Below are 72,089 nucleotides of genomic sequence, written 5' to 3'. Positions count from 1 at the left end.
GAATTGTGGGTGTGGTGAGGGGTGTATTTGTAGGCATTTAAAGGTTTGGGAAACTTTGCCCCTCCTGGTAGGAATGTATATCCCATACGTCACTAGCTCATGGACTCTTGCTAATTACATGAAAGAAATACAGCTGTCCCCAAATATTCCACTACACCATCTTTAAACAGTCTACTCAAACATGCGGATATTATTTATGTATTTTAAAGTAATACAATGATTTTTCTAATAGTGTGTCAGGTACTTACCTGACAGCGTTCCAGTGATGGGCTTATGCTTCAGCATTCCTCCATGTGGAAGATCAAAGCCTATCTTCTGCAGTGGCTGCTGCTTTGCTTAAGCATGCATGGCCACACGCTGTGCTAATTTAAAGGGACCATGCCTAATTTTAGGAACTCTCACCTAATTGGCCACAGGTGTGGGAGTTGCTATATAAATCCATTCAGCCCCTCACTCTGGGCTGAATTATTGAACTGAGTACCTTGTCCTTTTCTGCTTCAGCTCTCCCTGTGTTGAAACAACCTTGCACTTACTTTATTTACTGTGCCAGCTAACTTGAATCCTTCTGTACCAGCGGCACTTACCTGGTATCACTTGTCATCAGCACCAAGATAACTTGCTGGGTTTCCTGTGCCTTCTTAGCCTTGTGTATTTTCTTTACCAGTAGCAACTTACCTGAATCTTACTGTACCAGTTGCACTTACCTGGTATCCCCTGCCAAAACACCAACAGTACCTGCTGGGTTTCTTGTGCCTGATGAGTTTCCTATACTTGATGTACCAGTGGCAGTTTACCTGAATCCTTATGTACCAGCTGCACTTAACTGTTGTTGTATGCCAGTCTCACCAACTGTACTTGCTGGGTTTGCAGTTTCTGCTGAGTTTCCTGTACTTGCTGTACCAATGACAGCTTACCTGATCCCTGCTGTACCAGCTGCACCTATCTGGTATCCAATAACAGCCTCAACACCTGTATCTGCTAGACTTTATTCCAGCTTTACCCCTTGGTACCTAGTTGCTGGAGTAATCTCATGGTACCTGACCTTTAGCCTGTTCTTGGATTTTGCTCCTGCTTGACCCGTTGGTACCTAGTTGCTGGACTGATCTTCAGTTTCTCTTGTGTTATTAGAGCCCTTTAATTGATTTTTGTTTTTGGTGTATCTATTCCTGCATTTGAGTTCCACTAACCTAAACCCTCACATATTGACACGATACAAAAAAAAAAATTGTATGTATTTAAAACACCCATTTTTGGGTCTTGTTTTTCAACAAATTCTAGAAACACTCACTAGTATAGGACTATAAAAGAAAATTAAGTGGGTCTCAATGAATCTAGACCATTGTTTAACAAGTTAATCCAATATGGCATCATCAGATATTTTCAGTGTTCCATTCAAGAATGTCTCAGAATACTTTGTAATAAGTTGATTTGGGATTTTATCAAGTTCTTTTGGTGGTTGAATTTGATAAGTGAAAAATCATCATGTAAATGTCTTGATAAGTAATGTGATTTTGGATTGTGCTTGCTTTGTATAGTTTAGGGACATTTTTCATTGATCTTAGTTATTAGTGCTTAGAAACAATAGAAAACGTGTGATTGTGATCGCGCTGACAATATTTCTGCTGATAATTATCAAACAATAAATAGTGATGGGCCCCATAGTTATATACAAGAAATAATGCAATAATAACATTTTGTAACACAGTAGAGCATATTTTTTTGCGCTTTTTAAGCATCTTTTTCTTATGAAGCAGATTGAAATACAGTACAGTACATGTACACTGATTAAACATTGAATGCAAACAAAATAAGTGTAGGATATCATTTGCAATATAGCAAAATAGCAAAGCATTTATAATACGGATCAAGACAAAAACACAAGCCTAGATTAACCTATTACTTGCCAGAGTTTCAGCTATGAAACTAACTTAAGAACGATAAAACTGATTTCTAATTTTGATTACATAAAGTAATAAAAGATTGTTAAACTGAACCATGTAGACTGACCCAAATAATATGTATATAGTTATTGTAAGCAATACAACATGTCCATGACATATACCTTAACTGAGACTATCATCTGTTGATCAATGAATGGAGGCAAGATGAGTGGCCACTATTTTCAACTAAAATAAAAATATTTATGAAAAATAGTATTGGTTATGATTATCATTTACCTTTAGTAAATGATAAGGGATAATTGTTATTAAAGTTGATTAGCAGCTGTTTATTTAATTATGTATCAATAAAAATTTAGAGGTATAGTAACACTATTTAAACATCTGAATTAAAAGGCTAAATTACAAGTGGCCAGCTAAAGCTAGAGCGGGTTGCGTGCATATTACAAATTCAAAGTAAACAGGTGTCTAAATAAGTGTGTGTGTGTATATATATTTACGTATATATATATATATATATATATATATATATGTGTGTGCATATATATATATATATATATATATATATGCATGTGTATTTATGTGTTTATATATGTATATACAATTACATACATATCTACACATATAAACAAATATATATATATATACACATGTATACACACACATATATATATATATATTTATTTATATATACCATACTAGTACTAAAGCCCGTGTACACGGGCCATTTTTTTCAGAACAGCGGTCCCACCCCTTGCTCTCTCTCCCCCCTTTCTTTTGCTCTCTCTTCCCCCCTCTCTTTTGCTTTCTTTCCCCCCTCTCTTTTGCTTTCTCTCCCCCCTCTCCTTTGTTCTCTCTCTCCCCTCTTTTGCTCTCTCTCTCCCCTCTTTTGCTCTCTCTCTCCCCTCTTTGGCTCTCTCCATCCTTTCTTTTGCTCTCTCTCCCCCCTCTTTGGCTCTCCCCCCCCCCTTTGGCTCTCCCCCCCCTCTTTGGCTCCCCCCCTCTTTGGCTCTCCCCCCCCCTCTTTGGCTCTCTCCCCTCTTTTGCTCTCTCTCCTCTTTGGCTCTCTCTCTCCCCTCTTTGGCTCCCCCCCCTTTGGCTCTCTCTCCCCCCTCTTTGGCTCTCTCTCCCCCCTCTTTGGCTCTCTCTCCCCCCTCTTTGGCTCTCTCTCCTCTTTGGCTCTCTCTCTCCCCCCTCTTTTGCTCTCCCCTCCCCTTTGGCTCCCCCCTCCCCTTTGGCTCCCCCCCTCTTTGGCTCTCCCCCCCCCTCTTTTTCTCTCCCCTCCCCTCTTTGGCTCTCTCCCCCCTCTTTTGTTCTCTCCCCCCCTCTTTGGTGCTCTCCCCCCCTCTTTGGCTCTCTCCCCCCCCTCTTTGGCTCTCCCCCCCCTCTTTGGCTCTGCCCCCCCTCTTTGGCTCTCTCTCCCCCCTCTTTGGCTCTCTCTTTGGCTCTCTTTCCTCTTTGGCTCTCTCTCTCCCCCCTCTTTGGCTCTCCCCCCCTTTAGCTCTCCCCCCCCTTTGGCTCTCCCCCCCCCTCTTTGGCTCTCTCTCCCCCCTCTTTGGCTCTCTCTCCCCCCTCTTTGGCTCTCTCTCCTTTTTGGCTCTTTTTCCTCTTTGGCTCTCTCTCTCCCTTCTCTTTGGCTCTCCCCCCCTTCTCTTTGGCTCTCTTCCCCCCCTTCTCTTTGGCTCTCTCTCCCCCCCCCCCTTCTCTTTGGCTCTCTCTCCCCCCCCTTCTCTTTGGCTCTCTGCCCCCCCCTTCTCTTTGGCTCTCTGCCCCCCCCCCTTCTCTTTGGCTCTCTCTCCCCCCCCCCTTCTCTTTGGCTCTCTCTCCCCCCCCTTCTCTTTGGCTCTCTGCCCCCCCTTCTTTTTGGCTCTCTGCCCCCCCCTTCTCTTTGGCTCTCTGCCCCCCTTCTCTTTGGCTCTCTGCCCCCACCCTTCTCTTTGGCTCTCTGCCCCCCCCTTCTCTTTGGCTCTCTGCCCCCCCCTTCTCTTTGGCTCTCTGCCCCCCCCCCCCTTCTCTTTGGCTCTCTGCCCCCCCTTCTCTTTGGCTCTCTGCCCCCCCCTTCTCTTTGGCTCTCTCCCCCCCCTTCTCTTTGGCTCTCTGCCCCCCCTTCTCTTTGGCTCTCTGCCCCCCCGCCTTCTCTTTGGCTCTCTGCCCCCCTGCCTTCTCTTTGGCTCTCTGCCCCCCCCCTTCTCTTTGGCTCTCTGCCCCCCCCTTCTCTTTGGCTCTCTGCCCCCCCCCCCTTCTCTTTGGCTCTCTGCCCCCCCTTCTCTTTGGCTCTCTGCCCCCCCCTTCTCTTTGGCTCTCTGCCCCCCTTTCTCTTTGGCTCTCTGCCCCCCCCTTCTCTTTGGCTCTCTGCCCCCCCCTTCTCTTTGGCTCTCTGCCCCCCCCTTCTCTTTGTCTCTCTGCCCCCCCCTTCTCTTTGTCTCTCTGCCCCCCCTTCTCTTTGGCTCTCTGCCCCCCCCTTCTCTTTGGCTCTCTGCCCCCCCCCCTTCTCTTTGGCTCTCTGCCCCCCCTTCTCTTTGGCTCTCTGCCCCCCCTTCTCTTTGGCTCTCTGCCCCCCCCCTTCTCTTTGGCTCTCTGCCCCCCCCTTCTCTTTGGCTCTCTGCCCCCCCCTTCTCTTTGGCTCTCTGCCCCCCCTTCTCTTTGGCTCTCTGCCCCCCCTTCTATTTGGCTCTCTGCCCCCCCTTCTCTTTGGCTCTCTGCCCCCCCCCCTTCTCTTTGGCTCTCTGTCCCCCCCCTTCTCTTTGGCTCTCTGCCCCCCCTTCTCTTTGGCTCTCTGCCCCCCCCCCCCTTCTCTTTGGCTCTCTGCCCCCCCTTCTCTTTGGCTCTCTGCCCCCCCTTCTCTTTGGCTCTCTGCCCCCCCTTCTCTTTGGCTCTCTGCCCCCCCCTTCTCTTTGGCTCTCTGCCCCCCCTTCTCTTTGGCTCTCTGCCCCCCCCTTCTCTTTGGCTCTCTGCCCCCCCCTTCTCTTTGGCTTTCTGCCCCGCCCCTTCTCTTTGGCTCTCTGCCCCCCCCTTCTCTTTGGCTCTCTGCCCCCCCCTTCTCTTTGGCTCTCTGCCCCCCCTTCTCTTTGGCTCTCTGCCCCCCCCCCCCTTCTCTTTGGCTCTCTGCCCCCCCTTCTCTTTGGCTCTCTGCCCCCCCTTCTCTTTGGCTCTCTGCCCCCCCTTCTCTTTGGCTCTTTGCCCCCCCCTTCTCTTTGGCTCTCTGCCCCCCCCTTCTCTTTGGCTCTCTGCGCCCCCTTCTCTTTGGCTCTCTGCCCCCCCTTCTCTTTGGCTCTCTGCCCCCCCCTTCTCTTTGGTTCTCTGCCCCCCCTTCTCTTTGGCTCTCTGCCCCCCCCTTCTCTTTGGCTCTCTGCCCCCCCCTTCTCTTTGGCTCTCTGCCCCCCCCCTTCTCTTTGGCTCTCTGCCCCCCCCCTTCTCTTTGGCTCTCTGCCCCCCTTCTCTTTGGCTCTCTGCCCCCCCTTCTCTTTGGCTCTCTGCCCCCCTTCTCTTTGGCTCTCTGCCCCCCCCCCTTCTCTTTGGCTCTCTGCCCCCCCCTTCTCTTTGGCTCTCTGCCCCCCCCCTTCTCTTTGGCTCTCTGCCCCCCACCCTCCTGCTCCCTCTCTGGCTCTGTCTTCGCGGGACCCCGCCCGGCCACGCCCCATCGCGGCAACACCCACCCGGCCACGCCCCTCGCGATGCCCGGTCACGCCCCTCGCGATGCCCGGCCACGCCCCTCGCGACGCTCCCGTCGGCCACAAACAGCTGTGAGGTCTGGGGAGCGCGTTGCCGCTTCTCACGCAGCAGACCTCACAGCTGTTGAGTAGCTCGCGCTCCCTATCTCACAGCTGCTTGTATGCTGTGTACCTAAGGCCAAGTGTTTGTTTGTACTGCGCATGACGGCTTCAGACAAACACTTGTCTTTTATAATATAGGATATATATATATATATATATATATATATATATATATATATATATACTGTATATATATATATATATATATATATATATATATATATACACACACACTTTGGAGCCCTTTCCAGTCAAATACCTCAAAACTTGAAAAAAACATTTTGAATCAATTTTAATAATTTATAATGTGTTCTGCAATGTACACATTTTAAAACCCAATGTTCTTCACTTAGAAGAAAATGTTGTTAGTATTTTTAAATATATATATATAGATATCTGTATATATATTAGGTTTTTGAAAGTGGGCTCCCTTGAAGTCTATGGGGAGAAGAAGTTAACATAGTCACAATATCCAAAGTCCTGAACATTATTCACTGACATAGTGCCCAGCTAAACAAAACGTATTCCCTTTCTCCTACTAAAGGCCTGAATGCCTCATTCAAATAAGGAAAGTGTTAGGTGGAGTTTGGCTACTGAAAAATGATTGCTGAAAACAAAGTGTTAACGTGTTAAAATTGTTAACACACACCCAGTTTGTTACTTTATTGTATAGTAAGACTGTCAAAAAATGTTCTTATAACAAGGTGCTTTAAAACCCTTTCAATCTGGTTACACTGGCAAATTCTTACAGATTGCACACAACATCCATCTTTTGAATAAGGGTATTGTATTATCCAAAGCTTGGAGAGATTAAAACTATAAACAATTTCCTTAGAGCTTTCTATAAACTAAGCTGGGCTTAACATTTCCTTTGGAGTGAGGTTTAGACCCTTCTTTCACTACTGGACCAAAAAAAAAGCTAAATATAATACAACTATAAAATGATAGATAGGTCAAAACTGAAATGTGCATGTGCCATTTAAATTATAATATATACTATATAATTTCATTAGCAAAAATGCTTCTAGTAAAATATATTACTGTTATTCAGAGGCATACACACATGTGCTGTGAGTGCTTCATGCACCAGCATTCAAACTACGTGCCTCCTCAAAACAGCGGCTTGTATGACACAAATTGAGTCTTGGAAGATAAATGAAAGACAGGGTCTCTGAGCACGCCTGGATGGCAGCATTTATAAAAGCGAATTTAAAAGCTGTACAAATCGTGTGTCAATAGTGGGTTATCAAAAGCCTGTCCACAACTTTACCACCCTGATAATATTCTAAAATATGCAGAAACAACATACTTAGGTACTCATGCAAGAGGGTGAGTGATGGGTGAGAAGAAATGGGGTGAATATTCTCATGAAAACATATGAAGCAAAATAACCTCAGGAATGGCAGGTAGAACAATGATAGTCACACAACACTAGGGGAGGAGTGTAGTGCTTGGTCTTAGAGGTACAGGAAAGGCAAGCAAGGGTGCCATGGTTCACTGCATATCCATACCTTCTTCTTAGCCCCTCTTTCAAGCCGCTCACCTTATTGCTCTCAAACGCGAGTTTCAACCTTGTCACACCCTCTAAATTCTCAACCCTCATTGTCCTGTACTCTAATAAACAGTTGACAGGACTCGCCTCCGAAAATCCAAAAGCCGGCCTCAAATATCAAAATTTCAGAAGAAAGTTCAGATTCCGGAGGATAAAATAACAATACTTTATTGAAGCTATTAAAATGACAACATTCCAGCGTCTCCGCCCGATCAGCTGACGCATTTCAGCTTTATGTCGCAGTCTTAGCTTGAGACTTAAGACTATGGCATAAAGCTAAAACATGTCAGCTGATCGGGCGGACATGCAGGGATGTTTTCATTTTAATAGCTCCAATAAAGTATTGTTATTTTATCCTATTTTATCCTCCGGAATCTGAACTTTCTTCTGAAATTTTGACAAATTAAGTCTTCACTGACACACAACTGCCAGCACTCTGAGCAGGATCGATGTTTGAATCCTGATTCTATAGTCACACTTAGCATATGTGCGTATGCCCCTGAAATAGTGATAACTTTTACTAGAATCTTTTTTGCTAACGGAAGTATATTTCCAAAAAATTTTAAAACTGAAATGCTCCTATGCACGTGTTAATTTTGACCTTTCTATTCCTTTGATGTATCAAAGAGCCCATGTGTTGAGGCTCTAGTTAATTTAAAATGCACAAAATATAAGACAAAAGTGTGACGTACACGGACAAGGTGCACAAAATTTGAAACTTTTATTCTCCTTTAAAAAAATGTATTCTATAACTTCACATGATAAAATCACATTATTATTACTATAATTTAGTAAATACTATTTGGATATATTAACGTTGTACTAATGTTTTTATGTAACTTGTTATTGCTTTCTTCACCTCTGCATTTCGTAAGCTGTATATAATAGGGTTCATCATTGGTATCACCATTGTGTAAAATACAGAAACCACCTTATCTTGGCTAACAGAATAACTAGAAGCAGGACGGAGATACATGAAAAAAACAGTTACATAAAACAAGGAAACACACAAAAGATGAGAGGTGCACGTAGAAAAGGCTTTACGTTTCCCAGCAGATGACCGAATATTCATTATTGTAGCAAAAATATAGACATAAGAGGCCAGGGTGACAATCACAGAAAAAAATCCTAAAAAAGAAACAATAGAAAATATAATGGTTTTGTTGGTATATGTATCAGAGCAAGAGAGTTCCATCAGTGGGGGGATGTCACAGAAAAAATGATTGATGACATTAGGTCCACAAAAAGACAAAGTTAATATACAGGATGTGTGAATTACAGAAGTTAGTAATCCACTGATATACACAACACATACAAGAAGGATACATGCTCTTGTATTCATTATCACAGGATACAGTAGAGGGTAACAAATTGCTACATAGCGATCATATGCCATGGTGGATAATATATAGCATTCTATTGATGCAAACGTAGCAAAGAAGTACAACTGAACAGCACAACCAATAAAAGAAATAGATTTTCTATTAGAAAAAATATCATGTAACATTCTCGGTGTGACAACGGTAGAATAACAAAGGTCAGAGAAGGACAAGTTACTGAGGAAGAAATACATTGGGTTGTGCAAGTCAGAGATGATGGAGACTGTTAAGATAATGCCAATATTACCACAAATTGTAAGCAGGTATATCAATAAAAAGAATATGAAGAGCAATTGTTGTATTGTTGGTTCATTAGTAAATCCCAAAAGAATAAACTCGCTGACATGAGAACGGTTATTTTGTTCCATAGGCATTGGAAGTTCAAAACTATGGAAACAAAGAGATTAAATAAAACAAATTATACATTTCTAAAATTATTTTCTTAATTAAAAAGCATCATAGGTTTACTGAAAGTAGCACAGCTATGTTTACTGTATATGACACAAACTAGTGCTCCTGGAAGTTCCCTAAGAAAGTATTATCCTATGTTTATATTCACCCATATATAAAAGTTACTTGATCATGTAACTCATGTAACACAAATTATAGTAATCACTCATTTTAATACAAGTTTTTGTGTTGATAAAATCTTAATGTCAGACAGAGGATGGAAAAAACATCAATAATGGTTTAGGAAACAGAACATTTATACTAAAAACATGGCTAACTCATTAAAAAATGTTTGATCACAAATAACTCTATTTTATTTTAGAATTGTAGATTCATTTTTTTTTAATAAGTATATGAAACTATTGTCAGGCTCCCTGGTCCTAACCTGAGTGTGATAGAGGCCTGAAGTTTGGAAGCAGGAGGAAGATTCAGGGTTACGCTATGAAAGGAGCTGCAAGTGCTAACAAGAGGAAGCTTAGTGTTACTGACAGCACAGGGAGGTACACTAAGCTTAGGCCTAGATTTAGAGTTTGGCGTTAGCCGTCAAAACCAGCGTTAGAGGCTTCTAACGCTGGTTTTGGGCTACCGCTGGTATTTAGAGTCGTGTAGGTAAGGGTCTAACGCTCACTTTCCAGCCGCGACTTTTCCATACCGCAGAATCCCCCTACGCCATTTGCGTATCCTATCTTTTCAATGGGATCTTTCTAATGCTGGTATTTAGAGTCTTGGCTGAAGTGAGCGTTAGAAATCTAACGACAAAACTCCAGCCGCAGCAAAAAGTCAGGAGTTAAGAGCTTTCTGGGCTAACGCCGGTTCATAAAGCTCTTAACTACTGTGCTCTAAAGTACACTAACACCCATAAACTACCTATGTACCCCTAAACCGAGGTCCCCCCACATCGCCGCCACTCTATTAAAATTTTTTAACCCCTAATCTGCCGACCGCACACCGCCGCCACCTACGTTATCCCTATGTACCCCTAATTTGCTGCCCCTAACACCGCCGACCCCTATATTATATTTATTAACCCCTAATCTGCCGCCCCAACATCGCCTCCACCTATCTACACTTATTAACCCCTAATCTGCCGACCGGACCTCACCGCTACTATAATAAATGTATTAACCCCTAATCCGCCTCACTCCCGCCTCAATAACCCTATAATAAATAGTATTAACCCCTAATCTTCCCTCCCTAACATCGCCGACACCTAACTTCAAGCATTAACCCCTAATCTGCCGACCGGACCTCACCGCTACTCTAATAAATTTTTTAACCCCTAAAGCTAATTCTAACCCTAACCCTAACACCCCCCTAAATTAAATATAATTTAAATCTAACGAAATAAATTAACTCTTATTAAATAAATTATTCCTATTTAAAGCTAAATACTTACCTGTAAAATAAACCCTAATATAGCTACAATATAAATTATAATTATATTGTAGCTATTTTAGGATTAATATTTATTTTACAGGCAACTTTGTAATTATTTTAACCAGGTACAATAGCTATTAAATAGTTAATAACTATTTAATAGTTACCTAGTTAAAATAATTACAAAATTACCTGTAAAATAAATCCTAACCTAAGTTACAATTAAACCTAACACTACACTATCAATAAATTAATTAAATAAAATACCTACAATTACCTACAATTAAACCTAACACACTATCAATAAATTAATTAAATACAATACCTACAAATAAATACAATGAAACTAAAGTACAAAAAATAAAAAAGAACTAAGTTACAAAAAATAAAAAAATATTTACAAACATTAGAAAAATATTACAACAATTTTAAACTAATTACACCTACTCTAAGCCCCCTAATAAAATAACAAAGACCCCCAAAATAAAAAATGCCCTACCCTATTCTAAAATGAAAATAGAAAAGCTCTTTTACCTTACCAGCCCTGAAAAGGGCCTTTTGCGGGGCATGCCCCAAAGAATTCAGCTCTTTTGCCTGTAAAAAAAAAAACATACAATACCCCCCCAACATTACAACCCACCACCTACATACCCCTAATCTAACCCAAACCCCCCTTAAAATAACCTAACACTAATCCCCTGAAGATCATCCTACCTTTAGTCATCTTCACTCAGCAGAGCCACCGATGGAACTGAACAGGAGATCCGGAGCGGCAGAAGTGATCCTCCAAGGGGCGCTGAAGAAATCTTCCATCCGATGAAGTGATCCTCCAGGCGGCGCTGAAGAAGTCTTCCATCCGGGCGATGTCATCTTCCAAGCGGCGCTGAAGAAGTCTTCTATCCGGGCGATGTCATCTTCCAAGCGGGGTCTTCAATCTTCTTTCTTCAGGATCGATCTTCATCCCGCCGACGTGGAACATCCTTCTCTCCCGACGGACTACCGACGAATGAAGGCTCCTTTAAGGGACGTCATCCAAGATGGCGTCCCTTCAATTTCGATTGGCTGATAGGATTCTATCAGCCAATCGGAATTAAGGTAGGAAAAATCTGATTGGCTGATTGAATCAGCCAATCAGATTGAGCTCGCATTCTATTGGCTGATCGGAACAGCCAATAGAATGTGAGCTCAATCTGATTGGCTGATTGGATCAGCCAATCGGATTGAACTTGAATCTGATTGGCTGATTCCATCAGCCAATCAGATTTTTCCTACCTTAATTCCGATTGGCTGATAGAATCCTATCAGCCAATCGGAATTCGAGGGACGCAATCTTGGATGACGTCCCTTAAAGGAACCGTCATTCGTCGGGAAGTCGTCGGTGAAGATGGATGTTCCGCGTCGGCGGGATGAACATGGATCCGGAAGAAAGAAGATTGAAGATGCCGCTTGATAGAAGACTTCAGCCGGATCATGGACCTCTTCAGCTCCCGCTTGGATGAAGACTTCAGTCGGATCATGGACCTCTTCAGCTCCCGCTTGGATGAAGACTTCAGCCGGATCATGGATATCTTCAGCCCCCCGCTTGGGCTTGGATCAAGACATCGGAGGCTCTTCTGGACCGATCGGTGAACCCGGTGTGGTGAAGACAAGGTAGGGAGATCTTCAGGGGCTTAGTGTTAGGTTTATTTAAGGGGGGTTTGGGTTAGATTAGGGGTATGTGGGTGGTGGGTTGTAATGTTGGGGGGGTATTGTATGGGGGTTTTTTACAGGCAAAAGAGCTGAATTCTTTGGGGCATGCCCCGCAAAAGGCCCTTTTCAGGGCTGGTAAGGTAAAAGAGCTTTTCTATTTTCATTTTAGAATAGGGTAGGGCATTTTTTTATTTTGGGGGTCTTTGTTATTTTATTAGGGGGCTTAGAGTAGGTGTAATTAGTTTAAAATTGTTGTAATATTTTTCTAATGTTGGTAAATATTTTTTTATTTTTTGTAACTTAGTTCTTTTTTATTTTTTGTACTTTAGTTAGTTTATTTCATTGTATTTATTTGTAGGTATTGTATTTAATTAATTTATTGATAGTGTAGTGTTAGGTTTAATTGTAGGTAATTGTAGGCATTTTATTTAATTAATTTATTGATAGTGTAGTGTTAGGTTTAATTGTAACTTAGGTAATTTTGTAATTATTTTAACTAGGTAACTATTAAATAGTTATTAACTATTTAATAGCTATTGTACCTGGTTAAAATAATTACAAAGTTGCCTGTAAAATAAATATTAATCCTAAAATAGCTACAATATAATTATAATTTATATTTTAGCTATATTAGGGTTTATTTTACAGGTAAGTATTTAGCTTTAAATAGGAATAATTTATTTAATAAGAGTTAATTTATTTCGTTAGATTTAAATTATATTTAAGTTAGGGGGGTGTTAGTGTTAGGGTTAGACTTAGCTTTAGGGGTTAATACATTTATTATAGTAGCGCTGAGGTCCGGTCGGCAGATTAGGGGTTAATTATTGTAGGTAGGTGGAGGCGACGTTGGGGGCGGCAGATTAGGGGTTAATAAATATAATATAGGGGTCAGCGGTGTTAGGGGCAGCAGATTAGGGGTACATAGGTATAATGTAGGTTGCGGCGGTGTACGGAGCAGCAGATTTGGGGTTAAAAAAAATATGCAGGTGTCAGCGATAGCGTGGCAGCAGATTAGTGGTTAATAAGTGTAAGGTTAGGGGTGTATAGACTCAGGGTTCATGTTAGGGTGTTAGGTGCAGACTTAGGAAATGTTTCCCCATAGGAAACAATGGGGCTGCGTTAGGAGCGTAACGCTGCTTTTTTGCAGGTGTTAGGTTTTTTTTCAGCTCAAACTGCCCCATTGTTTTCTATGGGGTAATCGTGCACGAGCACGTTTTTGAAGCTGGCCGCGTCCGTAAGCACCGCTGGTATTGAGAGTTGCAGTGGCGGTAAATTATGCTCTACGCTCCCTTTTTGGAGCCTAACGCAGCCATTCTGTGAACTCTAAATACCAGCGGTATTTAAAAGGTGCGGGGGAAAAAAGCATGCGTTAGCTACGCGGGTCGTTACCGACAAAACTCTAAATCTAGGCGTTAGTGTTCTGGACTTGCACACATATCCCTGCCTGTACCCTGAATAGTAGACTGATATACTGGCTGTTGTTTTTGGAACATTTCCTTTTTCCAAGCAAATACTCTGGTACTGAACTTTGGTCTGGCCGCTGTCCACTGACCTTCCTTCTAGATTTCCCAATGGTGCTGATGCTTAGTTCTGTTTATCTGGTGACAGCCTCCGCATGTTGCTGACATTCATTTGCAACAAATCTCCTTGCTTTCAGACCTTCAACATGGTGAATCCCTTATTACCTTATAACTACTGAGCTAATGTTTTTTCTTTAATGAGCTTTTCTCTAAAGCATTATCCAACATGAAATTTGACTGAGCTCCCCCATCTAAGTCTTTTATATGAGGTAATGAATATTCCCATGCTATCCCATATTCAAACTAGCTCTCAAGCAATGAAAAATAACTTTGGACTTGTAATCTAAGCTCAAAAATAGAAGCGGTAACTATTACCTTCTAGTGACGTTAATTAACTTTTATGCTTCCATTTTTGAGCTCCAACTTTATCCCTGAAATGTGATTATACAACACAGTGATTCTTTAACAGCCAAAGTAGTCAAATCCCACACAAATTATTTAATGAACAAGTTCTTTGATAGTACATTTTTTTAATTATTTATTATTTTGAAAACTTACCCAGATACAAATCTGCCACAAAAATTATATAATGTGTAACTAGGGTCTAAGTATAATGTTGGTGACAAACATTATATATCTGATGGTATTGTGGTACAATATATATATCTATACATATATAAAATATATATCTATACCTATATATACAGTATATACAGTATGCATAATTATATATAGGTATAGATATATACAGAAATAAATAGGAATATTTAATGAAAAATACATAGAACATAATCTGCTATGTGTAGAACATTGGAATGTGAAATATTTACAGTAAATACACAGTATAATTATTTATTAAATATGAATATTGCATAAATATGCTTTAATTTTAACTTTTTTTTACTACTTAACTGCAATTGGCTCCAATGCACGTATAGATATGTCCATATATGTGTACATATGAATTTGTGTGTTTATATGTGTATCTATGTCTGTAAATACATATATACACATATAAATACATAAATATATATGTACATATATATATACTGTATATATATACATACATATCCATCTTGACATGTATATGTATGTATCTCTATGTTAAAGCCCTTTGCCTGCTTTTTTTCTAACACCTGAGAGCTCACATTTCTGAGCCTTTATAACTATTTTGTGTAATATTTTTTTTTAATAATTTTTAATAGATGGTGTTATTATGAGTGTAAGATCATATTGAACAGAGCTGTGTGTGTGAAATATTCAGCTTGTGTCTGCAGAATGCTGTAGTAACGGTGAAGACAAAGGGGGAGTGAGATCCCGTTCAGCCCTTGATAATTCGGCCTCTATAACTGTGTCCTAGATTAATAGATATAATCGTAACACAACTCCGTAGATTTAACTGGGTCATATATTAATCAGATAGAATTGTAATGCATCTTTATAATTTTCCAAAGCAAATTTATAAAATGAAAAAGCAGATTAAAACCTATAGAAATAAAAAGAATCTTTGACCATATTGTGGCCATTAAAAAGTAAGGAGAAGAAAAGCTCTGTCAAAAAGAATTGATTGGAAGAATGAAAACAGGCCTTATATTAAGCCTATCGTCAAAGGTTAGTGTTTGAGGGAAAATACCAAAAACTTGTACATAAACGTTTTTTCTTGTAGCAGTAAACATTTGGTTCTGGAGAATTAGGACTTGAATTGGGAATTCTGAAAACTGGACAACCATGTCTTATATTAGCACAAACTAATTCTCACAAAAAATAATTTATCCCTCATCTGTGAATAATAATTTTATAGAGAGTAATATGAAAACTGGAAACAATACCTTAAACTGAGAGATTGGTATTATTCTAAATCACTGATAACAAATCAAGATGAATGTTAGCTTGACGTTGACTTGAGGATCTCATAGACGTAATTATATCTTTTATATCTTCAACAAAAGATTTCAAGAGAACAGAAAAAAATTGATAATAAAAGTGAATTAGAAATTTGCTTAAAATTGTGTGCTCTATCTGAATCATGCAAGAAAAAAAATGGGTTCCATTTCCCTTTAGGTTAAGAACTACTTTTGTGTCCTATCATAGAACAGGGTTAGCTCATGATTCATCAAAAAGAAAGGGAAAAGATAAAAATGTTTGAAATGGTAGATATATTATAGAAAGCTTTTTACTGAGACGTACAATTACAGCAAACTGAATAGTCGTGTAACAGAAAAAGAAAAGTTATTTCTCTCTAGTACACAATATTTTGTCACACACTCACTCTAAAGTAAGTAGTTTCTTGGCTAAAACATTCTAAAACAACTTTTAAAGGGAGAATTATTGGACACAATATATGATTTGATTTTTCCAGTTTTATGCAATAGATTAAAAGTATGTCAGGAGAAAAGTATGTCAGTTTTAATTTACATTGAAAAGGCAACACAATTGGGTAGATGAACTGAATGTATTCCTGGCTACCTGAAATTTGGTTTTACTTAAAGGGTCACTGAACCCAAATTTTATCTTTCGTGATTCAGATAGAGCGTGCAATTTTAAGCAACTTTCTAATTTACTCCTATTATTTTTCTTCGTGCTCTTGCTATCTTTATTTGAAAAAGAAGGCATCTAAGCTTTTTTATTGGTTCAGAACTCTGGAGAGCACTTTTTTATTGGTGGATGAATTTATCCACCAATCAGCAAGAACAACCCAGGTTGTTCACCAAAAATGGGCCAGCATCTAAACTTACATTCTTGCATTTCAAATAAAGATACCAAGAGAATGAAGAAAATTTGATAATAGGAGTAAATTAGAAAGTTGCTTAAAATGTCATGCTCTAACTGAATCACAAAAGAAAAAATTTGGGTTCAGTGTCCCTTTAATAAAAGGAAAAAGTATAATATCACTATATTTTACTAGTCAGGGGAGAAAAGTTGCTAGTCCTAGAGTGAAAAAGTCCACTCTCATATTAAATATAGGAGAAAAGCTACATATTTTTTCAACATGTCTACTTCAAAACGTCTAATTAAAAGTACACTTATTATGCAAATCCAGTGACTGCTGTTTTTTTCTATTTGATATTGAGAGTCATCCAGCACCATATATAATATATAATTTTGTTTTAAAGCCTAATTTTGGTGCATTATTCCAGTTTGAATAGCATGAAAGCATTTAACCCTAAAAGTTGCATGTGTTCAGCTAATTTAAATATGGGTGTCAATTTCAAAGTAATATTAACAATATATTTTATATAGTTTTTAATGTGAAAGACAAACAATGTTGTTAAAATATGTTAATAACAGAAAACAGAAATATTTATGGCTATGAAATACAAAAAAATAAGAAATAAAAACAGAAATGACGTGCTGATATCCAGAAGTGCTGGACCAATGTTCTTCAAAGACTTCTGCGCAGGCGGAATGGAATAAAAATAACGTGTTCTAATTAACATATATGTTTTTAATTTATTAAAGCTATACTGAAAAAATAATAAACTTTCTGTTCATTATGTCAAATATAAACAGGGGCGCCACATAGCCATATTGCCAGTAGAATAAAGCAATCAATACAAATACCAAGATACACTCTTGTGGTGTTGCACCTATAATGTGTGGTGCAGGCTGGACAGTCACCCAGCAGACTGGTCTCATGTGGTACCAACAGTGTGGGTAATGCTCCTCTGTAAATCTCTCTCTAAACGAGGGTTGAGATAAAAAGATGATGATATAGAGCAGGTTGTAAGATAAAAACTTACATTTATTTAAAATGTCTAAAATAAGCAATGTGTTTCTCAGCTTACTATATCTATATCTAGCTTCTTCTGTTCATTACATAGCTAGAAAATATTAATTTGTACAGCCGATATTTTTTAAGCAGTTAAATTAATATTTTAAATAATTTTAACAGAAACACAGAAATATGCAAATCAAATTGTGTAATTTCAAAATGTATTGAGAAAAAAAATGTTAATGGCCCTTACCTCAAAAGACCACAAAGAATGTTTTTCTTCTAAAATATTAGATCAAAATGTTACAGTTTAATATATATTGCTTTGTACTACTTCAGGGACGATGTCTCATGTGATCAACAAAAATATATTCTATACCTATGGAAATTCTGTTTAGAAATGCTAAGCCTAGGGAATACTGAATGTTATGACAATTCTAATTATGCTTCGGTTTAAACATAATCTATGAATTAAAGGGACAGTAAAGTCAAAATTAAACTTTTATGATTCAGATAGAGCATGCAATTTTAAACAACTTTCCAATTTACTTCTGTTCTTAAATTTTCTTTGTTCTCTTGGTATCTTTTATTGAAGAGTAAAACTAGGTAGGCTAATAAGAGCTCAGGAGTGTGCACATGTCTTTAGTACTCTATAGCAGAAGTGTTTTGCAATATTATTTGTAGCTTTGTTATATGATGTTGCAAAACACTACTGTCATTGAGTACTAAAGACACGTGCACACTCCTGAGCTCTTATGAGCCTACCTAGTTTTACTCTTCAATAAAAGATACCAAAAGAACAAAGGAAACATTTAAATTCTTTAGCTCACAAATTAGTGAGAGACCATACTGATTATCATTCATCAGAACAAGATGGACCCTACCGCTATAACACTTCTGACAGTTATATCCAAGAGATTGGATGAACAGCTTATTTGCCTCTTCGGTCATTTGGCAATAGAGTGGGGCAGTATTTGTACTCCCAGGCCCAAAAAAGGCTCCTCACCGATTCAAGGAAATTTGTGTAACATCGCAGGAAAATTAAGCTTAGTAGACCGCTTAGCAGATAACAATATAGCTGGCACCCGACCTAGCGATGTGTTTACGAACTTTGAAACTCTAAACCTACAGGGGACTGCCTTGAAGGTAATGTGTCAGAAGGAGAACTCAGATGAAGAGGAAACCATACCTGGACATACATATAAGTGCTACGTGCCTTTACCGAGTGCATGCATCTAGGCTATCACAACTAGGAGAGAGTGAGCAGAAGGACCCAGCTTGCTGTGCCCACGCGGGAAAATATGAGGTAGTCAACATTTAAGCCAGGACACACTGATAGAGTTGCAGTGAATTAATTTTTCCAGGTGGATGGGGGAGACACGCTGGAACAGAAACTGTTGAGATTTACCGATCCTAACCAAAATCAGACTGCGAGTGTAATGGCGGCTCCAGTTCCTACAAAGTTATGACTCCCCAAAGAGACAATCTAACCTAAACCACAATGGCATTCATGAGTTTGCTTGGCACTGGAGCCCCGTGCAAATATCTGTGAGCAGCAGTAAAAAAGGAGTAGGGTGACATTTTAGTATGTGAAGCTAGGACTCTGTGAGCTTTTTTTGGAGCCTTAGGAACTACTATGAATCTCCTAACATCTAATTCTTTTTACACGAAATGTCCTACTCCCCACCAGCTGCTACATCTCGGATGTCTCCTTATAGCGATTGTAAGATCAGAAAAGGGTGGACATTATGGGCCTATCTATACTCTATTTAAGTCTTGGAGATAAATAGAAAGCTATTTCCTGCTGTTACTCATTCTCAGTATTCCATGTGTAGCCCATGTGTAGCTTATATATGTCGATGCCAACTGACACCATAGGATAGATAATAGTGTTTATTAAACTGTGTAGTCTCCGCCTCCTTAGATATATTTAGTTTTCATAATACTACTGTTCATATCTATATATACTCCCATATTAAGAATGAGAATTAAAATATCTGACCAGATGTTTATTCCACTACTGTCATTACTTTTACAATTGCATATAATTTTATCATGGGGGATACACTAGTTATCCCTGTAGTTAGCTGTAAACGTATGAATAAAACATATCATTATAGTTAGCTCAGGAAGCAGACCTAGGTATTTAAGCCTGATGGTCATAAAGGATTCTTATGACTTCCATTACCTGACCTATACATATTGTTTAAGACTTGCCTATATGCTTAAGCTTACTTTGCTGTTGAATGCTTTCTTCCCCACCCACTGTTAATGAGATCAGCCAATAGGATTGAACTTCAATCCTATTGGCTGATTGCATCAGCCAATAGGATTTTTTCTACCTTAATTCCGATTGGCTGATAGAATTCTATCAGCCAATCGGAATTGAAGGGACGCCATCTTGGATGACGTCATTTAAAGGAACCTTCATTCTTCAGTTGGACGTTGATGGAAGAGGAAGCTCTGCGTAGGATGTCTTGAAGATGGACCCACTCCGCGCCGGATGGATGAAGATAGAAGATGCCGTCTGGATGAAGACTTCTGCCCGTCTAGAGGACCTCTTCGGGCCGGCTTGGATGAAGACTTCTGCACGTCTGGGTGACCACTTCACCCGGCTTCATTGAGGACTTCGGCCCGGCTGGGTGAAGACTTCTCAAAGTAGGGTGATCTTCAAGGGGTTAGTGTTAGGTTTTATTAAGGGGGTATTGGGTGGTTTTAGAGTAGGGTTGGGTGTGTGGGTGGTGGGTTTTAATGTTGGGGGGGGTATTGTACTTTTTTTTACAGGTAAAAGAGTTGATTACTTTGGGGCAATGCCCCGCAAAAGGCCCTTTTAAGGGCTATGTGTAATTTAGTATAGGGTAGGGCTTTTTTATTTTATTAGGGGGATTAGATTAGGTGTAATTAGTTTAAAAAACTATTATTATTTTCTGTAATTTAGTGGGGGGGATTCCTTACTTTAGATAATTGTATTTAATTGTATTTAATTGTATTTAGTTTAGGTAATTAATTTAAATATAGTGTAGTGTTAGGTGTAATTGTAACTTAGGTTAGGTTTTATTTTACAGGTAAATTCGTCTTTATTTTAACTAGGTAGTTATTAAATAGTTAATAACTATTTAATAACTATTGTACCTAGTTAAAATAAATACAAAGTTGCCTGTAAAACAAAAATAAACCCTAAACTATCTACAATATAATTATTAGTTATATTGTAGCTATCTTAGGGTTTATTTTATAGGTAAGTATTTAATTTTAAATAGGAATAATTTAGTTAATGATAGTAATTTTATTTAGATTTATTAAAATTATATTTCCGTTAGGGGGTGTTAGGGTTAGGGTAAGACTTAGATTTCGGGGGGGCGGCAGATTATGGGTAATACATGTAGGTAGGTGTCGGCGATGTTAGGGCAGGCAGATTAGGGGTTAATAATATTTAACTAGTGTTTATGATGCGGGAGTGCGGCGGTTTAGGGGTTAATATATTTATTATAGTGGCGGCGATGTCCGGTTCGGCAGATTAGGGGTTACAAATTTTTTTTAGTGTTTGCGATGTGGGGGGGCCTCGGTTTAGGCCTTAATAGGTAGTTTATGGGTGTTAGTGTACTTTTTAGCACTTAAGTTAAGAGTTTTATGCTACGGCGTTAGCCCATAAAACTCTTAACTACTGACTTTTAAATGCGGCACCAGGCTTGACAGGAGAGGCTGTACCGCTCACTTTTGGGAAGACTCGTAATACCGGTGTTATGTAAGTCCCATTGAAAATATAGGATACGCAATTGACGTAAGTGGATTTGCGGTATTTTCGAGTCTGACCAAAAAAGTGAGCGGTACACCTGTACCTGCAAGACTCGTAATACCAGTGGTAGGAAAAAAGCAGCGTTGGGACCTCTCAACGCTGCTTTCTAAGGCTAACGCAAGACTCGTAATCTAGCCGTATGTTATTTTACCAAGTCACATCACTAACCTCATACAGGTTTATATATGCTATAAGATGTTCAGGGTGGTTTATCTCCTAAGTTAAAATCTTGTTGATATTGGTATTTTTCCTGTTTACTTGAACTTGTTCATCAATTCTTTAAATATGTTCTAGGGTCCAAATATTTACATGGTCTCCCACTATCGGAACTGCAACATTCCTATGATCCTTAAAGGGCCGGAGTAACTTAACCTACATTTCCCCTTATAAGTTATCTAAGTGTCGTTTAAAGTCCAAAAGTGGCTTCATCCTGTGATGGGAGATAGACTAAGGTATACTAACATATATGTCACAAAATGAGGTTATGAATCATTTGCCTTATGTTTTCTAACAATATATTGTTGTCGCACTGTTTAGTAACATTATTGTTGGACTGTACGTCTATGTAGCTAGGTTGATCATACCATTGATTATTGCATTGTTTGTGGCTTTGTCTTTGATACCAGAAGTTAAAAAAAGTCTGTATCTATGTTTCTTAAACCTTAATAAAAATGTAATTAAAAAAAATAAAACCACCAGTTTTTAAATTGTATTTTTCTAAATAAAATACCTACCTAGCATACTGGGGAGCTGCGCTAATCCTGACCCAGAGTCACGCTAATAGGAGGCTTAGAGCAGCGGGTCCCTGAGCCTGTGCTTAAGGAGAAGGAAACCTCCTATTTGTGTGCCCCTGGGCCCTTTGAGGAACGGTCAGGATTGACGCGGCTCCTCCAGTGCGCTATAGGTAAGTATAGATCTACAGGTGACACTTTTGTACCTGCAGAAAAGGAACATTTACATTTGTTTTAATGAAAACAAATGTTACCGAATATTAAATGTTCATTTAGTTTTAAACTAAACAAATACTGAATAGTGCAGCAAAATGAATATTTTGAAAAGCTAATTTTTTAGAATATTCCTTACAAATGATTAATCTAAAATAAATTATTCGCTGCTGCACAAGTCTACATTTTACGTGTGATATACTTTATACTATATTTAATATAGATCAATCTTCATGAGGGCAAATATTTTATAAGTAGGACAGCTCTGGAATACACATTGTTTATGGCCCAAGTACACCACATACATAAACAACAAGATGAGAGACTAGGCTATATGTTACTGCTATCCTGACTCCAGATATCTTCTCTCATTCTGACTACTGCATCAATCTTTCCAAATGTTCCGCTCATACTACTACTTTCAATAATTGTCCACCAGCCAGACTCTGAGAAAGTATAAGCCATTCCAGCCCGGCAGTCTTCAAAATGGAGATAGGGTCTATTAGAGACATTTCATTTGTTAAAAACAAAACAAAAACTTTAGTTTGAAGATGACAAGATTATTATGCCTAAATTAGTTTGAAATCCTCAGCAGTTTAATACAAATAAAAAAATTAAGTAAATTACAATGGGTATTTGTGGGGGCAAATGCAAGTCAGTTCCAATCTAAAAATTCTAAAAGACATTTTAAAATTTGTGAATAAAATACCTTAGCTTCACGTGTATGTATATCTATCTATCTATCTATCTATCTAGCTATCTATCTATCTATCTGTATAAGAGACCGCTTACTTGAGCTAAATAAAGTTAGGACAATTTTTAACTTCATTTTTTTTATTTTATTTTTTTAAACCAAGCTTTATTGATATACAGTATCTGTGCAATATACAACAAAAGGAAATCAACAATAATCCAGAATCAATCACAGGACAATACCCCGTGATAGTGATACACTGCATAGCGAGCTAATTACATTTATGGAGAACTAAGAAATATGCCGGGGGGGTCAATTTCCAGCAGCATAGTGAAAAAAGATGAGAACTATAGGATGTCCCTGTGATCCGATGCCTGTCAGTGGGGTGCCTCCATTCATGAGATACACGCTGTGATTAGCGTGTATCTCATGCTGTTGCTGGAAGCTTGCATGTGATTCTATCCAGCAGCAGTACAGTAACGGTCAAAAATTACAGTTACTATGTATACTATCACTGTGACAGCTAGTCACAGTGATTAAATAATTAAAGGGACAGTCTAGTCAAAATTAAACTTTTCTTTTGCAAAACGTTGTATACTTTTATTTGCTCCTCCCATCTCTTACTTCCTGTTAGCCAAGAGCGGTAGCCAAGAGCGGTCCAACCCGCTCAATACATCACTATTTTTGCTCGCTCCTGGGACATGCGATTTGGGCTTGTGCTCCTTTACCAATCAATCTAACTATCTTACTGACGTAACTGACGGAATTCCTAAGCGTGACTAGCACAGATGCATAACACGAGAGCGCGCATATAATCATTGACATACAGCAATGACTTGCACATGCTTTAGAGGAATGGGGAGTGTCAGTAAAAGTCCAGGTCGCCTAATGGCCTGGATTCCAACAGGATAAAAAAAACGTGATGTAGAAAGAACAAAAAAAAAACGGAGCCGGGTGGACTAAGGAGAGAACAAAATCGGACTTTTAAAACGTAATAATAGCTATAAAAAATAAAAAAAGTCATGAATGAAAGTCATATTCCATTAAATATATTTATCTAATGGCGGGTGTGCAGACACGCAACTTTACCATCACTTTAACTGTAAATCTATTGGAGTGGTCTACCTGCTTTATTGTTGTTCTATGTAGGAAAAACCAAAAGGCTTTTCAAAGACAGAATACAGGAACATCAGGATGACATAATGCACGGTAGGGACACAAGTGTGGCTTGCCATTTTAAACAATGTCATAAACAAGAATCAGGTAGTTTAAGATGCATCAGCATTGATAGAGGCATTATGCATAATCGTGGAGGTAATCTAGATAAAGTATTACTTAAAAAAGAAGCTGCTTGGATGTATAGACTAAATACTTTATCTCCAAGGGGGTTAAATGAAAAGATTGCGTTTGCTTCATTCTTGTAACGTCCCCCCTCATGTAAATAATTTGTGGGAACTATTACTAATCATTTAGTGGATATTCTATATTACACTTGTTTAGATGAATGTGTATAATACGTTCATTGCATTAGCCTCAATAATATAGTCCGAAAAAACTTTTACATATAATTTTATGCCTTGTTATTTGTGAGCGCTATCTAAGTATTCTAAACACCATTTGCTTTAATTAAGTATTGTAAATATTGGACATTAAGTATTTATTTTGTATTTGTTGTTTCCATGTACGTTCATCATTCTAAGGGGGCGTTTTCATTAGTTCTCAAAAATAGAGCTGCTTGTTCACCTGTTATATAGCCCTGAGGAAGTCCTTAAAGACATTGGGGATGAAACACGTGTAGGCCACATCATGTGACGTCACGCACGCTGTACACAGCTTTGGGAGAGACCGCTATTGTTTGTTTGGCCCACTCATGACTTCTTTGCTCTCAGATGATCTTGAAGGTACAGAACTTTGTGGCTAACCCCAGCACCTAGGTATGTGAGCGGAGTTATTCCTTACCGTTGAGTGCATTTATCGTGGGGAAGGATTGCAAATATTACCAGTCATCGGTTGTTTCCATTATGATTACAACTTATCTGCTATATCGCTACTAATTGCACACACTGTTACTCACAGCACACCTACAGCTTTACCTTGAACCAGCGTCTACAGCGCATATTGGTGTGCTGGATTGTTTATATGTCGCTTGTGCAATACTAACATTAGAAGCTTTGCATTACCAATGTATAAGTCATGAACACTGACGTTTCCTACGGCTTGGTCTGTTGACAAATCCCTTGAATGAAAATGTTACAGGATGCATAAGAACTTTGCATTGGTTCATCACGGTGTTTTCAGCATTATATGGGAACATGTGCTATGTTATCTGGCTTATACAAATGGAATCACGTACTTTGATTCTGCCATCTAATCATGCATGAAGTAGTGCATCTGGTTTAATACACAACCTTTCAAGATCATCTAATTGATATATATAGGGTTACATTGTTTATATGCAGCTAGTTTAGTACATATTGATGTTCAGTGCTGTATTTACCCTATTTATTGTTCTATAATACTCTTGGAACAACTGTATTTGAAGTGGGCTTATCTATAATTTCAGGGTGAGTAAGGGACAGCATAGATCCTAAACATTTCATGACAGCATTTCCCTTCTATGAAGTTGGGGCTGCTCTCTGGAAAGGTGTTGCAGGTCCATGAGTTCCCTTTCAATTACAATCTCCCCGTGAAATCACTAATTCTTTTTTGTTCTTTTTTTTTTCTCTAAGTTAACATTTCACTGTTTTTTTATTTTTGTTTGTATCATCACCAATTTTGTTTTTTTGTATTGTTTTTGGTGCAGTTATTTCTGTGAGAAAATGTCTCTATTATGATTTTTTGTAATTATTAATCAATATTACAAAAATTCTTTAGCTATATAAAATGATGAAAAGAGTGCTTGATTCCCTGTCTTTTTCATGATAGTGGATTACACTGTCATTTCTTTGTACATTTTTTAATATTATTCAAATTTAAAGGTGATGGTGAACAAAAGTTCTCCCGAAAACAAATATGAAAACCTTGTAGACCTTGTACAACTGAAAAATTCTTTATTGTATAATTATACATCATACTGCACTGAGGAGGATGAACACTTCACCTGTCAAATTTTATTGGGATATATTGACACTGACTATTAACCTTAGATGAATCTGCATGAAGGCAAATATTTTATAATGATTAGAGGAAACGCTCTAGTGTAACCTTATGTATGGCTCAAGTACTCCAAGTGTTGCATGTTCTATAGGATCAGAAAAGGAGACGATAATAATCTCAGCTGAGGCCTTTTCTGCTCTTTTTTTGGCTGAAAGGACAGGTTTAGATTTAACATGATAACAATAGTGTCTTTTTAGCTAGTTCAAAAAGTACATGGAAGTACTTTAAAATGCAGTGGGCCAGATTACAAGTGGTACACAATTTTTTTTTTACTTGCGTAATAAATGCACTGAAAGTACAAAATGATTACAGTCGCATTAGCGCACATGATAAAAGTTGACAGTAAAAAGTTAGCGTGAGAGTGAAAGAACTTCAGATATTGCAACCACACTAGCTTCTCCACATAGACTTTTATGGGGCTTACTTAAATAAAAGATTAACAGTTATATTACACAAGCTAACCCAACACTGTACTAGACCAACTGCCCTAAACCTGAAGTTAGTAAGAAATACTTGAAATTACACTGTTCTTCACATAGAAGAAAATGTATATATATGATTATTTAAAAATATATATATATATCAGTACCTATATATCTATATGAATACTGTATATATATATATACCTTAAACCCCACATTGCAAAGTACACACTACACTATTAACCATTTAACCGCTACAACCATTATCAAAATGTACCCACAACCTTTAGCCCCCCTAACACTCCCTAAGTTACCAAAAAAAATACCATTAAAATGCACCAGAGGATTCTGGGTAATATATGCAAATTAGATGTGCATTATATATACAATATATTATATTATATATTTATTACTGAAGTATATATTTCAACATTGATTTAAAGGGCTTCTAATAGACAGATGAAAGGAAGCACCTCATAGGGTAGACAAACAACACAGGAGATAATAGTTGGCCTGAGCAGATGATTTGGAATGCTGGAGGAGATCGAGGTTCCTGCAACCAGCGGAGAGTCTGCTGGTCGAATCAGAGGATCTGGCCTGTTTGATATGCACGCCTGTGTCATTTCAAATGTGAGTTGATTTATTATAATCTATACAATTATCTCCTATGCTGTTTGTCTACCCTATGAGGTGCATTATTTAATTTGTTTCTTAGGATTTCCATGTGTCTAGCGAGAGATTCAAGAAGAGATGCCTAAACCATACTTTTTGGATACAAAGATTTACACTTTTTGTCTAGAGTGTTTATGGGCTAACATAGGTCATTTTATATTGTCTCACTCCCTTATATGATATTGGAACCTTGTGTGGTTTGATTGACCTTGTAGTTTGTTTTGCTAACTCTCTGGGCCCCTTGTAATAGCTGGTTTATCGCACACACAATAAATTAGCGCTCCACTTGTAATCTATCCCTAAGTGTGAAGTGGGAATTGGGAGTGCATGTGGGAATTAGTATGCGCGTTAGAATGAATTAGTGTTAGGTAGGATTAAAAAAAACAACTTTCAGTGCTGTTTAGATCAATGTGTCAAATTTCCATATATGAAGACTGAAATGGGCAGGCTCAATATTTGACTTTGTAACTTCCCAAAATCCAATCAAACCTGTATGTGGAGTGTACTGCTATACTTGTGGGACATTTCAGAATACAAATATGTTTTTATTGCAGTACAACCAGGATTATGATACTCATAATACAAAATGCTTGGGGAAAAAATCTTAAAGGGACATAATACTCATATGCTAAATCACTTGAAACTGATGCAGTATAACTGAGCATCTCTATGTAAAAAAGGAAGATATTTTACCTCACAATTTCCTCAGCTCAGTAGAGTTATTTCTGTGTAAAAAGTTATACTCAGTTACTGCCCAGCTGCAGGTAAAAAAAAAAAAATGAAGAAATGAACAGCAGCCAATCAGCATCAACAGTGCTGAGGTCATGAACTCTTTTACTGTAATCTCATGAGATTTCACTTAACTCTCATGAGATTTAATTGTAAACTTCCTTACACTAAATAGGGAAATAACATGAGTGCACAAAAGCTTGCTCCTTCCGCTGTCCCGGGACAGACATACTGATTTGTTGCCTAGAAGTCCTTTACAATGGGATGTGGCTACTGAGAATCTTTTGAGGTAAAATATCTTTCTTTTTTACATAGAGATGTTCAGGTGATATTTTCTAGTCAGCTTTTTGCAGCTATACTCCATCACTTTCAAGTTTTTAAACATTTGGGTATTATGGCCCTTTAATTTCTCATACTTAGATTTTATTCATATTAAGTTATATAAATATTTGATGTCAAAAGAAAGCCCCATTTGTCCCATAAAAACAATATATAATAAGTGTGGGTGCATTTAATGTGAAAGAGGTAATTTATGGTTGAACAAACATATAGCTAAGATTCTAGGTTTTGTTTATGTTCAGACCTTGGACTATTGCCTCTGTCCTTAAGGGGTTAACACACTGGACAGTACACTCAGGAAAATTTCCTGTGCGTGAAGTTGTGGTTAGGGTTAAATACATTGGGGTGGATCAGAAAAATACATTTATTTGGGATGAGGAAGGTTGTGATAGAGATAATTGTGGTGTGGAGAATTAGGTGAGTGGCTGTTAGTGCTAATCTACATAAATGTAGTTGCATGGTGGCTAGAAGTAAACGTATAATGTTTTTAGGATTTACTACGAGAAATGGTTCATTGGGAGCATTGTGGGCTGTTGCAATTAATCATAGGATACTGTTGCTATATTGTTCTAGTGATGTACCTAGTAATAAGTAATAGTTAGTAATAGTACTCATTGTTTTTCAGGAGATCCTGCAGTGCTTCAGTCACTCAACTTTAGTGTGATTCTAACTCAGAACTATTGATAGGAACAATGCACCTGATACAAGACAAAAATGCAGAGAGTATACAAAATGTCCAGCTTTTTAGCTCTCATTTACAAAATAGTATAAAGGTATACCTTCAGTCATAATTAAACCAGATGCATAAATAATATTATTTAAATATTTAATCGTAGCACTAATGTATGTATGTAACGTGTTACTGCTTTTTTCACCTCTGTGTTTCGCAAGCTGTATATAATAGGGTTGATCATTGGTATCACCATGGAATAGAATACAGAAACCACCTTGTCCTGGCTAGCAGAATAACTAGAAGCCGGACGGAGATACATGAAAAAAGCAGTTCCATAAAATAAGGAAACACATAAAAGATGAGAGGTGCACGTAGAAAAGGCTTTACGTTTCCCAGTTGATGACTTAATCTTCATTATTGTAGCAAAAATATAAGTATAAGAGGCTACAGTAACAATTCCAGAAAAAAGTCCTAGTAAACAAACTATACAAAATATAATGGTTTTGTTGGTATATGTATCCGAGCAAGAGAGTTCCATCAGTGGGGGAATGTCACAGAAAAAATGATTAATGACATTAGGTCCACAAAAAGATAAAGTTAAAGTAGAAGATGTGTGAATTCCAGCAGTGAGTAACCCACTGAAATACACTACACATACTAAAAGGATACACACTCTTCTATTCATTATCACAGGATACAGTAGAGGGTAACAAATTGCTACATAACGATCATATGCCATGGTAGATAATATATAGCCTTCTATGGTAGCAAATGTGGCAAAGAAGTACAACTGAACAGCACAACTGATAAAAGAGATAGATTTTCTTTGAGAAAAAATATCATGTAACATTCTTGGAGTGACAACGGTAGAATAACAAAGGTCAGAGAAGGACAAGTTACTGAGGAAGAAATACATTGGGTTGTGCAAGTCAGAAATTATAGAGATTGTTAAGATAATTCCAATATTACCACAAATGGTAACCAGGTATATCAGTAAAAAGAATATGAACATTAAAAGTTCCAATGTTGGTTCATTAGAGAGTCCCATAAGAATAAACTCACTAACATGAGAATGGTTGCTTTGTTCCATTGCATAGAAGGTTCAGAAACTGTAGAAAAAAAATAAAATGTGAAATAAAACACAATATATTAGAAACTATGTTTTAATAGATAACTAAAACATGTCTACCTTACCCTAGTTCAAACACTAGCTTAACACTAAGGGGCCGATTTATTACAGTGTCATGTCCTCTGCACATCGATAAATGCTGACAGCATACGCTGTCAGCATTTATCATTGCACAAGCAGTTCTTGTGAAATGCTTGTGCAATGCCGCCTCCGGCAGATTCGCTGCAAATCAGCCACTAGCAGGGGGTGTCAATCAGCCCGATCGTATAGGATTGTGCGGATTGATGTCCACAGCCTCAGAGCAGGCGGGCCAGTTATCCATTCGGAACTTGATAATTCAGCCCCTAAACGTTTACCCTAGATCAAACACCCATGTTGGATGCCTTGCTCTGTAGGAAGTTACCACAAGCTCTCTAGAGACATAAATAGCCTATATTTCCTATATTTATATTCATACACATATAAACTTACTTTACAATGTAATTGTATTACTTTACAATGTCACTTTTTTCTAATGCACAATTTTACAATAATGACAATTTTTAGTACCAGATCTTGTTTTGTTAAATCTTTAACAATAAGCAAATGATGGAATGATTGTCAGTGATGGTAAGGCTCAGACAGAGCAGTATGGTTGATGTATTGTATAAAGGTATAAAATCTGACATTTTAATAAAGCAAAATTATAATTACATTGTGATTGTAATATGGTTAATTGAGTAAATAAGTAAGAATAAATCAATACAATGCAAGATAATATTGCCTTTAAATTTAACAAGTAGTAGCAACAACAAAAATATTAAAGGGACAGTCAAGTGCAAAAAAAAACTTTCATGATTTAAATAGGGAATGTCATTTTAAACAACTTTCCAATTTACTTTTATCACCAATTTTGCTTTGTTCTCTTCGTATTCTTAGTTGAAAGCTAATTCTAGGAGGTTCATATGCTAATTTCTTAGACATTGAAGACTGCCTCTAATCTAAATGCATTTTGACCACTAGAGGGCATTAGTTCATAAGTTTCATATAAATAGCATTGAGCTCATGCACGTTAAGTTACCCTGGAGCCAGCATTGATTGGCTAAAATGGATGTCTGTCAAAAGAACTGAAATAAGGGGTCAGTCTGCAGAGGCTTAGATACAAGGTAATCACAGAGGTAAAAAGTTTATTTCTATAACAGTGTTGGTTATGCAAAACTAGGGAATGGGTAATACAGGGATTATCTTTCTTTTTAAACAACAAATATTCTGGTGTTGACTGTCCCTTTAAGAGACTTTTTCATGCTACCAGTTATGTTTACACCTGTAATGTGATCTAATTCAAAGATATCATAGATGCAAATTATAGAGAATAGTAAGAAAACTCTCACATGGTCTTATGGCCAAGTATACTACACAAAGTATAGTCAAATCCCAAGAGAACATGTTCTTGGGTAGCATTTGTGTGTAGAATTTAAATAACTGCAAGTGTTTGGAGATAAGACCCATTTTTAGACAAAGAAAATTTTGCAATATTATTAAATAAGTGAAAGAAATTATATTACATCTAAATGGGGCTTAACTAATAAATTGTTTATTCCAATCAAGAACAAAATGTACTGAGTAAATATTTAAGGATTCTGAATATCAGCTCAAGGAGTAAAAACTAAGTAAAACAACTATCAATAGCTTCAACATTTTAAGACCCAATTTACGCACCGTAAATTTAAAGGGAACAGAAAGATCTTAGCAGGTCTGTATATTCACAATAAGATCATAAGATTATGAGTTTAGCAAAATATTTCATCATTGAGGACATTCTGTCCATTTTCAGATATATATGAATAATATAGTTATTGATGAATGCCTTTATGAAGAATAATTTAGCAACGCAACACCATATACATTAACTGGGATTTGGATAAAGTTATGAAATTGTTGGAAAATGTATTGAGTACATAAACCTCCATGGTTAATATGTTCTACAAAGTTTTATTTTAGCTCACATCAATTTATTACAATTTATTTGCTGAGATTAGCTATTTAAATGAGAATTTATTTTGGGCAAGATTATGACTTGCACGCTAACAGTTACGCAAGAGTGATATAAGGTTTATTGCTTCTCTTTGTGCTCATCTGATGTGGCATTCATATTACAAGTTGAAAGCAAACATAATTGCTTGAACGCAATTTAATTTAACATGCGTTGGGATAGGGCGACCTCAGAGCTCTAGTAAATTGTATCATGAAACAAAAATGTGTCACAGAACACATAAAAAATACATTTAAAAGTACAGTTACAGTTCAGCTTTTTACACGCATTAGGTTATTGCACAAGTGAAAACTTTTTGCTTTCAACTTGTAATACTAGCAATAACCAATACTTGAAAAAAGCTTTTAATTTATGTTATTATGTATATTGGGGTAGATTACAAGATTACAAGTCGCGCTAATGTTAGCATGAGCAATAGAAGAATATTGCGGGCATGTTAATTTGCGCGTGTATTACAAGTTAAAAGTAGAGAGCTTTATGGAAATATTAAATATTAAAACATAATAATAATTATTTAAAAATATAGATACTGTAAATAAATATATATATATTCTATGGATTATTTAGATGTTTTTAGAACATCTAAAATAATGTTTAATAATTATTATTAATATTTTTAATATTTAATATTTCCATAACGCAGCTTAAGATAACTAATTCTGTATGTGTTCTAACCTGACACCGCGTTCTACATATTTTACATTCCTAGGTTCTTCACATATAATTTTTTTTATTTATTATTAAATATATATATATATATATATATAATGTTAATGTAAAATATATATCTATACCTATATATTTATAGTAATATATATTCAGGTATGGGTGTGCATATATATATATATATATATATATATATATATATAAAATATAAGTATTTAAGAATAAAAATAACATTGTCCTGTATGTGAACAAAATTGGAATATTAATAACTTGTTAAGTTAGCGCAAGCGATAAGTGTTAGTTTTCTTCTTCTACACCCCCCAATTGAAGTCTATGGGGAGAAAATGTTAGCGCTGTTGTGATATCTGAGGTCCTGAAGTTAGCGCTCGTCGGGTTTCGCTCACATGCAAAACATTTACTTTTAAATTGTAATATACACCCGTGCTCACAAAAAGATTACTTCTCGCAAAGTTTACGATTGAGCACGAGCGCTAAATTGTATGCCACTGAATCTAGCCCTGTATGTATATATTATTTCTATGCAGTATTTTGATAACATTTGAAAGTCAATATTTTCTATTTTTCCTTACCTTGAATATCCTTCCTCATCACTTGTACTGATTAATATCCCTGAGCCAAGATGCACGAGAGAGGGACTTAAATGCATGGAACAAACTGTAATCAAATAATGTTGCCAATTACCACCCTGTAATGGAAACATTAGTATTGCATTATTATCCATCAGGGATTATGGAATGTATTCTAATAATTGGTCAATAGTTTCTTCTTTTTTTTTTTACCTATTTATCCTTCTTCTCCTTGTTCTAAATAATTCACATAACAAAACCTTAGTTATCTTATTTAAATGGTTTAAATGTATTTAGGGCTAGATTTATTAAAGCTGAGGCGGACAGGGGCACGTATACGCGCCCCTGTCCGCCTCAGCTCGCCTGTGGAGGGGCGAAATTACCCGCAGGTATTCTCCATTGCACACAAGCGCAATTTTATGCTCACCTGCAATCCCGCCCTCGTGCAATGGGCTCTGAATTTTCAGCTTGCTTTCACCTTTCTATGGTTTACCATATTTCATACATTTTACTTAGTTACAGTCTCTCTTTTAATTGATTCCTGTAGATATGATATTTTCTTGGTTTAAGCCAATATCTATCTTCTCTTTTTCACATTGTAGCTTTTTGTTTTGAATATGATTGCTTTTTGAGAAATGTGTTGCAATTGCAGGTTCTTAACTAAAAATAGAGATTTGTTCATGTAATTGATTCTAGAAATTTAGAAGTCATGTATGCAGTCAATATTTTTTGTAAATATCTCCTTATAAAGATTATTACTTTTATTCTAATTTTTCCCTGTTTTTATGATTGTTTGTTGTAATGCACCATTGCAGTACTTCTTTACAACCTGTATTGGATAATATTTACCTGTCAAACCTCAATAAAAATGATTTTAGAAAAATTAGTTATGAATCTAGATTGTAAAGTCGCACGGGAATAGGGCCCTCAATTCCCCCTGTATTTGTCTTATTGTATTGTTTCTCCATTGTACTGTTATCCCTGTACCCATGGGCAGTGCTGCGGAATCTATCGGCGCTTTATAAATAAAGAATAATAATAATAATAATTCAAGTTGACAGGTAGTGAGAAAGCCACTTTAACTTAAATAATAAAAAAATGTTTTTAAATACTACGGGCCAGATTAAAAGAGGTAAGCTAAATAACATCCATATACTTTCAACTTGTAATATGCTCGCTAGTTATTATGGCTGCAATATTGCTTATTCCATCCCACGCTAACTTTAGAGCTCCACTTGTAATCTAGCCCTATGTATTTGACTAGAACATACACTTGTGTTTCAGGTTCTTTTCAGTTTTGCACTACTTTTTTTTATATAGAGCTGCATAGTATCTTTTATGTTAGGTAATACTGTCCACAGCTGCTGCTACACTACTTGCAAAAGCTATTATTTATATTTATATTTTATTATTTATCATAACCTGAAAACTTATATTCCTACTTCATGACATGCAAATATTTTAAAAATAAATTGCAGGCAGACTTTTATAATTTATACAAAAGTTAAAAAGTTAAATGTTAAAAAGAAACATTTATACATTATATATTTGATATTTTTCTATATTTATTAATAGATACCTGCAAACATTAAACTTAAACTGCCCCCAAATGCGTGTGCTCAGCTAAATTTTGGTATCCATAGCTTACCATCTGTCAGGAGCAGGCATACATAAGTCTGCCAAGGACATATAGTTTTACTAAGCACAAGATCATCTAGTTAAACAAAAATAAATAATATATATAACATAAAACAAAAAAAACAAACAAAAAAAAACTATTTTAGTTGGCACAAATTGGCTAAAATGCATGTCTGTCAAAAGAACTGCAGATGCTTGGATACAAGGAAATCACAGATGTAAGAAGTGTATGAATATAACAGTGTTAGTTATTTAAAACTGTGGAATGGGTAATAAAGGGATTATCTATCTTTTTAAATAAGAACATGTTTGGTGTTGTTTATCCCTTTAAGGATTGTGATCAACCCATATATATTAGTTGTAAAAAAAATAATAATGGTGATTTCAAAAAAATATTTTCTGGTGATTAATACGAAAGACTAATTTTAAAAATACTTAAATGAGCGTGTGTAACTAAAAATCTGAATTTGTTATCTCAATTTTATTGCAGATCATAATGGCAAGTCAACCCAACATTAAGAACATTAGTACATTATATTTAATTTGTAAAAGCCCCAAAAATTTGTTGAAATATGTTAAGAAGGATTTTCAGAAATACTGGTAATCAAATAAAAACATAAACATTAATTCTCATTAGAAATCATACCTAATGTTCAAAAGGTCTTATGGACTTTCTTCCCCTTACCTCATGTAGTGATGTCCAAAACGCAAGGTTCTTTACAGATTTTTACATAGGCTACAAATAAAAATACTTTGAGCATGAATTATACAATAAAGCTAAAGCACAGATAACTATATTACATCAATTAACCTCAAAAAAAATTGAGCTGATAATGACCCTTACCTCAGATTATCACAAAGTATTTCTGTAACAATAATAGACTCAATTACTCAATATATATTGCTTTGTATTACTACAGGGACTATGTCCCAAGTGATCGATAAAATTATATTCTGTAACTCTATGGAAATGCTGCTTGGGAAATGATAAGCCTAGGGAATATTTATTCTTATGAAAAATTATTGTATACTTATCATATAGATAATCTATCATTTCTATACATTTTAAGCATCTAAGTGGATGCTGTTTTGATGTAATATGAAACCAAAATAATTAATAAATATTGTTTTATAAAGTGTATATGTTATCAGAAAAAATAACATTTTAAAAAATCTAGTATTTATGTGTTGAGAATTACAAAACATAATTTATGCTTACCTGATAAATTATTTTCCTTCTTTGCAGTGAGAGTCCAGGAATTCATTACCTATTGAGAAATACTATACCTGGCCACCAGGAGGAGGCAAAGACATCTCCTACAAGGCTTTATATATCCCTCCGACTTCTCCTACCCTCTCAGTAGTTCAAGCCGAGGATAAAGAAAAGTAGAGAGCTACAAGTGGCATTGAGGTGCCAAAAGACTGCCACCACTACAACAAAGCAGGGGACTCTCACTGCCAAGAAAGAAAATAATTCCACAAATGCATTACCTATTGGGAAACCCATACCCAAGCTGTGGAGAACTCAGAACGAATAGGGAGGGAAAGGTAGAGACGGCAGTCCTAAGAACAAGGCACCACTACTTGAAGAACCCTTCTCCCAAATGACACCTCCACTGAGGCAAAAACATTGCATTTGTAAAAAGTAGCAGCCTTACAAATCTGTTGAACTGATGCCTCATTCTTGAAGGCCCAGGAAGAGGACACTGCATGGGTGAAATGTACTGTAATTCAAGACTGGGGTTGCTGGCCTGCTTATAAATACGCCATGCAAATCAAACTTCTAAGCCAGAAGGACATAGTAACAGCAGTGGCCTTCTGCCCTTTTTGCTTACAAGAATGCAAAATAAGCAAGGAAAATGATTGACGAAATTCCTTGGTAGCATGAAGATAGAATTTTAGAGCTCGAACAACATCCAAATTATGCAACAACCTCTCCTTAGAAAAGGAAGGATTGGGACAAAGAGATAGAACAACAATTGTCTAATTGATAGTGGGCGTGGAAACAACCTTAGGTAAAAACCCCACTTTTGTTTGTAGCACAGCCTTATCTGCATGAAAAATCAAGTAAGGCAGGTCACACTGAAGGGCAAACTCGGATACTCTACAAGCAGAAGAGATAGCTAACACGAACAAAACCTTCCAAGTTAACTGTTTAATATCAACAGAATGTATAGGCTGAAATGGAGCCTGCAGAAGAACTCTCGAGACAAGATTGAGGCTCCATGGAGGAGCAACTATCTTGAAAACAATACTAGCCAAAGCTTGAACAAAAGACTGAACATCTGATAACCGAACTAACTACCTATGCAACAAAACCAAGAGGGCAGAAATCAGGCCCTTAAGAGAACTACCCTCTTTCGGTTTGTGGTAAGTTCACTTTAGTGAATCTTTTTTTTTTTTTTTAAATATATCTTTTTATTTTCCAACAAAAAAAGGCATAATTATTATATCATAATACAGAATAATAACACAATATAAGAAGGTTGTCAGTAAAAATAAACAATGATACATTTAGTTGCAGACAATGGGGTATATTTATCAAGCTCCGAATGGATGCCCCGTGTTTCTGGCGAGCCCGCAGGCTCACCAGAAACAGCAGTTATGAAGCAGCGGTCACAAAGACCGCTGCTCCATAACCCTGTCCGCCTGCTCTGAGCAGGCGGACAGACATCGCCGGAAATCAACCCGATCGAGTACGATCGGGTTGATTGACACCCCCTGCTGGCGGCCAATTGGCCGCAAGTCAGCAGGGGGCAGCGTTGCACCAGCAGCTCTTGTGAGCTGCTGGTTCAATGCTGAATACGGCAAGCGTATTGCGCGCCGTATTTAGCGAGGTCTGTCGGACCTGATCCACACTGTTGGATCAGGTCCGACAGACCTTGATAAATAGAGGCCATAGTATAGAACAGCAACATATTTCATAAAGAAGCAACAGAATATACAACCTCAGAAAAAAAGGGGAAAAAAAGTATCTTAAGATTCCTTCCAGTATTATATAATCAAACCTTTAGTTCCTAAATAAAACATAACAGATATCCTAAACCTGTCTATTTTTTGGAATTTTTGCTATTATAAAATAAAAAGAGAAAAAAGAAAAAAAAAAAATAGGAAAAAGGGAAAAAGAACTCTCAGCCCTCAAACCCCAAACTCACCCCACCCTTTAAAGTCTACAAAATCTGCTTCTAGTCCGCAGGATACAAATCAGTGGCAACAATTGATAGCATAAATTCTGGCGATTTCCTCATAGGGTGTAGAATTTGGAGTTGAAATGCTAATGAATAAAGAAATATTAAAAAGAAGTGGGGAAAGGGGACAGCCCTGTCTTGTCCCTTTCTGAAGATAGATACTTGGTGATTTACTGCCATTAATATGGATTTTATAGATCAGTTTGATAAAGTTAGAAAAATTACCTGAAAGCCTGAATTTTTCAAGAGAGGTGAAAAGGTGGTCCCATGAGATTGAATCGAACGCCTTTTAGGCATCTAAAGTGATCAACGCAAAGTCTTCTAGTTCCTGTTTTTTACCTTGTTGTAAATTATATTTACCCCAATAATACCCTATAAGCGTACATGAAGCCTAGTTGGTCAGGATGGATGTGAGGATTAAGAGCTTTTTTAAGATGATTGGCTATAATTAAAGCTAAGAGTTTGTAGTCACAATTAAGCAACAAAATAGGATGATAAGAGTCCGGGGACTCAGGGTCTTTCTCCTTTTTTAAAATTAAGACTATGTTAGCTACTGTAAAAAATTTACAATCGAGGAGGGCAATAGCAGGAGTTGCATGCTCTATTAAGATCTTATAGAACTCTGAAAGGATCTGATCTGGGCCAGGGGCTTTCAAATTTGCAGAGCTCTTAATTGCTTTAACAATTTCATCCTGCTGAATATCTCTGTTCAGCTCTGCTAAGGCCTCTACAGAGATTTTAGGAAGATTTACTGAGCAACAGAAGGATTCCTTATTTGTTAGAGATATATGCTCCTGTGGATATATTTTCTGAAAGTGTTGAAAGAAGATATCCTGAATCTCTTTAATATTCGTTGAGCGAAATTCACCTGTTCTAATTGCTTGTATAAGGTTCTTTTTTCCCCCTACTTTTCACTATGTTAACTAGAAATTTAGAGGACTTAGGACCATATTTATTAAGATTAGCTTTGTTTTTTATCTCTGCTTTCACCATCTGTTGGTTAAAAAAAGTTTCTCTTTTGAGTTTAGTGAATCTTATATAAGGTAAATAGAGGGTGTGCCGGGGGGAAGAAAAAAAAAAATTTGAGGAAAGTGAAAGGGAGTGAAACAGAAGTAGGAGGGGGGGTCACTTTTATCTGACAGGTGCGAGCACAGAGTAATTCTATTGGAGGCTATATATATATATATATATATATATATATATATATATATATATATAGTCTATATCCAATAAAGGACTGCACTCACTGGATTTAGTTTCAGAAACCTTCAAATCTTTATTGTGGTAACGTTTCGGGGTTCGCAGACCCCTTCCTCAGACCAGACAACAGTGCAAGTGAACAAAGTGTGCAATATATAGCACTAGCCCCACCCATCACAAACATCAAAATTGCGCCAAAAATCCATCACCATGGTAACACACAAACAAGGCCCCATGACCATACCACCAGAAAACACAATCAAAATACAAAATAAAACAAACTGCATATGCAAGTATTTTGCATAACCTCATAGTTGAACACTAATATGTACAATCATCAGTAGTAGTAGATATTCAGTAGTTACAATAGAATCACTGTAATTAGTTACTGATCCAGTTTGAGTAGCTTAAAGTATATTTAGACAAGCAATGATGGAAAACACACTAATCAAATAATCAAATAATCAAAGTAAACATCATGCAAGAAGAGGAATCTATCAGTTGCACTTTTTAAAAACATATCCACCTTCCTGTATCCAGTTACAGGACTCAATCTTAAGGACATATACACATAAGCCATATCATATAAACATTGCAACATAGATTAGGCATTTAAACTTCTAGCATTTGAACTAGATGAAAAATAAACAAATAATAAAAGTCAATCAGATATATATAGATATATATGAGGTCTGTTACTGCTACTTCAATGTCCCCCATATTTATCCCAAGGCTTGCTATGACCAATCCTATGTAAAAGTATGTGAGCTATAAGTACTAATCTGACATTCTGGCAGATACAAATATACAAAAATACAAAATTGTCAAGCCCCCTGGGCGCGCAGAGCAATGTGTTGTGTCCCATGCGAGTTGAATATAACAAAAAGGCCCGTAGTTCCCAGTGTCAGGGTTCTATGCAGGATGTCTTAGCCGGTGTATTATACCCTAGTGTTGGGAGCTAAGATAGATGTAAACATGGGTGCGTGTATTTACCTATGTAGCAAGTCTGTGTACCGAGTCTGTAGTGCATCAGTGAAACAGGCGCGGCTCAACCCGGTATAGCGTGAGTGAGCTTGGAGCACGACCGCATGGCTAATTAGCATAGCCTGTCAGTCAGTCAATGGGCGTAGCTAGGTCACGGAGTGACAGCGGAGCCTGTGATTAGAGTTATGCCGGGCTGCTACTATACCTATCTCAACTGAGCTTCTTTGTGAGCCCCAAGAAAATCAAAGCTAGTATATCAGGCTTATATTAAATGGTCACCTAGGTCTAAAATATGGTCTATTGTGAATAAGTATGTATAATCATAAGTGTGCCTAAACATCAGAGCATTTGGTGGGAGCTATCAAAAACCGCTGTGTGCGTGATAATGGGAGGCAGGCAGATTCAGGATAAGACGAACCTAGAGCAACACGGATTTACTGCTCAAAACGTGAATCATTAGAAATTAAAAGATAAAAAAGATAAAAAATTAAAAATAACCAAATTAATATTAAACCGTTAGTGAATAAATTAAATTAAATCAATAGCCAGCCTGCATCACAGGCCAAGTAGAGAAAAAAGGGGGGTAGTTGGGTACTGCCATCATGGGTCTTACATGCTCATAAGAGCCACTAGGGTGTAATTTATATGAATGTTAGATCATGCACCCCAGATATTATTACGGGGTAATTCTATTTAGAATAGGCACCATAGTAACAGTTTGACGAATGGTATACCATAGTTCAATGGTCTAATACCCCTACAGGTCCTCCCAAATGTAACATGTATAAAACATACTTGTGCCCGAGAAGGTCACTCGTACAGTAGGATCTCAATACAGATATCATTGACCCCCTGTATACATATGGCAATCAAGTTGAGTTAGAGAGACACAATCAAAAGAGGGCACGCTACAGGTAGACATTTCAGTTGAGCCAAAATTTGCAGAGAATAGCAAAAAGACAGAAAATATCAAAAAATCAAAAAATATATATCAAGGCAATATCAAGATGCTAAATGCACAGCGCCTACGGGTCACCATATCAAAAATGTATAGTACAAGTGCACCCTAACCAGCATATATAATACACTAAGTGCTGTCAATACGAATACATTGTTGTGCACAAGGACATATACAACTGTGGTGAGTCAAGGCATCAGAGGAAACAGTGCCAATCATTCGACATGTTTAATCCTCTGGGGTAGATGGTATCTAGTCTATGGATCCATCTAGCCTCCATCTGCAAGAGTGTCCTGCCCCGGTCACCCCCACGCCTGAGGGGGGGGACGTGGTCAATTAAAATGAAGCGTAAATCTGTTACCTTGTGGCCTGCTTGCAAGAAATGTCTTGCACAACAATGTATTCGTATTGACAGCACTTAGTGTATTATATATGCTGGTTAGGGTGCACTTGTACTATACATTTTTGATATGGTGACCCGTAGGCGCTGTGCATTTAGCATCTTGATATTGCCTTGATATATATTTTTTGATTTTTTGATATTTTCTGTCTTTTTGCTATTCTCTGCAAATTTTGGCTCAACTGAAATGTCTACCTGTAGCGTGCCCTCTTTTGATTGTGTCTCTCTAACTCAACTTGATTGCCATATGTATACAGGGGGTCAATGATATCTGTATTGAGATCCTACTGTACGAGTGACCTTCTCGGGCACAAGTATGTTTTATACATGTTACATTTGGGAGGACCTGTAGGGGTATTAGACCATTGAACTATGGTATACCATTCGTCAAACTGTTACTATGGTGCCTATTCTAAATAGAATTACCCCGTAATAATATCTGTGGTGCATGATCTAACATTCATATAAATTACACCCTAGTGGCTCTTATGAGCATGTAAGACCCATGATGGCAGTACCCAACTACCCCCCTTTTTTCTCTACTTGGCCTGTGATGCAGGCTGGCTATTGATTTAATTTAATTTATTCACTAACGGTTTAATATTAATTTGGTTATTTTTAATTTTTTATATTTTTTATCTTTTAATTTCTAATGATTCACGTTTTGAGCAGTAAATCCGTGTTGCTCTAGGTTCGTCTTATCCTGAATCTGCCTGCCTCCCATTATCACGCACACAGCGGTTTTTGATAGCTCCCACCAAATGCTCTGATGTTTAGGCACACATGATTATACATACTTATTCAAAATAGACCATATTTTAGACCTAGGTGACCATTTAATATAAGCCTGATATACTAGCTTTGATTTTCTTGGGGCTCACAAAGAAGCTCAGTTGAGATAGGTATAGTAGCAGCCCGGCATAACTCTAATCACAGGCTCCGCTGTCACTCCGTGACCTAGCTACGCCCATTGACTGACTGACAGGCTATGCTAATTAGCCATGCGGTCGTGCTCCAAGCTCACTCACGCTATACCGGGTTGAGCCGCGCCTGTTTCACTGATGCACTACAGACTCGGTACACAGACTTGCTACATAGGTAAATACACGCACCCATGTTTACATCTATCTTAGCTCCCAACACTAGGGTATAATACACCGGCTAAGACATCCTGCATAGAACCCTGACACTGGGAACTACGGGCCTTTTTGTTATATTCAACTCGCATGGGACACAACACATTGCTCTGCGCGCCCAGGGGGCTTGACAATTTTGTATTTTTGTATATTTGTATCTGCCAGAATGTCAGATTAGTACTTATAGCTCACATACTTTTACATAGGATTGGTCATAGCAAGCCTTGGGATAAATATGGGGGACATTGAAGTAGCAGTAACAGACCTCATATATATCTATATATATCTGATTGACTTTTATTATTTGTTTATTTTTCATCTAGTTCAAATGCTAGAAGTTTAAATGCCTAATCTATGTTGCAATGTTTATATGATATGGCTTATGTGTATATTTCCTTAAGATTGAGTCCTGTAACTGGATACAGGAAGGTGGATATGTTTTTAAACAGTGCAACTGATAGATAGATTCCTCTTCTTGCATGATGTTTACTTTGATTATTTGATTATTTGATTAGTGTGTTTTCCATCATTGCTTGTCTAAATATACTTTAAGCTACTCAAACTGGATCAGTAACTAATTACAGTGATTCTATTGTAACTACTGAATATCTACTACTACTGATGATTGTACATATTAGTGTTCAACTATGAGGTTATGCAAAATACTTGCATATGCAGTTTGTTTTATTTTGTATTTTGATTGTGTTTTCTGGTGGTATGGTCATGGGGCCTTGTTTGTGTGTTACCATGGTGATGGATTTTTGGCGCAATTTTGATGTTTGTGATGGGTGGGGCTAGTGCTATATATTGCACACTTTGTTCACTTGCACTGTTGTCTGGTCTGAGGAAGGGGTCTGCGAACCCCGAAACGTTACCACAATAAAGATTTGAAGGTTTCTGAAACTAAATCCAGTGAGTGCAGTCCTTTATTGGATATAGACTGTATACTTGTTTGACTTTGCACCCTGGTTGATGACTACACAGCATTGGGAGTGCAGACACACACGGAGGATATATATATATATATATATATATATATATATATATATATATATTAGAATAGTTAGCGTGATGGAGAGGCATATCCCACAATAATGCGATTAGCAGTTTCATAGTCTGCAGGAAACCCACTGGGTTTTTTATGACAGGTGGTATCATTGGCACTGTCTCCAGGCTTCCCAACACATACAATGCAAGTCAATTTTATTGTTGGCAGCGTATACAGCGCTCTCCATGGTTTCTATATGTGCTGAGATAGATGAGACTATGGGGTCTATTTATGATAGTGCGGACGGACATGATACGATGTAGCGTATCATGTCCGCCGCACATCGATAAATGCCGACAGCTTACGCTGTTGGCATTTATCATTGCACCAGCAGTTCTTGTGAACTGCGGGTGCAATGCCGCCCCCTGCAGATTTGCAGCCAATCGGCCGCTAGCAGGGGGTGTCAATCGTATTCGATTGGGTTGATTTCTGTCCGCCACCTCAGAGCAGGCGGACAGGTTATGGAAACACAGGCCTTCAAGCTCCACACGGAGTTTGATAAATAGGCCCCTATATTCCACCTATGGCCCTAAAGACAGCACCAAGCCCTAGCGAGAGCTAGTTTGACTGCCATGAAAATATATATGCTTAGGTGAGCAATGTATTTGGGGGTACCGTTAGGTAAGAAATTAAACAGTTTAGCTTGAGGGCAATCTAGGATCTCGACTACTAGCTTGGAGCACTAGTGGAAAGCTCTGGACCAAAGGCACTGGATTCTGGAACATTTCCACCACATGTGGGTTGGTGTCCCCTCTTGGCCACATTCCCTCCAGCATAAAGGTGAATGGGTATTGGATATTTTGAATAGGCAGAGGGGGTTTAATCCCATTGGGTCAAGACTTTAAAGTACAGGGTTTTACAGAAGGTTGGTAAGGAGATCACGTTGGAATATGAAAGTGAAAACATTCTAGTAATTGACTCACCAGACTGCCAAAGTTTTTTCCCATTCAGTTTTCTGCCATAAAGGGGTAGCAGAAAAGCCTCATGATTTTAGGAGACTCTTTAACCTCAATAACTCAAATTTTAAAAGTGGGGGAGGAAAGAAGGAAGACTGAATGTGTGCTATGGAGAATATTGATTCAGTCAACACCAGAATTTGTATTTTTTTTAAAGATAGATAATCCCTTTATTACCCATTCCCTAGTTTTGCATAACCAACACAGTTATATCAATACACCTTTTACCTCTGTTTTTATCTTGTATCTAAGCCTCTGCAAACTGCCCCCTTATTTCAGTTCTTTTGACAGACTTGCATTTTAGCCAATCAGTGATGGCTCTTAGGTAACTCCACGTGCATGAGCACAGTGTTATCTATGTGACACACATCACTAACACCCTCTATTGGTGAAAAACTGTCAAAATGCCCTTAGTTAAGAGGCGGCCTTCAAGGGCTTAGAAATTAGCAGATAACCTCCTAGGTTTAGCTTTCAACTAAGAATACCAAGAGAACAAAGCAAAATTGGTGATAAAAGTAAATTGGAAAATTGTTTAAAATTGCATGCCCTATCTATCTGAATCATGAAAGTTTATTTTGGACTAGACTGTCCCTTTAACCCATAGATCCCTAGCTGATTCTAATCCAAGTCCTTTCTACAATATCTGGTGGGAGTCCCATTTAATTGGAGGGAGTACTTTTAATGCTACCAATAGGGCCGCAAGAGAGTGAACTGGAGAAGGATGAGGAGATACCCTGGGTAAGTGGCGAATCCTGTCCCAAAGTTTGAGATTAGGTGATATAGTTTTCAGTGAGGGTTGGATTCCTTGTAAAAGTACAAAAAGGTTGAAAAGGAAGCGCTAAAAGCTAAATCCTCAAAAGGCATAAATATATAAAAATATATTGACTAAATGTTTGGGGGGTGGAAGGGGTATTATTCAATAAAACTGTTGCTGTAAATATAAAAAACAATGCTTTATTGCAGAAGCTTAATGGCATATTTTGTGAAATGTCCGGCAACAAGATAGCATATGCAAGTAGGTACAGGTCTCTCAACAAGCACAGAACTCAGCGAGTACTGTTGGTAAGATATTTTGTGAAATGTCCAGGAAAGAGAAAGCATATGAGAGTAGGCACAAGTAGTTGTAGAATAAGCATATAACAAGGATCTTTGGTCTGAGCGGCAGTATAGCATACCCAAGTATGTCAGCAGAGGTCTTTGGTCTCAGCAGAAGCATACATCAGTATTACAACAGGGGTCTTTGGTCCCAGCTGTAGTATAGCATACTCAAGTATGTCAGTAGAGGTCTTTGGTCTCAGCAGAAGCAGAAGCATACATCAGCATTACAACAGGGGTCTTTGGTCCTAGCGGTAGTATAGCATACCCAAGTATGTCAGCAGAGGTCTTTGGTCTCAGCAGAAGCATACATCAGCATTACAACAGTGGTCTTTGGTCCCAGCAGCAGCATAGCATACCCAAGTATGTCAGAAGAGGTCTTTGGTTTCAGCAGAAGCAGAAGCATATATCAGCATTACAACTGGGGTCTTTGGTCCCAGCGGCAGTATAGCATACCCAAGTATGTCAGCAGAGGTCTTTGGTCTCAGCAGAAGCATACATCAGCATTACAATAGGGGTCTTAGGTCCCAACGGAAGTATAGCATACCCAAGTATGTTAGAAGAGGTCTTTGGTCTCAGCAGAAGCAGAGGAGCAGGAACCAGGAAAGCACCTTCCAAGGCAATAACTAGGCATGCCTAGAGATTCGCAGCTGCTCCTGCTAACAGACTGGTCTCAGCGTCTCTCCACGTGGGACGCCGAGACGGATCACTGGGGCCTGTCTTCACTGCAACGGCGGCCAGGAGAGCGGTCAGAGATCCAGTGTTAGCCGCGACGGTGGCCGGGTAAGTCAGGGTTCCTGACACATATCAGGTATAGGGTGTCTGAAATCCAACTTGTCACAATACATTGATAGGTATCTGCAAAAATATGTAACTAAACTACCATCCTACCTTAAAGACTCTACTAGCCTCCTACATATTTTGGAAAAATGGGACACAGAACTTATCCTAGTGACTTGTGATGTATCCTCCCTTTACAGTTGCATTAATCACATAGACGTGATGGAAGCAACTACACGTTTTTTAAATGAAGAAACCACAATAAAGAAGGAACAAGCATCCTTTATTCTAGAGGGAATCAAAATGTGTTCTTACCCACAACTACTTTATATATGAGAGTTATTATTACCAGCAACTATGGGGCACAGCAATGGGCACAAGATTTGCGCCCAGCTACGCCAACCTGTTCATGGGATTAAGGGAAAAATAATTTTTTGAGAATACAATATTTAAAGACAACTTTGCAATATACCATAGGTAAATAGCAGCCTTTGGAGGATATCTAGAAGAAAAACGCTATAAAGGAACTGTGAGTACGTAGCCTTTTTGAGCTACAGTGGGGAAGAAACCCCAGCATACTACTCTATACCCAATTTTCTTTGGAAGTATATACAGAACATTGCTATGACTTTTATATAGATCGTGCATGCCATTATTAGTTCATATATCCTGTTTTTAATTTTATATGCAACTCATATATACAGTATATATATATATATATATATATATATATATTCTATATACAGGTTAATCTGTACTATTCGTTTTTTAATATGCATGTTTGTATGTGATTTTATATGTTTTTATGCAAGCAGCTTGTTTTATACAATTGTGTACTTATGCCATTTGGCTTCTGCAATAAAGCATTGTTTTTGATATTTAAAGCAAAAGTTTTATTGAATAATACCCCTTCCACCACCCAAACATTTGGTCAATATATTTTTATATTGTTATGCCCTTTGAGGATTTAGCTTTTAGTGCTTCCTTTTCCACCTTTTTGTACTTTCACTTTCTAGACATATTGGTGAGAGTGTCCAATTTTAGGAAGCCTTCCTAAAATAGTGTAATCAAGTGGTTTTCTACCCTTACCTACACTTGAATTCCTTGTATGCCTCGGAACCCAGATGAGGTTGTGTAATGTGATATTTTGTACAATAGAGGCTTGTTCCAATTCCGACCATCTGCTGTTGGGTTTGATTCTCCCCCATGCCAAGATGTGGGCCAACCGTGCGGCTTCATGATATTTTGCAAGGTTGGGCAAGGCTGCCCCTCCTGCAGATATTAGATTAAAGAAAAGTTTCATGTTACATAGTTTTTGGAACTGCGCTATAAGAGATTTTTGGGTGGGGATTGGGTGGCAACGGAAAAGATAGGTTCATTTAGGTTCATTTTTATAGCTGGAATCCTACCCCACCATGATAAACATGGAAAATTCCATTGTGATATATGCTCTTTAAATTTACTTTAGAGAAGTTTTCAAATAGAGAAAATAGGGCTGGGATTGACGAATCTGGATCCGAGATCAACACTGTCACATTGTCCGCAAATAGTGCCACCTTTTGTAGCGTGTTGTGTAGGCGGACTCTTTTAATAGTGTGAGTTTCTCTAAGCACTCTTGCTGAAGGTGCAGAATAGAATGTCATAATTCTAGAGCAGAATGCAGGGGAGAATCCAAATTTACTCAAAACCTCCTTCATATAAAGCCAATCAACCTGGTCAAAAGCCTTTTTGACATCAAAGGAGAGTGCAACGCATTGTTGACCGCGTTGATTGGCCTCCATGAGAATGTTTAACAAACGCCTGGTGTTATCTGGACCTTGTCTCACTAGTGTAAAACCCACTTGGTGTGGGTTGACCAAATTTGGAATAATATTGCTTAGGAGAGGAGTGGGGCTACACCATCCCACTCATTAAGCTCTTAGATAAAGGAAAATTAATACCACAAGAGAATATGCCTAATCAACCTGGGAACCAGTATGCCTCTTGGCTCAACTATGCACAATTACATAATTTAATCCAAACTTCCAAACACAAACACCAATTTACAAGAGACCCCACCCCCTTTAAAATACTCTGCCTAATAGAGACCCCAAAAAGACACCTTTTTGCACTAGCCACAGGGATACTCAGATCAGACATCAACACTAAATTACCATCATATACAGCAAAGTGGCAAACAGATATTAAAGAAACAATAACACCAGCAGACTGGAAACACATATTCAACAAATAAATCTTCCGTATCTCCACAAATTCTTGAGTTAAATAACAAACTTCTACTCATATGGTACCTAACACATGCCGCCTAGCAGCAATATATAGAAATGCATCTGGGACCTGCTGGAGAGGATGGGGGGAACACGGCACACTATTACACATATGGTGGAACTGCCCCAAAATCAACCCTTTATGGAAAGCTCTGGAACAACACTTTCAAACGATCTTTACAGAAAACGTCACATTGACACCAAGAATAGCGCTGCTAAATGACATACCCAAATACCCATGTGCATTGATATCTCAGCTCCTACAAATTGGATTAAATGGATGTAAATCTCTGATAGCGAGACAATGGAAAACCCCCACCACTCCTACTAAAAAAATGTGGATAGACAGAACAACAGAACTCCTATACTTAGAAGCATATGAATATCTAAAATGGAAAAACCACTCATACTTACTTAACGTCAAATTTTATAGGGAACAATCGTACCGCATAAGATAACACCAAACTAGACTCACTGCTATACAGGGAATTCCCCCCCCCCCTTCTTTTGCCCACTACCTTCCATACTTATACTTTGCCCATCTTTGCTCTTTTAATTATATGTTAGTTACTTGTTATAAATTAAGCATTGACAAACTTTGTTGAAGTTATGGGCATTGCATGTTTTACCGATACTCTCATCTTGAGTAGAACGCATGTATCAACCAGGGCAAAATATAAGAGAAGATGAAATCATCTACATCTTCGTGGACCCTGTCTGGACTTATAGAGGAAATCCTCTCTTAAACAACATGATGCCTATCGGATATATCATTGAGTTCATTGTTTCTGAATTTTTCAAATTTGTAACACAAGCAAAGAACCAGATTTTGGGTTCTTTATTGTATTCATATACAACAATGTAAGACCACTTTTATTTCAAATAAAGCTTGTTTTGAAACTCAAAAATATATATATTTTTTACGCAGTTAGCAAGATTTTTTGCGTATAGTTTAGTGTCAAGATTCAGAAGTGAAATAGGTCTAAAGTTGGCACAAGCATCATCTGTTTTCCCTGGTTTGAGTAATGTAATTATGGAAGCTTGAAGAAATTCCTCTGGAAGCTCACCCAACTGGGTGATAAACATTTTATAGAAAGTATCCGTGTAGCCATATGGGTCCGGTGCTTTCTGTGTTTTTAACTTGCATATGGCTTTTTGAATTTCCTCTATCGAGAAGGGGCATCAAGAGAGTCGATTTGGTCCTGAGTAACACGTTGAAGATGTAGTGGGGATAGAAAAGAATCAATCAGCTCAATAGTGATACCTGTCTGATTACCAAAGGAGAGTAAATTATAAAGTTGGGAGTAATAATTTGCAAATTCAACACCAATATCTTTCGGGTTGGTAAGGACATCCCCTGGCATTTAGCTGTGGTATTCAGGTTTGCGCTGTTCGTTCTCGCAAACGTCTAGCTAGTAGATAGTCAGGTTTGTTGCCCTTTGAGTAAAAAAAGGTGTTTAGTCTCCTGAAGGTGGTCTTGGGCTCTTTGATTCTCCAGTAGTTGTAATGATTGTCGGGTTGTGGTAATACAAGCAAGGAGGTAAGGGTCTAGGGTCACTTTGTGTTCAGCCACAAGAGATCTAAGGGACAGATTTAATTGGGCTAGGGAAGTGGTGGAACATTTACGGGTTTCAGCTTGGGTCTTAATAAGAAGCCCCAGAAGGTAAGCTTTCAATAAGCTCCATAAACAAAAATCTGTGACTTCCCTATTATCATTAGCTCATAAATAATGGTATATTTCAGAAATGGTGGTGTCTTTTAACCCTGGGATCGAAAGCAAGGAGTCTAGTAACCCCCACAGGGGTTTTGATGTAGGGGAGGCTAAGACTGGCAGAGTAACAGTAGCCGGAAAATTATCTGACCAATCGGAAGTCCCTATGTCAGAGCCTTTTACTTTGTCTAGGTTCCAGGGGTTAAAAAAGAAAAGGTCTATCCTTGAATAGAAGTCATGTACTGAGGAATAGTAAGTAAAATCTTTGACGTTGGAGTGAAAGGAGCACCATACATCATAGAGGTTTGCATGAGCTAGTAGGGAATATAATTTTTGAGGTGTCAAGGCTTGAGCTATCTAATATCTTGTGGGTTAGGTAGCCTTTTATCCAAATGAGCATTTGAGATCATCAAGTCGGCAATTCGACTGTACCATAAGCTGCATGGGATTGCCGGGGGCAGAGCCTAAAAATAACAGGCAGATAAGGTAACTGTTTGGGAGGTTGCTGTTCAAACCCATCAATCTCAGCTCCCTTACTAGACACAGACCTACAAGACCCGTAATTTTTCAGATGGTGGTCTTGGAAAGGCATTATAAAGGAGATGCTTAAAAAAGTACAAACACAACACATGGGAATTTGCTTTGGAAATGGACATTATATGCTTAAAGGTATATGAAACACAATTTTTTTCCTCCACAAAATAATACTTCCCGGTCTAATATACCACTACTAGGACACTATAATGAGCACATGAGCTTGGGTGAAGTACAGAACTTAAAACAATGGACGATAGTCAGCCTTTCTATTTTAAAATATAGCTCCATAGTGTTTGATTAGCACACCTAACAAAAATGTAAATACACACTTGTTAGGAGTGCTACCAATGAGACAAAATAGCTACAAAAACATGGCCATATAGCGTGACTTAAAAACATAGTTGTTTTAAAATAAAAGCACAGGTTATTTTATGCAGACAAGTTTTTGCAGTAATTCAAAATGTTTTGTTTCTATTTGTATGTGAATGTGTGCTAATACCCCTTTTTTATGGAGCTTGTGGTCTCATTGGCATTTTGTTTCTAGTTTAGTAGTGTAGCAATCCTTGACAGCTGCCAGTAGTTCTGGCAAGGAGGGGAATCATTCTGAACATTTGGTTCCCTTATTGGAACACTGGTTTAATAGACTAATCCAGTAAAAACATAAACTAGTCATCCACCACTTCCTTAAAAGGGTTGTTTATGAATTTAAAATTAATCGTGATAAACATGCAGATTAAATTGTCAGTCATCTTGCTAGTAGACTTTGTGAGGGAAACTTGTAGGCAGAGTATATGTTGTTTAGAGAGCAGATATATAATAAGAGGGATGGAGTTAGTGGACAGGGTTATTTAGAGCATAAACAGGTTTGGGAAGAGCATGGACAGGGTTTTGTAGAGCATAGGAAGGGTTATGTAGAACATAGTCAGGCCAGCTGTGGGCAGAGTTTTCACTGAAGAAATTGGGACATTTATAAATATATATAAGCTACACAAGGGGCAACAGTGCAGCACTCCCAAACTTTGATAATCCAGCAATACGTGAGGCAGTTAGTGAATCTGTATATATGACATATTTTAAATGCACCTTTACCTTGCATGGAGTCTATTTGTCAAGGGTATTTTAAACCATTAGAAAATCATTTTCCAGCAGCTGTGTGCACAATTTATGAACTCAACCTCTTTAAAATACATTTTGACTGTTTAAAGCAGCACGTCTTGGTTTTTCAAGTGGCTTCTTTCAATGACAAAATGTTTTTACCTTGTTCAGTTCATATTAATAAATAAAATGATTTTATTTAGTAATAAAAAGTTTAATTAGAAAAAGAGTTAAAAATGTTTGACTTCTAAAAAACAAAAAGTTCCAGTCAGCCAAATTTAATGTTCATTTAAAATACAATTACTTTTCCTGCCACGAAGAATGTGTTAACGGAAAGGTTTTGCAAGCTTTTAATAAAATTTTCTGTTAAAGGGACATGATGCTCATATGCTAAATCATTGGAAGTAAAGCAGTATAACTGAAAAATGCTGACAAGAAAATATCACCTGAACATCTCTATGTAAAAAAGGAAGATATTTTACCTCAAAATTACTTCAACTCACCACAGTAAGTGCTATGTAAACAGTTATACTTTTGCTGCTGTCCCGCTTCAAAAACAATAGCCAATCAGCATCAACAGTGCAGAGGTAATGCTGAATTCAGCAAGCTTATGTTGCCTGTATGATGCATCTTCAAAGTGAGAACAGGAAGTGAGAGGAAAGGGTGAGAGAGAAGACACACAAGAGAAGGAGAAAAAAGAGAAATAGGAGTAGACCCACATCAGCTGTAGATATTACCTGCAAACATAAAAGCACATTGCTCTGTTACTGTAAAAATATAAAAAAAATATTGAAAAAGCCACAAAATGAAGAGAACTGTACATAGAAAGCCACGTAACCAGGAGAGGTGGAGAACTGGTTTGAAACTATTGCAACACCTCCGACTGTGTCGGTCAGATACTTTGCAGCTGCAATATACAGCGTGTAGTTTGTATTTAAGACTAGACATTAGCGATGTGCATTTGTTGACGAAATTGATATTCAAATGAATGCGTCAACGAAAATTAAATAAAACAAATAAATACTGATGAAATTTGTCAGTATTCATTCGTTTCCTTAATTTAAAAAAAAAAATAGGTTTTATACTTACATTTTGTGCGCTGGAGAGCACGCTAACCAGAGCTCCGGAAGTGCTAGGAGGCTTATTGTGATCGGCTCCCAGGACTTGCACTAAAGTTTTAAAGAAAATTCAGAATTCTTTCATTTTAAATGAAACAAATACCAAATAGTGCAGCCAACGAATATTTGTTACGAAAATTTCATCCAAAACTAAATTTTATTGGCTGCAAATGTCTACTAGACATTAAAGTTTACCATTTTTGCTGCTGGCATTGTGCTTTACCCAGAATGCCTTGTATGAAACATATTTATTTTTAATACTGTTGGTTATATTCACCCTGGACTGAATTAACTCTTTAGACCATGACAGGTTAGAGAGGGTTTGTTTATTGACAGACACACTGAGGTATGGAGAGAAATAATACAAGGTTTTCTCTGAAGGGGCCAGTCCCCACCCAGATATTTATACACAGGAGACAGGGCATTCCTGATCTCCATATCTAGGCTAATACATTTCATGAATGGCTAGGCTAACAAAAGCAACATATAGTTACAACATAAGTAAAAAATATTTGTTTACAAAGTTTAAATTAAAAGGTACAAACAAGGTAAGGGTACAGCACCTTCCTGTGTGAGTGCACGCTGTATCCAGGATGCTGCAAAATCCTCCAATATAAGAAACAACAATATCCAGCAGCACCTCTCAGGTTAAAATGACCTTTATTTCACAAGATGGTCACCAGCATACAAAGCAACGTTTTCGGAAAATTCAATCCTTAGTCATGCTTGATCAGTAACAGGAAATGCCACAATTTATACACCTGTAACAATGTTAACCACCAATCCTAGGTACATCACTCTTTGGGTCCCCCTAGCGTACAGGTGAAAAAAACATGCTTCATATAAAGTTAAAAACATCCTATTTAACTATTAAAATTGCATTCTTAAAGGGACACTGAACCCAATTTTTTTCTTTTGTGATTCAGATAAAACATGCAATTTTAAGCAACATTCTAATTTACTCCTATTATCAAATTTTCTTCATTCTCTTGGTATGTTTGTTTGAAAAGCAAGAATGTAAGTTTAGATGCCGGCCCATTTTTGGTGAACAACCTGGGTTGTCCTTGCTGATTGGACAGCATTAATAAACAAGTGCTGTCCATGGTACTGAACCAAAAATTAGCTGGCTCCTAAGCTTAGATGCCTTATTTTTCAAATAAAGATAGCAAGAGAACAAAGAAAAATTGATAATTGGAGTAAATTAAAAAGTTGCTTAAAATCTTAACCATGAAAGAAAACATTTGGGTTCAGTGTCCCTTTAATAATACATAATACAAAACCTAAATTAAATGTGCCTGAATAATACAATTCAAAAGGGCAAGGTCAGCAAATTCATTTCTGCATATACACCAATACATATATATATATATATTTTCCCACCAAAATATTTGCCTATCAGGATTCTAAGTGACTTTTTACAGATACAGTATGAAATGCAGGAGTTTGGACAAGGATAGAGGAAGAATATTAGATTTGCAATAGAAAAGAAAAACAGACATATACAATCTTTGCTTTTATCTTATACACCCTCTTTTCAAACATACTGCCCCCCCCCAACCAAATGCCTGCCTAAGAACCCATTTGGATCTGACTAGATACTGAGAAAAAAGAAGAAAAAGAGACAGATATTGTTTTTGTTTACAACAATTTACAACAATACTTTATGCTGTTATATGCACACAATACATTCTTAAGAAGAGAATCTGCCATCTAGTTGATTATTGATACAGAATGCTTAACTTAGAGATATAGTAGCTCCGTCAAGTGTGAGAACTGCAATTTAAAAGTGTGCAAGACAATCCTTAATAATACAGAGTTATGCTATGTTTGTGTTTTCTTTAAAAGTTGCATTCAACGGAACTGTCTAAAAATTACAGATGATGGGGGGCACCCTCAAATAATACTAAAAAATAAAATAAGAATACAAATAATAAACAATGGTAGTTACTACTTTTTAAAGAAAATAACAAATAACATCAATATCTAAGTCCAATATCAAATGACTGGAACCAGGATACCTGTCAATCTTTTGTACATACAAAATTCAATATTATATAATTATATATAAAGCTTCAAAATATTTCACCCCCTAACTGGTATCTAATTGTGTTACAATCACAAATGTTACAGTCCAACACAGTATTTCCTAACACTGGATTTACATACAAGGTGGTAGTGCTAAATCTATCAATATTATGCATAACAGATACCTAGGTATATATCTAATGTATTTATTTGTTTGTGTAACAAGCAGCAAACCGTTTTCCTGGCTGGGCTCACATCTTCACCAGTGTCAGGTGAATTAATGTTGTCCCAGTATATAACAAGCTGGATTCAATGGCTGAGTGGCCCAACTTACCATATACCCTTACTCAGACACTGCAAGTTAAACAAAGTAATCAAGGAGGGGTTAGGGGTAAGAGAGAAATGAGACCAAACTCAGTAGCTGAACTATCTCTAGTACTTTAATCAGCACCTACACAGCAAAAGAACAAATAAGTACTAGAAAGTAACTGTAAATTAAAGGGACATTAAAACCCCCAACATTTTCTTTCATGATTCAGATAGAGCATACAATTTTCAACAACTTTCCAAGTAACTTCTATTATCTAATTTGCTTTCTTCTTTTGATATCCATTGTTAAAAAGAATACCTAGGTATGTTCAGGAGCTGAGGAGAGTAGAAGCATCTGTGTTAATAAGACTATAGGACACTGGAGATGCAGGAAAGAGCAGCAACAGTGTAGGAAATAACCAAATCCAGAAAACAAACTACAAGTCAGACAATCCAGGTAAAAGACATACAGGGAAAACAGTCAGACAATCCAGGTAAAAGACATACAGGGAAAACAGTCAGACAATCCAGGTAAAAGACATACAGGGAAACAGTCAGACAATCCAGGTAAAAGACATACAGGGAAAACAGTCAGACAATCCTGGTAAAAGACATACAGGGAAAACAGTCAGACAATCCAGGTAAAAGACATACAGGGAAAACAGTCAGACAATCCAGGTAAAAGACATACAGGGAAAACAGTCAGACAATCCAGGTAAAAGACATACAGGGAAAACAGTCAGATAATCCAGGTAAAAGACATACAGGGAAAACAGTCAGACAATCCAGGTAAAAGACATACAGGGAAAACAGTCAGACAATCCAGGTAAAAGACATACAGGGAAAACAGTCAGACAATCCAGGTAAAAGACATACAGGGAAAACAGTCAGACAATCCAGGTAAAAGACATACAGGGAAAACAGTCAGATAATCCAGGTAAAAGACATACAGGGAAAACAGTCAGACAATCCAGGTAAAAGACATACAGGGAAAACAGTCAGATAATCCAGGTAAAAGACATACAGGGAAAACAGTCAGACAATCCAGGTAAAAGACATACAGGGAAAACAGTCAGACAATCCAGGTAAAAGACATACAGGGAAAACAGTCAGACAATCCAGGTAAAAGACATACAGGGAAAACAGTCAGACAATCCAGGTAAAAGACATACAGGGAAAACAGTCAGATAATCCAGGTAAAAGACATACAGGGAAAACAGTCAGACAATCCAGGTAAAAGACATACAGGGAAAACAGTCAGATAATCCAGGTAAAAGACATACAGGGAAAACAGTCAGACAATCCAGGTAAAAGACATACAGGGAAAACAGTACTAAATTAGAATACAGATGGTAGTCTAAAAAGCAGGTTAACGTCAAGTAACAAATACAGTCCAAACTAAGGGATTAAACAAAAGTCAGAAAAATCTGAGTCAGATCAGAAAATCCAAATATTAAATGGCCAGAGTAGGCGTGCTAACAGTTAGGAGCAAGCGAAAAAGGGTTTATTGCGGGTGTTTGCGTGCGTCAGGATTAGCACTTATATTAAAAGTTGAAAGTAAACGTGAATGCATGAGCAAAATTGCGATTTGAGCTAGAATTTCCTTGTTCCCAAAGCTCTGCTTAACTGTTTTGTGAAACATAAAAGTCTCACAAAACACATAAAAAATACATTACAAAGTACAGTTAAACTCATAATAACACCATCTAATACAAAATATTTTTAAAAAAAAGTTATAAGGGCTCAAAGATATGAGATCTCAGGTGTAAGTAAAAAAATGTCAGGCAAAGGGCTTTAACATAGATATACATTTATATACATGTCTCCACTTGTAATTTAGCCCTAAATACACAAGTAGCCTCATGCTTCAAACTAAGAGCTTATAAGAACTAACATAATTAAGGCCTAATTGATCTTCAAGGCCTCCTTAAAGGCACAGCATAACTTACTGCATAAAGAACATAAATCACTCTCTTTAACAAATGTATATTATTACAGTTTGAGACAAAGAGAAACCTTCTGGATCTCTAAGTTACATACATTGGGGCATATTTAACAATGTGCGAGCGGACATGATACAAAGTAGCGTATCATGTCCGCTGCACATCGATAAATGCTGACAGCATACGCTGTTGGCATTTAGCATTGCACCAGCAGTTCTTGTGAACAGCTGGTGCAATGCCGCCCCCTGAAGATTCGCAGCCAATCGGCCGCCAGCAGGGGGTGTCAATCAACCCGATCATATTTGATTGGGTGGATTTCAGTCCGCTGCCTCCGAGCAGGCGGACAAGTTATGGAGCAGCGGTCTTTAGAACAGCAGTCTTAAGGCTCCCCGGAAACAAGGGGAGCCTTAAGCTTGATAAATATGCCCCATTGTATCCAGAAAGTGTAAATTAACATTATTATTATAATTTTTTTGCATAGCACTGTAACATGAAAATCTGGATTTAGCAGTATTTGTTTTATATAATGTTTTGGTACCGTTATTTAATGTTAATGTTTAGTTAATGTTTCTGTCAAGACTATTTTTACCCCTTGTGATGTCCCATGGAGATGTTTAAAGGGACACTGAACCCAAAATTTTTTTTTCTTTCGTGATTCAGATAGCGTATGCAATTGTAGGCAACTTTCTAATTCACTTCTATTATAAAATTTTCTTCATTCTCTTGGTATGTTTATTTGAAAAGCAAGAATGTAAGTTTAGATGCTGGCCCATTTTTGGTGAACAACCTGGGTTGTCCTTGCTGATTGGACAGCACCAATAAACAAGTGCTGTCCATGGTCCTGAACCAAAAATGTGCTGGCTCCTTAGCTTAGATGCCTTCTTTTTCAAATAAAGATAACAAGAGAATGAAGAAAAAATTGATAATAGAAGTAAATTAGAAAGTTGCTTAAAATTGCATGCTCTATCTGAATCATGACAGAAAAAATTTGGGTTCAGTGTCCCTTTAATGTTTGCTCTATTAGACATTTTGAGATATTGCACATTATTGTACTATTGGTATGGACTAGTTCAATACCCTAGAGTCTATGGGGAGTTCAATAACTGATTAACCTGAACACTGTTTTATTAGTTGATATTATTATTTTTCCACTTACACCATTCGATTTAAGGCATATTATAATTATTTAGTCATGTTTAGATACTAGTTGGGGTGATATATTTTTAGGATTGATATATTGTTTTACACATACACACACACACACAAACACACTGTATTTATATGTATATAATCTATACACTCTGGTTAATGAAAGGAAATTAAAACCAATGAAGGGCTGGATGGCTGCCTTTGGGCCTGAAGATGGACACCCATGGTTAAATCTTTACATGGCAGGGGTAAAACTGTTATTTGTAATTAAGGATTCAACTGATACTGAATACTGAGAAGCCGTACACACACTTTTTAGAACACATGAAGGGGCATTTGTAAATAGATGATGTTGAATAAAAACCTAAGAGCCTTAGGAGATGTTACTCAGGCTCTCAGGATGTGTAAGGCTCTGTAATGTAAACATCTGATATCATGATCTTGAAAAGGTTTGTGTGGGCACTCACTCCGCTGTAAGAAACAATGCTAATATGATTTAAAGTAAAATTATGCTCACAAGGCGCCTGAGTGTCATCTTCTTTTACCATTAATATGTAAATGTGGAGCTATTAACACTGGCAGAGGAAGCAGGAGGCACGAGGGCACAGTAACACTGAAAGCAAAACAGGTCAACTTGCACTTTGGGAGGAAACTGGTAAGGTTGAATTTGCAGCAAAATCTTGCACAGGTCAGCATTCTGCAGAGAACCTGGCCTGCTCGCCATAAACTGATAGACATACAGACATCAACATAGATAAACAGACTGCACATGCTATTGGTGTATTAAATAAAGCAGTTGGGCTAAGCATACTACTACATGTTTCACAAACATCTTTAATTGCAAGGACTATTTTCCATTGTGTGTACACATGTATTTCCCTTTCTGTTCTCTGTCCAGGGGAACTTAAATCCACCTGCAAATATAGAGCAGGAACTCCGTTCTCATGCGTTCCCACTGGACTTGACCCCTGATAATTATATAATATTGTCACACGTGTTTTAGCACAACTGTATGTGCGTTTAGTTCAGGGGGCATTATTAGAGGATCTTTCTCTTGCCCCATTATAATATTTTAGTTGATAGTGCCATCAGGTCACATTGGGGAGTGGTCTGGTTGGTTTCTGCCCTCTTATGGTTGTGTAGACATCCTAAACTGATGTAATCAGGGGTGCATTGGGCTGCCTATGCAACGGTGATGTTGGTTTTTCCAGTTTGTGCACTTCCAAAGATGCAGCTAATGAAAAGTTCATGTTTTGTTTTTCCTGTAACTCTCATATTTATTAATGCATGGCGATATATATATATATCACAATAATAGTACCACTGGTTACGGCCATTTTGAGAGTGTAACCTTAGAGTGTTGGGGGGGTGGCATTAGAGTAGTGTTAGAGCCATCACAATTTTTTATTATTATTTTTCTCGTTTTCACATATTTAGTATAGTTATGCTAATTGGGACATAACTTCCTAGTATATTCAGAGGTTTGGCTATGTAGCAGTTGTCACTTGTTAGATGTAGAGTGATCTACTTTAATTGCTATTGGATGACGAGATCCAGGGTTTTCAGGTTGTTATGTTGAATAGCAGGAAGATTTCTTCTGATTAAGGAACCACACAGGTGTTTATATATATATATATATATATATATATATATATATATATATATATATATAAGTTAAAGATGTCGGCACAAGTTGCACTTAAAACAAGGCTTTATTTGTCACAACAGTAAAACAGCAGTGGCTATGAGGCATCTGACACGTTTCCGCCCATAGCATTAATAATAGATGTAACCCATATAAAAAAATCTCTAAAAATGTAAACCATACGCTGTAACATCATTGATTGATTCCCTACCGTGTGACATAAATACATTCAAACCCTAAATAACCAATTTTCTCATCTTTCCTTTTTTTTTATCTTATCCGAGCTCAGCTTAGCCTCAGTATATATTAAATGTGTATATATATATATATATATATATATCTCAAGTTTGTCTTTAAACCATTATAAGCCTGAAGAAACAGCCTGAAGAAACAGCCTAATTATTAGCCTAATTGCTGTTTTTAACAAATCATTTTATTATGATATTCACTTGCTACTGTACATCTATATTTGAGTTTTGTACAGAAGATTATTGGGTATCCCAATTGCAGTCATTGAGGCCCATTTATCAAGCTCCGAATGGAGCTTGAGGGCCCGTGTTTCTGGTGCTGCTCCATAACCCTGTCCGCCTGCTCTGAGCAGGCAGGCAGACATCGCCGGAATTCAACCCAATTGAGTATGATCGGGTTGATTGACAACCCTGCTTGCGGCCAATTGGCTGCGAGTCTGCAGGGGGCGGCGTTGCACCAGTAGCTCACAAGAGCTGCTGGTGTAATGCTGAATACAGAGAGCATATTGCTCTCCGCATTCAGCGAGGTCTGGTGGACCTGATCCACACTGTCCGATCAGGTCCGCCAGACCTTTGATAAATAGGCCTCATTATGTTGACATCAGTCTGCTACAGGGCCATCTTTAACACAGGGCAAAAGGGACAGCTGCCCAGTCTTTGTTGAGGGGCCAAAGTGTCCTTAAAAAAAAAAAATATTTGGGTTCATGCCAGACTGCTAATGTCATGTGACATGAGAGACCCACACAGTCAGTCCTAATACTGTCATAATCAAAAGTTATCTGCTTATATTTATTGGTGAGAAATTGTGCCAGACCGTGCCGGTGTCATGTGACATACCAAGCTAGTGCCATGTGCTGTTTTAGATGTGCACTGTGCAGCACTGAATGCTAAGCCCTAACTCGGCATTCAGCCTATCCCACTGCATCATAAAAGGTCCTGCTGGGGTTACCACTGTTACAAGGTAACTGCTTTGATAGTGGGGATTGTTTCTGGTTAGGGCTGACTGTAGGTGCATGCAGGAGAAAGCTGGAGCAGCAGGCACGTAAGGATTTGAGCATCTGTGTAGCTGCACATACTGCTCTCTTCAGTCTTGAGGATGTGTGACTCATCTCACACTGTATCCATGCAGTCCTGGGCAGACAGCATTCAGTCTGCTGGTCCCCTTAGCCCTGCTCTTTCTGCTGTGGCCCTAAGATCAACTAACTGAAGTTTGTTAGGGGAACAGTGCTTTGTAGAAAGGTGTCAGTGGGAATAATAAGTGAGTGCACACACACCCCTCCCCTATGCAGCATTGTCTAATGCAGGGTGAGAGGGAACTTGTTCCTCACAAAGAAGTGACATGTGCTGCTGTGGCTGATGTATAGTGTCATGCTGATACTTCACACATTAAGATAAGCTTTATTTTTATAGGTTTTTTTTCTCTCTGTCTCAGATTTTACAGCTTCCCATAGTAGTTCTGCTGTTCCAGTCAGTAAACTTATATTTGTCTGCTTCCTCCTCAGTCTTTACCTTGCTTTGTCCTGTTGGATGCCCTAAATCTTTACAGGGAGTGCAGAATTATTAGGCAAGTTGTATTTTTGAGGATTAATTTTATTATTGAACAACAACCATGTTCTCAATGAACCCAAAAAACTCATTAATATCAAAGCTGAATAGTTTTGGAAGTAGTTTTTAGATTGTTTTTAGTTATAGCTATTTTAGGGGGATATCTGTGTGTGCAGGTGACTATTACTGTGCATAATTATTAGGCAACTTAACAAAAAACAAATATATACCCATTTCAATTATTTATTTTTACCAGTGAAACCAATATAACATCTCAACATTCACAAATATACATTTCTGACATTCAAAAACAAAACAAAAACAAATCAGTGACCAATATAGCCACCTTTCTTTGCAAGGACACTCAAAAGCCTGCCATCCATGGATTCTGTCAGTGTTTTGATCTGTTCACCATCAACATTGCGTGCAGCAGCAACCACAGCCTCCCAGACACTGTTCAGAGAGGTGTACTGTTTTCCCTCCTTGTAAATCTCACATTTGATGATGGACCACAGGTTCTCAATGGGGTTCAGATCAGGTGAACAAGGAGGCCATGTCATTAGATTTTCTTCTTTTAGACCCTTTCTTGCCAGCCACGCTGTGGAGTACTTGGACGCGTGTGATGGAGCATTGTCCTGCATGAAAATCATGTTTTTCTTGAAGGATGCAGACTTCTTCCTGTACCACTGCTTGAAGAAGGTGTTAGGAATTCTCCCGGGGCAATATTTGGAAGATGAGTCTTGGAGGAAAACAGTGACCTTCTCGGACGTCCGGGAAACAATTACCAAAATAACACACACAGGCAGGTTATCATTAGCAAATGTTCCGTTTATTCTGGGGCCAAAAGCACAATATATAGACATGGATGCACGTAGGCATCTGATACGTAACATCATCTTATTGGCTAAGCAAAATACAGTAATATCCTTCCTAATAGCCTTATTTGGCGTACAGCATAACATATCATAATAGAAAATAATATCTGAAAAAAGTACAGACATAAAAAATGTATATTTTGCAGCTACAGGAAATAATGTAGGTGGGTACTGATCTGTGACATTTGCGGTTTTAGCTTACAAGAAACACCTGGGTTTGTTTGGCTTTGTAAAAAAAGTACCTTAGTTTCCTGTTGAGAGACACAGACAGATCAGTAACTGAAATTTGCAAATGTAACTGATATTACAAGTGTCTTAGAAGAAATGGCATTACGAATGGAGTGCAGTGAAAATGATATTACGAATGGAGTGCAGTGAAAATACATCAGTGCATAACATTATAGATAATGTAAAATAAGTACATAGGTAAAGTGTGCAACACAAATAAGTGATGTTCCCTGACAATTCCCCTCTTTAGTCATAACAATGACTACTACTGGACTAACGTCTGGAGTGGAATGGGACATTAAGGTATGTGGTATTAGCAGGATGGTATCGACGATGTTGTCGATTTCGATTAGGTTGGTGTGGTAGAACCTGTAGGTATTCTGCACACTGGGAGATAGGGGTTGGGGGTGGCAGGCGTGTATGTTTAGCAATGCAGAAAACAACTATCTTAAAACAACAATAACAGAATAGTGTAAACAAAGCAATGAAAACAATAAATGTACCAATATTTTTTAGCCACTCTAGGAAGCCTAAACCAGTGAAGAATTTATCCCAGGGGTTATCAATGCCTGAGTTTTTCTTTAATTCAATGGATAATTCTTCCAATTTCTTAATAGCAAGCGTTACTTTCCCAGTGGGACCTGTATTATCTGGTATAAATGTACAGCAGGACCCACCAGTTTGATCATCAATGACTTTACACACCCCTCCTTTCTCTGCTAAAAGCATGTCTAAGGCCATGCGGTTTTGGAATGTCATGTAAGAGGTTGGGCCGAGTTGTTCAGCAATGCCTTTAAGGGCATCTCTGGTATAATTAACAAAACGTTGTTGATTATAAAATATATAGTTTATCCAGTCTACATTTTTATTGGCAGTTATGATGGGGAAGATGGATTCAAATCCAGCTTTGACCTGGTCACGGGCCTTAAATTCATCTGGGACCCCCCTTGGGACCCCTATAGCGTCTATGTATACATGGGGGTCAAAACTACCTGGGATAGCCTTAGTCTGTCTCCGTGTACGATGAGAGGAGGTGCGGTGAGTGTGTATGTGTATGTCATCTACACCTATGTGTATGTCATCTACACCTAAAATGTGGAGAGGCATGATAACTTTTGCTAGAGCACATTCCCCAGACCATTGTCCCTCTAGCCTAATGCGGATTTTCATATCCCCGCAAATCCAATATATGTCACCTAACGACTGAATGTGGTTATGGGTGTTGAGGTTACTATACTTATAACAGTACCCAGATGTAAAGTTACCTAAGAATCTACCTTTTCCTGTGCCCCTATAACAAGTGTAGTTACCAGGATATATAGTAATTCCCTCACTGAGGTGTGGGGTTTTAGTAATAATGGGGTATTTTTCCTTCCATGCAATACAGGTTGACTGATTAACAATGGTATTAGTATACAGGCTGAGAAAGCAGGACTCAGCGTTACTAGGGATGTTAAGGGGGACAGTACCTAAATGGGGGCGGGCATTACCACAAACATAACAATTTCATCTATTATATTGTTTGGCCAAAAGGCCATCCATTCTAACCAAAGGTTTTTGTCTGAATAACCTGTTTCTAAGGCCATAGTATCTCTTGGTGAGGGATCAGCTATAGCAATCATGCCCTGAGATGGGGACTGGGTATTAATTAGGTTTTGACCAAGGTTTTGATAAATTGTAGTGACAATTTTGTTCCATTCAGAGGAATTAACCATATCTTGAAGCTGGAAACTACCCTTAGCTTCGGATAAGGCCCCTCTTTCCCAAAAAGAGAGCATATAAGGGCCACTATCAATTGGACTGGGGTTTTCAATAGTCAAGGTAAGTTTCATACTCTGTCCGGGTTTACCTGCCGAAAGGCAAATTCCGGACTTAGAAAGGGTCATTCTTTCCATTAAGGATCTCCTATTTCTATCTTTCCCGGTTAATATAGTAGTTGCCCATCTAAGGCCTGCATCTGCATCCCACCCATCAGCATTCCAGTATTTACAATCCTTACTCCATTCATCATCCCCTAGACACATATAGACTGACCTGGAAGGGATATTGTGGTAAATGGTACACTGTGTTGATACATCCCCGGGGCATGGAATAATGTCACAATAGTCAAAGGCATAAGTGGCAACATGGAGATTTGAAGAATTGTACCAAAAGGTCGTAGAGCGTGGTGATGTGGTTTGTGTAATGGCCATTTTTGAGGGTAGGTGCTCGATCACCCTGAAAGGGGTCCGGTCTGCTGACCTTCGGGCTCTACGGAGGGCTGGAACATGTGGTGTTGGCAGGGTTATTGAGTTCTTTCAGGCAAAAAGAAATACACTGCGATCCTCCAAAGTAAGCATACTATTTTTAATATCCAAGTGTAGATAAAAACATCTTGATAGGCAACAGTGAAGTTAAAATCAAAAGAATAGGCAGAACATTTTCAGGAACTGGTCTGTCCTACATGTTTCGGTTAGTCCCTTAATCATGAACATGACCTGTTACCCTTCCTTCCTGCCTTTTAAATCTGATGGTAATCTCCTATTGGTGCCTCAGTCTAATGAGATTAACCCCTAGTTTGTCAGTTACTTGTTATTTATGTGTCTGCTCTACCCCAATAATTGGTTTAAATAAAGGAATTTATTTAATACACATAGATATATATAAATAGTGCTCTTATGCATACTTTCTCTGCTAGTTCTGAATTTTGTGTATAATTGAAAAAAGCATAAGAGCTAATAATAATTAGCCCATTGTCGAATACTTATTTGTCCTATTTCAACTAATATATAATTCTAAATCAATTATCCTTCTTGACTAGCAGTATATACATTTCTGATATCTAATATCCTAAGATTTCATGTTTATGCACCATATTTATATATATGTATTTATTGTGTGAGTTGGCAATCACTACTGTACTGATCAAATAGGGGACCCTATTATTTTGATAAAGGAATAGGGAAAACTACTATCTCTTCCAGAAATTTATTATATCCCCCTCTATATTGAAGCCCTGTGGCCTTCTTGTCTTCATTTTGAAGATCCAAAAGGCTTCACGCAGCATTAGGCGTGCTGCTCTGTTCCCCCCTCTAGGTAGTGTTCGTACACATTCTATAACCTGCCATGAGAGCGACGTAACATTGCCCCCATGCACAGAGATAAAGTGTTGTGAGAGGCCTGAGCTGTCTTTATCATGAGAGATATCATTTAGATGCTCTCTGATCCTGGAGCGCACCTCCCTTGTGGTGCACCCTATGTACTGTCCGTTACACTGGGAGCAATCTACCAAGTATAGTACAAAAGGGGTTCTACAAATTGTACAATTTGACAAATCAAAAATCCTATTAGTAGTTGCTGATTGGAAAGTGGATGTCACTCTGCTGTACTTACAGGCTATGCATTTAGAGAAGTGGCATTTAAAATGCCCTTTCACACTTAGCCAACTACTGCTGGCCCTCTCTTTATCCCTTAGTACACTTGGTGCCACTAAATTACCAATTGTGCATGCTCTCTTAGAGACAAAATTGCACCCTTTGGACACATAGTCCCTTAAGCTGTCTTCAGCTGTCAGTATAGGTAGATGTTTGCTGACAATACTGGTAATGTCCTTAAACTGCGGGCTATAAGTGGTAACCAGAGTTGGTCTAGTTAAATCATAACCATTCCGTTTCCTGGTGTTCCCCCGTAGTATCTCACTTCTACTCATCCTAGTTACCTCCAAGTGGGCTCTATTGATGACTTTGCGTGAGTAGCCTCTCTCTGAGAGGAGACAACTTAGTGTCTCACTCTCCTTTGCAAAGTCTTCTTCCAAGGAGCAGTTCCGTTTAAGTCTCATGAACTGCCCCTTGGCCACCCCAAACCCCGTATGACGGGGATGATTACTCCTAGCGTGAAGCAAGGAGTTTGAGGTAATAGGCTTACGATATAGGGATGTAGAGACCTTACCATTTAAAGGATCCCCCCTAAGTACCACATCAAGATATGGTATTGTACTTGTCCCTGTTTGGGCAGTGAATTCCAAACCCACTCTGTTGGAATTGAGATAAGTCAAAAAGTCTTGCATCTCAGCAATCTCCCCCACCCAGATAAAAAGGAGATCATCTATAAAACGTTTATAGGATCTAATCCTATCTCTGAATGGGTTATTATCTCCAAAGACGTGGGACAGTTCCCACCAACCCATAAATAGGTTGGCATATGATGGGGCAAATTTAGCTCCCATCGCTGTCCCACGTCTTTGGAGATAAAAAGTATGCTCAAACTTAAAATAATTATGTGTCAGGAGAAAGGTAAGGGCCTCAACTATAAATTCGATTAAATCCTCATGGTAATTGCTAAAATTCTGCAGCATATACCTCACGGCTTCAATGCCGAATTCATGGGGAATGGCCGAATAGAGGCCAACCACATCAACTGTTAACCATGTACAATTTTTCTCCCATACGACACTATCCATTGCTTTTATGAGATGCGTGGTATCTTTCAGATAAAATGGCAAGAAGTGAATGACTGGTTGCAAAAGGGACTCAATCCAACCTGAAAGTCTTTCAAAAAGTGACCCTATGCCTGAGACAATTGGTCTACCCTTCACCTCCTCCAAGGTCTTATGTACCTTGGGGAGGTGATGAAAAATAGGGATAACAGGTTTAAGTACCATCAAATAATCAAATGTCTCTTGGTCAATATGCCCCCTCATCAAGCCATCATCCAAAAGATGTCTCAATTCAATCCCAAATCTTTCCGTTGGATTAAAGCTAAGTTCTTTATAAACCAGGGTGTCTGTCAACTGCCTCAAGGCCTCTTCAACATATTTATCCCTCCCCATCACCACTATGCAGCCCCCCTTGTCCGCTTGTTTGATGACTATATCTTCAGTCTTCCCTAGCTGTTCCAATGCCAATCTCTGGGTTGGGCTCAGGTTATGTGTTATCTTATTACTCTGTTCTGAGAGTTTAACCAGATCCTCCTCAACCCTGTGATGGAAGGCTTCAATAAAGGGTCCTCTGGTTCTGGTGGGGTAAAAGATAGATTGGGGCCTAAACCCTATATGTTCCCTCTTAACAGGGAACTCTGAGTGGGAACTAGAAGCTCCTAACTCATGTAAGGTCAAATAATCAATCCCTTCTTTGAAATCTATGATGTCAGTTATATTAGGGAGAGCCTCATTAGTTACCTGTGAGTCATTACTAGTTTGATTTTCAAAGCCTTCCTCTTGGTTACTAGATCCCCAAAAGAATTTTTTTAGGGTCAAGTCCCTAACCAGTCTATTTATGTCAACAATCATTTCAAATAAATCAAATTTATTGGTTGGAACAAAGCCCAAGCCCAGGCTGAGTACTTCAATCTGTGGGTCTGTTAATACAATTTCAGATAAATTAATAACAGTCATATTTTGTATTTGTTGCGTGCATTTCTTTTTGGCTGTGCCCTGGCCCTTCCCTTTCCTCCTTGATCTATGTCTCCGCCTCCTTCTATTCCTTTCGGATCTAACCGAAAAACCTGTTGCTGGCTATTCTCCATGGTCTGGGGTATGAATGTTGATGGCCTAACGTCCCCCTCACTATCACTGAGGAACTCCTGTTGTCTCTCATTCACATTTTTGTTATTTTTCTTAGTACTATGTACCCTACCATCATTACCAGCCTTATTCTGGCCTAAACCATGTGCTGACTCTGTCCTCTTTAAGGCACTCTTAGGTACTGATGCCTGCACTTCATCACCTGAGTTCCCACTAGAATCACCTGCACCATATTCATCTGACTTGTATTCATTATCCTCATCTGTACTGTCTTTATCTGAAAAGGTCACTCTTTTACCTTCCCCTCCTGATCCCATTTTAGGGGTACTCCTATTCCTCCTGAACTTGGGCCTGTTTGTCCTAGAGCCAGATTTAATCTGCCAGGTATAAACTTTGTTACTGATATAATCATTATTATCCCTCACAAATTTCCTTAGTTTGAAGTTATCTATTTCACCTCTAAACTTGACAATAGTTTCACCTAACAATTTGTCAAAATCTTTATATTTGGGGTGCTCTAAAAATTCATTTAACTGCACCTGTATCTTATTCAATTCTTCCCTGATTTTAATCAATTGACATTGTTTAAATTTTATGATTAATTGCATGAGTCTCTTAGAACAGTCACTTAAAATGTCGTTCCATTCTTGCAAAAAGTCAGGGTCATCAACCTGGAAAGTGGGAAATTTATGCATTCTCAGTCCTCTGGGAATCAAATCCAGGGTCAAATATTTCTCCAATGCTCTTTGGTCCCACCATATCCTATACTCTTTGATTAAGGTGCACTCCATAGCCAGAAATACATCGCTGATGGATAATAGTTCAGTTTGTTTAACAAAAGTATCTTCAAGGGTTAATCTTTCTGAGTCCAAATCGGAAATTGATTTCAGTGAAAACAACCCTGTTGCCATTTTAATATTAATTGGTCACAAAATTATAGTGAATGTGCCAAACATATGGATAAAAGTATACTGGGGAAAGTAACTGTCCGAGTCCCAGAGAGATGTAATGCAAAATTCTCAATGCTAATCCAAACAAAATTCCCCTCTGTGGTCTCAAGGACTTGCGCTCGGTATAACTGACACACAAATGAGTTAGTGATGAGGCACTGTTCGTGACAGATTGCTCCCTGTATGTTATCAAATTCACCTACAGTCAAGTCCACTTATAGGCTTTTATGACACTTTACTGTTTTATAGTGCAGACATTCTGGGGGACACTTGTGCAAATTGCGGATCGCTCACCTGCTTTTCATGCTCTCTGCTCGCATATCTCAGGCTTACCGCTTCGTTTGTCCCCTAGTCTGCTCCGTGTCTGTGCCTCTGTGGACCGCTGCCGGCTTCAGGTCCTAGACCCGCCTGGGAACCAGTCTGCTCCTCGTCCGTCCGCGTAGTTTGGCGTGTGACGTCAGACGTCAGCGTGTCACATCCGGGCATCGGTAGTTGCCGATCAGCTATTCAGGCTCTCAGCGTCTTGCTCCGGCATTCAGTGTCTCATCCGGCTCTGTCCCCTTTCCTCAAGGATCAAGCAGTGTGTGGGCATAGAACATTCAGGCAAAAAGAAATACACTGCGATCCTCCAAAGTAAGCATACTATTTTTAATATCCAAGTGTAGATAAAAACATCTTGATAGGCAACAGTGAAGTTAAAATCAAAAGAATAGGCAGAACATTTTCAGGAACTGGTCTGTCCTACATGTTTCGGTTAGTCCCTTAATCATGAACATGACCTGTTACCCTTCCTTCCTGCCTTTTAAATCTGATGGTAATCTCCTATTGGTGCCTCAGTCTAATGAGATTAACCCCTAGTTGGTCAGTTACTTGTTATTGAGTTCTTGGTTGTGTTTTGTTTCGGGGGTGAGTCAGGGGGAGTGATGAAGTAATTACAAGCAGGGGCAGTACCATATTGTTCGTCCGGTGTCTCATAATAGCAGGAGGCTATTATCCATCCGGGTATTGCAATCAAGAGCAAGGAGGAGAGAAGGTAGCAGTACACCAAGTAGTGGGACCCTTGAGTGGCGATCATGTTGTTGCAGGTACGTGCTGTGGATATAGATGTTACAGAAGGGACTGTGCGACCAACTTCACCCCTCTTTGGATTGGCAGTCGAGAATGCTACAGGTGTTACAGAAGGGACTTTATGAACACTTCACCCCTCTTTAGGCACAACTGTTTTCTGAGACGTCCTGGACTGGCGGTACAGATGTTTCAGAAGGGACTAGACAGCCAGCTTCACCCCTCTTTGGATAGAGCTTTACCCTAGATGCGTGGATCCAGATGGGCTCCTGGGCTGTGAGGATGGCAGTACGAGTGATGGCCACAACTTCGGTAGGTGGACCGTATGGGAAGCCTCCCTTCTTTGCTTTATTCAGCTGTCTGATGCACACTGTGTCTCCGACCTTGAAGCTGTGGGTTGGTTCCTGTGAGGGAAGAGGAAAACGAGAGGCCACATCACCATAGTTGCCATTCAAAACAGAGATTAATTCATGTACATATCGTTCCCTGATTAAATCTAAATCACCAGTGACTATGTGTGGGTTCCTGACCCAAGGGCTGGGGAACGGTCTACCCATCAAAATCTCAAAAGGAGACAGCTGAGTGGATTTGCTGGGGGACATCTGTACCTCAGCTAAGACTGCAGGTAAATAATCCTGCCATTTGACCCAATTCCCTCCCGTGGCCTTAAGGAGTTTTTCCTTAATGGTCCGGTTCATCCTTTCTACCACCCCTGAGCTCTGGGGGTGATATGGTATGTGAAACTTCCATTTTATCTGTAAGTGAGCTACCAATTCCTGCAATACCTTACTAACAAAAGCTGGGCCATTGTCTGAGTTAATCTGCAGGGGGCAACCAAATCTGGGAATGACATCAGTGCAAAGGTGTTTCACTACTGTTTTTGCGTCTTCCCTAGTGGTAGGAAAGGCCTCAGGCCAGCGAGAAAATTGGTCAACTATGACCAACAGGTAAAACTGTTTGGTTCCTGTTTTGGGTATGTGTGTGAAATCTATCTGCAGGTGAGTGAAAGGTGCGGATGGTGGTGTTAGGTGGTCATGTTTTGCAGGTTTGTTGTTGTGTTTAGTTTGCAGGCAAGTGATGCAACGATTAATGTAAGATTGTACATGTGACTGTAGATTCTGTATACAGAAGTAAGGTTTGATTAACTGTAGAGTGTTATGGATGCTCAGGTGACTGACACCATGGGCTTGTGAAATAAAAATGGGTGCACTGGTTTCAGGGATGCCAATGATTGTCCCACCTTTCCCCTCTTTCGAATAAAACCCTTGAGGGTTTAATTCAAGCTTCTGAGAGACCCAGTATTTGAT

General features: G+C 38.2%; 2 protein-coding genes across 3 annotated transcripts; both read right to left on the bottom strand.

Moving 5' to 3' along the window:
* Positions 1 to 6,162: 6,162 nt before the first annotated feature.
* Positions 6,163 to 8,976, bottom strand: LOC128652599 (olfactory receptor 1019-like). Its single transcript, XM_053705531.1, has 2 exons — positions 8,074 to 8,976; positions 6,163 to 6,225 (listed from the first exon to the last, which is right to left on the bottom strand). The coding sequence occupies exons 1-2, from the start codon at positions 8,974 to 8,976 to the stop codon at positions 6,163 to 6,165; spliced, it is 966 nt and encodes a 321-aa protein (XP_053561506.1).
* Positions 8,977 to 28,920: 19,944 nt separating this feature from the next.
* On the bottom strand, positions 28,921 to 38,706 carry LOC128654359 (olfactory receptor 1019-like). 2 transcript variants are annotated; one of them, XM_053708241.1, is made up of 2 exons: positions 38,678 to 38,706; positions 28,921 to 29,854 (listed from the first exon to the last, which is right to left on the bottom strand). In XM_053708241.1, the coding sequence occupies exons 1-2, from the start codon at positions 38,704 to 38,706 to the stop codon at positions 28,921 to 28,923; spliced, it is 963 nt and encodes a 320-aa protein (XP_053564216.1). The 2 variants fall into 2 exon arrangements, with proteins under 2 accessions (XP_053564216.1, XP_053564217.1); XM_053708242.1 differs by lacking the exon at positions 38,678 to 38,706 and having other exon boundaries at positions 28,921 to 29,865.
* Positions 38,707 to 72,089: the final 33,383 nt, after the last annotated feature.

The sequence above is a fragment of the Bombina bombina genome, chromosome 3, assembly GCF_027579735.1.
Source record: "Bombina bombina isolate aBomBom1 chromosome 3, aBomBom1.pri, whole genome shotgun sequence".
NCBI lineage: Eukaryota > Metazoa > Chordata > Amphibia > Anura > Bombinatoridae > Bombina > Bombina bombina.
This window is presented reverse-complemented; position numbering and strand designations above follow the sequence as displayed.

Coding starts and splice junctions, on each gene's coding strand:
- LOC128652599 (XM_053705531.1), bottom strand. CDS start 8,976: ATGCCTATGGAACAAAATAACCGTTCTCATGTCAGCGAGTTTATTCTT. Junction 6,226..8,073: donor GAAATGCAGAGGTGAAGAAA/GCAATAACAAGT, acceptor TATTTGAATGAG/GCATTCAGGCCTTTAGTAGG.
- LOC128654359 (XM_053708241.1), bottom strand. CDS start 38,706: ATGAAATTGTTAAAGCAATTAAGAGCTCT. Junction 29,855..38,677: donor TTAAAGCAATTAAGAGCTCT/GCAAATTTGAAA, acceptor AATGGAACAAAG/CAACCATTCTCATGTTAGTG.